Source organism: Phaeoacremonium minimum, assembly GCF_000392275.1.
Source record: "Phaeoacremonium minimum UCRPA7 unplaced genomic scaffold PA7_03_scaffold_450, whole genome shotgun sequence".
In the NCBI taxonomy this organism is placed as follows: Eukaryota; Fungi; Ascomycota; class Sordariomycetes; order Togniniales; family Togniniaceae; genus Phaeoacremonium; species Phaeoacremonium minimum.
The window spans coordinates 170925-235139 of NW_006921352.1; the positions used below are offsets into that span (position 1 = coordinate 170925).

The 64215-nt window shown below is 48.8% G+C and overlaps 8 protein-coding genes across 8 annotated transcripts; 3 read left to right on the forward strand and 5 right to left on the reverse strand.

Moving 5' to 3' along the window:
- Positions 1-7313: 7313 nt before the first annotated feature.
- Positions 7314-8976, reverse strand: UCRPA7_6093 (putative urea protein; the record flags this gene model as incomplete). The annotated part of the gene is made up of 3 exons (XM_007918634.1): positions 7314-7555; positions 7612-8877; positions 8973-8976. 3 exons carry the CDS (start codon positions 8974-8976, stop codon positions 7314-7316), a joined length of 1512 nt encoding a protein of 503 aa, XP_007916825.1.
- A 3166-nt stretch (positions 8977-12142) lies between these two features.
- Positions 12143-12760, reverse strand: UCRPA7_6094 (putative lactam utilization protein; the record flags this gene model as incomplete). The annotated part of the gene is made up of 1 exon (XM_007918635.1): positions 12143-12760. One exon carries the CDS (start codon positions 12758-12760, stop codon positions 12143-12145), a length of 618 nt encoding a protein of 205 aa, XP_007916826.1.
- Positions 12761-14812: 2052 nt separating this feature from the next.
- Positions 14813-16204, forward strand: UCRPA7_6095 (putative urea active transporter protein; the record flags this gene model as incomplete). Its single annotated transcript, XM_007918636.1, has 1 exon — positions 14813-16204. One exon carries the CDS (start codon positions 14813-14815, stop codon positions 16202-16204), a length of 1392 nt encoding a protein of 463 aa, XP_007916827.1.
- Positions 16205-18504: 2300 nt separating this feature from the next.
- Positions 18505-19120, forward strand: UCRPA7_6096 (hypothetical protein; the record flags this gene model as incomplete). Its single annotated transcript, XM_007918637.1, has 3 exons — positions 18505-18681; positions 18751-18879; positions 18941-19120. The coding sequence occupies 3 exons, from the start codon at positions 18505-18507 to the stop codon at positions 19118-19120; spliced, it is 486 nt and encodes a 161-aa protein (XP_007916828.1).
- Positions 19121-22324: 3204 nt separating this feature from the next.
- On the reverse strand, positions 22325-23381 carry UCRPA7_6097 (putative gnat family protein; the record flags this gene model as incomplete). The annotated part of the gene is made up of 2 exons (XM_007918638.1): positions 22325-22914; positions 22979-23381. 2 exons carry the CDS (start codon positions 23379-23381, stop codon positions 22325-22327), a joined length of 993 nt encoding a protein of 330 aa, XP_007916829.1.
- A 1504-nt stretch (positions 23382-24885) lies between these two features.
- Positions 24886-27771, reverse strand: UCRPA7_6098 (putative abc multidrug transporter protein; the record flags this gene model as incomplete). Its single annotated transcript, XM_007918639.1, has 1 exon — positions 24886-27771. The coding sequence occupies one exon, from the start codon at positions 27769-27771 to the stop codon at positions 24886-24888; it is 2886 nt and encodes a 961-aa protein (XP_007916830.1).
- A 4170-nt stretch (positions 27772-31941) lies between these two features.
- UCRPA7_6099 (putative siderophore iron transporter protein) lies at positions 31942-32421 on the forward strand (the record flags this gene model as incomplete). The annotated part of the gene is made up of 1 exon (XM_007918640.1): positions 31942-32421. One exon carries the CDS (start codon positions 31942-31944, stop codon positions 32419-32421), a length of 480 nt encoding a protein of 159 aa, XP_007916831.1.
- Positions 32422-51748: 19327 nt separating this feature from the next.
- Positions 51749-53482, reverse strand: UCRPA7_6100 (putative glycoside hydrolase protein; the record flags this gene model as incomplete). Its single annotated transcript, XM_007918641.1, has 1 exon — positions 51749-53482. The coding sequence occupies one exon, from the start codon at positions 53480-53482 to the stop codon at positions 51749-51751; it is 1734 nt and encodes a 577-aa protein (XP_007916832.1).
- Between the last annotated feature and the right edge of the window lie 10733 nt (positions 53483-64215).

Below are 64215 nucleotides of genomic sequence, written 5' to 3' on the forward strand. Positions count from 1 at the left end.
GTAGGTAAAGTTTCCTCCTGGAGGAATTGCACTTTGTGTTACGCCAATGACACCGTCCATGTGGTTTGCACCTGCAGGTAAGGGGTAAAGCATATGCTTTCCTCCGAGCAGACACGCAACTAATGCGAATTAATAACAGAGATCTGGCTCAAAGAGCTTGGTTACAATAATATCGAGACAAAGGAAATGACTCCCCGGCGTCGTGCTCATATGTCAAGTTTGGTCAACGCATTTGACTCTGAGCATATAAGATAAAAACCACTTCTGCGAGGTTTCGCTATTACTGACTCTTGTTTGAAGCCTGACTATAGCACACTGTCGCTTCCTGAGACCAAAACTCCGTCCAAGGACGCAGATGGTAACTATAACGGGATGGAGCTTTGCAGTAAGCAGATTTCATATTGTTTCTGTATCCAACGTCGGTGTATCATGCCACATTCTGTTTTAGTCGAATATCAGGCAGTCTTAGAGTCTTTTTACACCCTGAGCTGCCGATCATTATCCTAAACCCGATGATGCTGACTTCAAGTGCTACTTCTAGTGGATGTCTTTGGGTTTGATCCAAAGCTGCTTCCCCCCTTTGGTCCTGATAATGCCCACAAGGACATGTCCAGCCTCGTCGAGGATGGCTTCAAGGAAGTTGTTGGCTACCTCACGGAAGGTCGCTGGCTGGTCTTCGAGCAAGGTGGATATGCCATCACCAATACAGGCTCCGGTGCCAGTGATATTACCCTCACCACTGCAACCGCAAACCACGAGATCAGGACCTATCGCTGGGTCATTCATGCCCAAGGAGGTGCCCCTACTGATGGCGGTCAGATCAATTATGGAACTTACTTTTTGGCTAGTGCTGTAGATGGCCGGTATCTGGCTAGCCACACCTCTCTGAGTAAGTCTGTCAATGGAGCTGAAACATATAAGATTGGCTTCTTAGGAAATAGTCGGGAATACTCGCTCCAGAAAGAGAATGGGAAATTCCTCAGTGTCAAGAATGGTGAAATTTTTCATCTCGAGCCAGGAGACTGGGTGGGACATTTTCTCGGTAACTTACAAATCATAGTTACGTTAGTAGCGTGGATTGCGTTAAAGTTGATGCATTGTATTCATCATTGATGTCCTGAATAAAATTACTACAGCCCTCATCGCCAATTCAGTCCAGACTGGGGACTTCGAGACTCGTACTCATGGTAATCATATGGCTTAATGCGACCGAGCCCAATGTGAATCTATTCGAAAAATTCAAATTTTCTGTACGCCATCACGAAGCAATGCTTCCACTCTACCTGTCGAATTTGGATCAAGATATGGCCTCTCACCAATGCTGACGACGCGATAGCCGGTGCGATCATGATTTACATCGTAATCGGGTCTGGGTAAATTAGAAGTGGGAATTACGAGAAGGTCAGGACGGCATAGTATACTTACGTAGCGGCATGGAGCGTCGAGCGATTATCCCATATCGCAAGATCCTTCTCCTTCCATTTGAATCGAACCTAAATTATTAGTGTGGATGTTCCTATTATTGCGAAATGTACACTTACAGTAAGGTCGTGGTTCTCGAGAAGGAGTTTCCGAATATAACCTTTGACGTCCTTCGTCTCGTCCTCAGTTAACCCATAAATGGTTTCAGCCCCAAGGCCGTATACGGCTTTCCAGCCTGTCACCGGATTTGTCCGAATAATAGGATGATCGGCTTCAAGTATCTCATTTGAATTATGGGGTGAACCCCTCTGTCCCTGATATAGTTTGAATCCGTTTTTATCTGCTGCAATCTGGAACGCATGAGCGGCAAAATGTCCTGTCAGACTTTCAAGAAACTTTGCATATTTCTCGCCAAGCCGATCGTATATATCGTAGGTACTTGCCCAAAGGGTATCACCCCCAGTTGGCGGAATGACGTGCATATGCAGAACCGCATAGTCACTCGGCACTGGCTCGAAAACGATACTATTAAGCCTGTCAGTGGTATTCATTCCCCTCCTTGCACGTATTAGGTAGACTCACTCCGAGTGCCATTGAGGGGCAAGCGATTTCTTGCGATCCAAGCCGTAACGGGCTTTCAGACTCTGCAGATACTTCTTGGCCTCTTCCGCTGATATTACACTGACTTCATCGTCTTTGGCGCCATGTTCCCGCTCTGAGTTGTGAAGAGGATGAATATGTAGCTTAGAGGAGCTTGGTTTTCCACTCAGCTCTCCAAGACGTTGAGCCAGCTCCTTTTGTTCCTCAATAGTAATGTCTTGGTTACGAAAGAAAACAACCCCTCTTTGCGAGACTGAAAACATTGTCATGATTTAGCACAGTCATGGGTGACTCCTAGACTGGAACATACCAGTAATCGCCAAATCGCGCAGGAGCTCGTCCGAATTAGATGCGGTCAATATATATTTGATTGATGCATTCGGAAATTCTTGGCCAATGGAAGGAGTCAAAACAATACTCTGGTATTTACCGCTAAGAGCGCCGGAGAACTGCAACGGTTCTCTCAGCAACCGACCATTTGATGAAGAACCTGCGGCATTAACGATAGAACCCATGGTGGCGACAACTTACAAACCGTTCCCGAGATCGCCATGCATAGAAGATGGAACTTATCTCCCTCATCACTTCCATCTACGTGCGGCTTTCGGCACTCAGCGCGAGGTTTAGATATCCGAGATTCTGATGGGGCGAATGGTGGCATTATGGTGCTAGAAGACGTGATCACCTAGAGGGTTCTCTGGCGCCCTAGCTTTAACAATGGCTTATGCCCATCGACTCTAGTGTTTTCACCCTTGAAGTGTTAGGTGTCGCGTGGTATCTAGCGTGCAGGGTCAAATCCGATATCGCGAATCATTCTGTTACTAATTTACACTCTAATCAACTTGCAGCCCTGTCGCTTGCACGGTTGGGCAAAAGAATTTGTCAGGGCTATTGATAAACGATGCCCGTGCTACTTCTACGGCAGTGTGAAACCAGCAGGTAAACGTAGTGATAGACATTGTTAGCCCGTTGGAGTTTCGCGTGTCGAAGATCCGTTACAGACAAAAAATGATTGATTGGCATTTGAAGACACAAAGTGCTGGGTGTCAGTCAAGTATGGGGTGGATACTGTAGCGCCTGTAGTGTGCTGCAGTGTGCACAAAGTGTAGGGGAGCCACCAGAGTCTTCAGCAAATCATCGTTAAGCGAGGTAAGGCCATCCTAGAAGCCACCACGGGGCTGAATTCGACAGCGGGATCGATTATGGTCATGCGCTTGATTAACGTCTACTGGGAGGAGTTCTGACACATCAAAGTTTCTATCATGCCTTGATCTATTCATGCCCGAAAGCATCATGTACCCATGAGATGGATAACGACATATTCGAAACAGGATGAAATGCAAAACAAACGAGACTAGCGAGGAAATTCGTTGACCTGCAAATTGCTAGTCATGCTAATAGGGCCTTGGACAGAATTTAAGACGGAATATCTTTGTGTCATTGATGCTTGTGACTTCTTGGAAGGGTAGCGGCTAGAAATATTTCCAATGCGAATTTAGTTGTAGTGACATGTGCTATGTCAATAGTGTTTTCTGGACCTATAATAGTGGCCACGGATAATTATCACCTAATCGCAGCGTCAATTGCGTTTTACAATGTTGGAACCAATAAAGTAGACGATATTCATTCAATGAAGCCGTTAGACGAGTTTCATCCTCTCGCTGGAATACATAAATGTAGCCCACGTCTCGCTTAGTTCACTCCTCCTCCACTTGTGCTGACCTTTGGATAATCGACTATCTCTATTTCCTTAGCTCAAGGTCTTTAAGGCCAACGATGAAGATCGATTCATCCTAGTGATTCTGGACCTAGTATACAATACTATGTTACTCTGCTTCTGCTAGGGCCACAATAGCGCACCTATAACCCTGCGTACCATTGTAGAGCATACCTTTCTCATAATCCCACTACTGATGTAAAATTAGTCTAGATTGCGACATGGCTCCTTTATCGCAACGTGGACTTTTAACAATGAATGTTAACGCCATGTCCGTTATCAAAGGTCAATGGCGACGACTGTCGCTCACCCAATCCTGGCCATTTCGGAGACAAATAATGGTCGCGGCATCTAATTAAAATTGAGACAAGCAAAATCATTTTCTAGAGTGCCTTGCACCTTTTTAATCTCCAATACAGTTAAAATCGACTCCAAAAATGGCCGAGAATAAAGATATTTCTGTTTCAGCTTCGGTTCATAACCTACAGCCTGCCGACGACAAGCCACTCTCCAAACCAACTCTGTATAATGATGAAGAGTTCGCGCAATATTTTGAGCCTGTTGAGAAGTTTGAGGGAAGACATAGACTTGATCGCACGGCTACTTGGGAACCACAGGAAGAAAAAGTGCTTGTTCGCAAGATTGACAAATGGATTCTACCATGGACCTGCCTGATGTTTATGTGTATGCAACTTGACAGAGGCAATATCAGTCAGTCGAAGCCCCACAACAATCTGCTGTGAATCAATGTTAATCTATCCCTCTAGGTCAAGCCTTAAGTGACTCATTCCTTGTTGACTTGGGATTAAATACGAACAATTACAGTGAGCAAGAACGTTTGGTCTATAGGTGAAGCATGCTGATGAAGTTCCTAGATTACGGACAAACTATATTCTACACATGCTTTCTTGCAGCTGAGATTCCTTCACAAGTAAGCTGCGCGATAACAAACCTGTTGCCCTAGAGGTGCTCAACGAAGTCTTAGCTTGTAAGCAAAAAGCTGGGTGTGGATCGCTGGGTACCTATACAAATAACACTGTGGAGTATTGTTGCCGCTTCGCAAGTAAGGTCACATCCTGAAATTGAATTCAAACACTACAGTTAGCGCTAACTATTTCATAAGTGTGCTTTGAGAGGAAAGTCGAGTTTCTACGCTACTCGAGCTCTGCTAGGTATTTTAGAAGGTGGTTTCATTCCAGATGCTGTTCTCTATCTTTCGTATTACTATAAGTCTGCTGTAAGCATTCCATCCACGTTTAGTGTTCAGAGGCATCACGTTATAACTATCGCCTACTTAGGAACTGGGTCCACGGTTGACTTTCTTCTGGATTGCATCGACAGCTACGAACATTATTGGCGCTTTCTTGGCATACGGTATTCTGCGGCTCAACGGAACTCATGGTTGGTCTGGTATGTCACTGCAGCATGTGATTTGTTCACAGAATTGACAAGAGTAGGCTGGAGATGGCTCTTTTTGATCGAAGCCATCATCACCGGAGTGAGTACGCTATTCGTCTGTAAGATGTGTTATACATTGACGCATTTTAGGCCATTGGCATCACCTCGTGGTTCTATCTCCCTGCTAGTCCTTATCAAACTAAAGGGAAGGCTTTTCGTAAAGAAGGTTGGTTTACAGAGCGAGAAGAGGTTATCCAAGCAAATCGAGTTATACGAGACGATCCATCCAAGGGCGACATGCATAATAGACAAGCCGTCAACTTCCAGCTTCTTTGGAAGGCACTGAAAGACTACGATATGTGGCCGATTTACCTCATGGCCATACTTCAATTCGTACCTATGGGCACTCTATCGGCATATTTGACTATCACAATTAGAAGTCTTGGGTTTAGTACTCTCAACACTACGCTGCTTACAATTCCTGCATCTGCCTTGTATATGATCAATGTGAGTCCAACAGCAGACATGTTCAACGGATTACTCGATAGCTGACATAAAATCAATAGATGGGATGGATGGCATGGTTATCTCATCGTTTTAACGAACGGTCCATAGTCGCGTCGATTGCTCAGTGGTGGACTTTACCATTGTTGATCGTGCTTCTAACTTTTCCCAAGGATGAGAACCCGTGGGTCAAATATGCGGTGTACTCACTCATAGTGGCATATCCATTTCGTGGGTCTTCATTGCATAAGAATTACATTCAAATTTCTAAACATTTTCATCACAGCTCACCCGGCAATTGTCGGATGGTGTTCGCGGAATTCTGGGTCCGTACGAACACGAACTCTGAGTACCGCGGCTTACAACATGATGGGAAATATCGGCTTCATCATCCAGTCAAATATTTACCGGGCCGATGATGCTCCTTTATGTAAGTTGCAACTAAATAATTAAGGATTAGTGGAATTGTGAACAGTGTAGCTAATCGGGTTTGCAAGATCGACGAGGCAACAAAGTCCTTATTGGCATCTGCGTTTTCAATATCTGCATGTTCGCCTTTATTAAGACATATTATATCCGAAAAAATCAGAGTCGTGACCGTAGATGGGATGCTATGTCAAGGGAAGAGCAACTGAATTACTTTGCAACAACGAAAGATGCTGGAAACAAACGGTTGGATTTTCGCTTTTCGCATTAGCCTGCCCATAGCAATGGCTCAGACAAGCAAGCGTAAGTGACTAGCTGTCACAAGAAAAAGACGGGCAACACGTTAATATCTACGCTTTGAGCTTAGACCAATTTTGTTCTTCTTTGAAGGAGGTTTGCATAGTAAGCTCTCGTAAATTTTGTTGCAGACAACTTAACAGTTCTTGTCGTCTGAATGTCAATGATTCCCTTCTGATCTTCAGTGCTTTTAGTATCATGCGATCTCACTTTGATCCGTGTCCTTAATCCCTCCTTCAGGTGCATTTGTGTTGATCCCCTCGCCCCTATCCACTGTATCCTTCATTTTGAACTCGTCCCGGGTGTAGACCCAGCCCGACATCCCTCCTAGAGCACAACCAGCAAGGATAGTGGCTAGTGCAATCTGAAGCCATGCGCGATCGACAAACCAAGCAGCACCCCACTTCACGGTAGGAGTTACGAGAGTTCGTCGCTCTTCTTCCAGATCAGGATTGACGGTAATTAACAGTGCTAGCACGCCAATTACGGCAATACCGAGGAGTAAAGTGTTCACGACCTGGATTACTGCAAGTAATATAGATATATTTCGAGATGTTCGCAGAACACGAAATCCTGCAGCCACTAGAGGTGTCACTTCATCAAAAGCGGTATTAATTTGCTTCGAATAAGGGATCCCCATGATTTCACAGCTTTCAAAACTCAAAATAGAATGACGGAAATGCAGGATGGGGGTTTGTGCAACGAAATGTGAATATGTTTTAACATTGTTGTTATCATGACGTGTCATGCACACCCTCTCCATTATAAGGCAGATTTATGTGAGTGCTGATAGGCTGGGACGAATGTCTGTGGCGAACTCGTGATCCCCACCAAGATCTTAACCCATGACTTCAAAAATAGTAGTTACATAAAACATGCGATGTGGCAAGGTGTTGGTTATTAGTCAATCTTGAGTGTTATTTTGTTATTTTGCTAGTATGCATCGCTCCTAGCTAGTCTGGGTCCTGACTAGAATCAAAGGTTTCCCACTCTGAACGATATCATTGGGTGCAATCAGGACCTTTTCTATCTTGGTACCGTCAAGCCGATCATCAACGTTCACATTTATTTCCATTTTCATCGCCTCGAGAATGATCACTGTTTGACCCTTTTGAAGTAGCTGGCCTTCCTCAACCAGGACCTTCCAGACATTGGCGTTGACTGGTGCCTCGATTGCTTCTATATCAGGCTCTTAAGGTATGTGAGAACATTGGTCATGATAGAGTAGACAGGAATGGTGGACTTACCGTCTAGAAGAGCATGAACATTATCCATTGATACACCACTAGCTTTCTTATCTTCGGCCCACTTGTCCAGCAATTGTCGCTCTAAGGCCACCATCTTGTCTTGGAATTCCTTTTGCCGCTCCTTCATAGCTTTTACTTCGCCTTCCACGCTTCTTAGAAGCTCATTATGTGCTTTCATATCAAAGGTGGACGGCTCAACCTTCCACTCATATCTACCGCTTCTGAAAAGGGCCATCTGACGATCATACTCTTCCAGGCTAACTTCCTCAAACTTAATGACGTCCATGTCCTCAAACATCCACGGCTTGTCTTGAGAGAAACCATACTTGTAGCCTAGCGTATCTACTCCTGGGATTGTCATGCCGGTCATCATGTAGCCTCCCGGGGAGTCAACCGGATATATCGCTAGGCAACTTCCACCCCAAGATACTGTACCCTCGGGAGTGAATGTACGACTAGGATTCATCTTTGGGGCATTTAATCGATGACGTGGATCCGCTGGCAAGCACTCTGGCAGAGCCATAAAAAAGCCAACACCAACTGTCACAAAGTCGGCTGTCAGCCACAGTTTCTTGAAATCATCAACCGAGATGCCATTGTTCTCTGCCACGAACTTGAAAGTATCGGGCAAATAGCTAGCGTAAGGTCGTTGGTTGGCCATGTATCGCTCAATTGATTCAGTGAGCTTCGGATGTGTGAAAGTCAAAGGTAATGTGAAAGTCCGGTTTGGTAGAGTGATGGAATGCAAGTCACCCAAGTCCTCTTCGAGAGAGACAAGATACTCGAGCAGTTCTGCCTGCGGGATAACAAGACCATTATAGTAGATCATCATCGAATTCCCAATACAGACAGTATTGTAGATGCCCTCGCCGGTAGCGGAAAATTTGATTGGTCCTGTACTAGCCTTGAGCTTCCGGTTCAACGCCGTTGTACGACATTTGTGGTTGATGTCGAAATGACCATCTCCGTAGTCCACGAGAAGATAATCATCGCCACCCTGGCAGTATGAAATGAGTGGACGGGTCGATGTCTCTTCAATTCTCTTAATGACTGCTGGGGTAGAGATGGTGGGCGGGGGAGGTATCGGCTCGCTACCAAATTGCTTGGTGACCTCGATTGAGCCATTAGCGACACCCTCGGATAGACTGTGAATAAAAGAATCGTTTGTTCGACGAATCTTTAATGCGTCTTCTAGAGTGACCGGATGGAACTTAACCGTATTTCCTGAGCGTAGCTGACCAAGCTTCCAGTAGTCACCTTTGATAACTGTCACCGCACAGACAAAGCCACCAAAGTCAGGACAATCGACAGGAAATATGACTGGCTCATCGCCTGTCCAGTTTATGCCTCCCATTGGATACCCATACTCAATGACGTTACTTGGGTGAGCACCACCATCACCTCCATCCGACCTAGCCCACTTTGGTCTTGGACCGACTAGCCTTATGCCACCTCTCGCCGCATTATGGGAAACCTCCCAGGTAGCATTATAGAACATCTCCATGTCTTCGGGAAGGAGGTAGCCTTCAGCATAAGGGCCTGGCATTACCATGACATCCCAGTGTTCACTATACCGAGGAAGGATGTGGTCCGGAATTACTGGTGACCCATTGGAGACAATATTGGAAGACACTTCATCAATAACCCGAAGAAGATCTCCAGTGCGAAGTTGTCGGCCCTGATATCCTCCTACGCTGACCATGGGTACGGTAGCTTTTGATCCAAACCACTCGGCAACATTGAGGAACCCGCCGTATACGGCGAGGTAGGACCTACAGCCGGCATTTGACAGAGTTTTGCCAATTGTGAGCCGTTGGCCAGCAGATATTTTGACTCTTTGCCACATAGGAAATTCTTCACCATCTAATGTCGCAACTATGGGTGCACCCGTAAGGGCCACTACAGCGCTTCCCAAGAACATGAGATCTGGACCGCTAAGTGTGATTTCAAGGCCTTCTTTTCCTAAAGAATTGCCAACAAGAGCATTGCCAATCTGGAATGCAACTGGGTCCATGGGACCTCCATCTAAGAAGCTTCGGAGTTAGTGGCTGCATTATGAGGTTAAGTAGTTAAAGAGCTGGAAGATTACACGACAGAATTGGCTTCAAGGGGCGACTGTTCGGATATGTATTGAGATGTTGTTTTCAGTGCTCCATTTGAAGTTGCAATGGTAAGAATGAAAACAGGATGACTTACGTCCAAAGCCACGACCAATGGTTGGCCGTCCGGGATAGTCTTGGATAAGCGTGTATGCACCACCAGACAATACATCAATAGCAGGGAGGTGAAATTCGAAGGTTGTGAGGAACTGTGTGATGGTTTCCCCGGCCTGGAAGGTTGAGGACTCCAGGATAGCCAAAAGAAAGTCTAGGTTTGTCGGAGGGCCACAAATGGCTGAGTTTGTGAGTACTTCCTTCAATGCTTCGACTGATTGTGATCTGTCAGGGGCATGTTGAAGGACTTTTGCGAGCAAGGGGTCTTTAAATACGTCAGCAATAGCTAATTCCTTGTCTCTTTGTGAGAGCTTACCATAGTTTGGGCTCACTGTGATGCCAGCTCTAATCCACGTATCCACTCTTGTCCCCGGAAGAGTGTGCCATGAGACTTTCTGGAGCAGACCTGGTGACGGGGCATAATCTTTGGCTGGATTCTCTGCATACACTCGCACCTCGATCGCATGGCCCTTCGGTTCGTTACACCGTTCGCCCAAAATTTGTAGCTCATCAACTTGCAAACCGCCCTTTCCAGCGATTTGAGAGTCCGCTTGTCGTAACATGAGTTCAACAATATCTACATCGTATACCATCTCGGTGACACCATGCTCTACTTGTAACCTTGTGTTCATTTCCAGGAAAAAGAAGTCTCCGGTTTGATCGTCGACAAGGAACTCTAGAGTACCGGCACTTGCGTATTTCACTGACTCGGCGAGTGATACAGCAGCCGAGCAGAGCTTCAGCCGCAATTCTGGATGCCTCTGTGCGACAAAAGGACTCGGACACTCTTCTACAACTTTTTGATGCCGACGCTGGATGCTGCACTCGCGCTCACCTAACGCTACTACCTTACCCTGGCCGTTTCCAAACACTTGAACCTCGATATGATGGGCTGCTGGGTAATAGCGCTCGAGGAAAACACCCGAATTTTTAAATAGAGCGGCGCCGCGGGATTGTACTGTTTGGAATGACTTGCGCAATTCACTCTCATCAGCACACGTCAATAGGCCCATCCCTCCTCCTCCAGCCGTGGACTTAAGCATCACAGGATAGCCCAACTTGCTTGCCGCTTCAGCAGCATCATCAGCATTGTTCACCAGGCCCTGCGTACCGGGGACCACTGGGACATTGGCTGCGATGGCTAAGTCCCGTGCCGTATGTTTTAAACCAAACTGCTCGATGCTAGCAGGACTTGGTCCGGCAAATTGCAGACCAGCCGCAGCGATAGACCTGGCAAAGTCCGCATTTTCGGATAAGAAGCCATATCCAGGGATAATAGCCTGTGAACCGGTAGATTTAGCGATGGCAATGATTTGATCGCCGTCGAGGTAGGCCCGCGTAGCATCGCCTTCAAGAAGATGAGACTCGTCAGCTTGTGCTACATGTTGCGACGCAGAATCTGGCTCGGTGTATACAGCAACAGTGCGAATTCCCAATCGCCTTTACCAGGTTAGCATTTCGATCTTTGGGCACATGGTTGTTGTATCATTCAAACACATACTTTGCAGTTTTGATGAGACGCACGGCAATCTCACCACGATTAGCTATCAGCAGAGTCTTCAGATGCTCCATGTTGGCTGCAAACAAAGTGCTGTCTTAGGAGGGTGTCCTGCTGGTTCTCCCTGACACTTGCACGTATTCCAGGCCCCGGAAGCGCGGTGCATACAGATTTCGAGACGCGTTTTGATTCTGACAGTTTTCGCCTTAGCAGAAGGCAACTCTCGCCGACACAACCTGGTCCATGATCTCGGTTCGTGAATGAGCTCACATGCTAGACCGTAATCCGGTTGGACATGCCATTTTCGAAATAGTAGCTGTCCATGGATGGCCGTTTGTTACGGAGCTTTTCTATCCTGCCGATCTGACTCCGCTGATAAGAGTAGTGCGATGGCGTGAAGGAGTGGGGAAGCTCCCCCTGAAACCTGCTATCACAGCTCCCCAGTTTAGCTTTCATCATTCATTCCCCACCATATGAGCACCACGAAATACAGCGATCTTCGGGTGAAAGGACTGAGAAGGGGTAAATTTAACGACAGTTGATTGGATACCAGTAATTCTTATTCCTTTGACAGATAGACTTGACCGAGATACGGGGAAGTTTTGCTTATCGGCTCGAAATTTGCCGATCTACGGCACTGGGTTGATGATAAGTATCGGACCCACTGCATCTCCAATAGCGAGGGTCCGGGGTAGCCCAGTGTCACAGGAGAAACAACTTGCTTTTGTCCTCAAGAGGCATCTTCACATTAGTTTCACTATGTGCGTTTCGAACTTTTGGAGGTAGCTTGCATTGCGTGGAGGAATACAACATGAGAGGACTATGTGAACCCATTTGCCTTGTTGAACTCATCCACAATCTCTTTCGTAGCCTTTACAATTTCCACGCACCCTGGAGAGTCCGAGTGGCAGCACAGAGATATCTGATACTCTTTTGTAGGAAGAGGAACTACCTCTCCTGTCACCGCGGTAACTGATGATTCTTCTAATTGTTGCCGAACGTGTTTCTTCACATCCTCGATTTTCCACGGCTGCTTCTTGCGGTCCACAATGAGTGATCCGTCTGCCCGATACTTCACATCACCGTAGTACTCAGCGACAAACTCAATGCCCATCTCGCCGGCGACTTGCTCCATACACGTGCCCGCCAGCCCGAAGACCTTGATGCCTTTTGGAATGCCGGCCATTACCGCACGGCAGACTTCAACGTCTCTACACATCATGCCGTAAAGGATTCCGTGCGGTTTGACGTGATGTAAAGGCACGCCCTCCGCATCGAGGAAGCCTTTCAGGGCACCTACTTGGTAAATAATATTGGCAGTGTGCTCTTCTGGTGACAATTTCATCTCGCGTCGACCAAATCCTAGGATGTCAGGCAGACCAGGATGGGCTCCTACTTTGACGCCATATTGTTTGCATAAACGAATGGATTCTGCCATGTGCAACGGATCTCTTGTTGGTAGTTAGATTAAGATGCTCACTGGTAATCGAAAGACTTTCCTTCACTCACCCAGCGCTGTGATTCATTAGCTATTGCTTCTAGACCGTGCCGCTTCAAGAGTACTCACTGAAATCCGCACGCCACATTGGCATGATCGATCATTGGGATGAGTTCCTCATCTGGGCCACATGAGTAGTTGCCATAGGCCTCGCCCAAGTCAACATTAATAAAGGCCTTGCGTTTCGGAGCTACTGAACCCATTGTGAGCGCGACGTTTGGGTCATCAAATGGTTCAAACTCGGTGTGATGTGTCTTTTTCATTGGGATATACTGCAAGTAAGCCTCCTTCGAAGTCTTGGAGCGTGGGTCTCCAGTCTCGCCGGACTAGTGAGGGGCAGATGAAGAGTGTCGTCACTGCTGCACAAGGCGCAGCATCGTACAGTGCAGGGGTAGCTTTGCCGTTACTGCACATGTTGGAAAGGGGGTCAAGATAAGAGCTGTCTGGCTGCCCCACCATGATCGGCACATGTTGTCGGCGGCATGCTGTCAACCGACTTATAGGAGGAGCAGCCAATCACCTCTCGCAATGATTCCACTAACGGCCGTTCGTAACTTGCCGCTATCTTGCCGAGGAAAGTTGCCGTCGGCCATGCTAGTAGCTGGTAGTTGAAACACCATAAGCAGCCCTGTGGAGGAAACACAAAGGTCTCTATTGATCGCACAATGCAAACGTCTTTCTGATAAGTGACTAATAAAATGAGCTCTAGTATCCACAGTCCGCCTTGTCGATGCATGCGCCTAGTTATCGCCAATCCTACCATGATAAGGATGACAGCCCAATCTTGCCCGGAGCAAGCCGACCCTGCAAATGACAGGTGACATCTATCTGGCCTTGACTGTCTTGGCGGCGATCCAAGACATCAACATCTGCAGAACAAAGCCCGGTATCCCGGGACAGCATCAGGGGCTATTGCGTCAGTGCATCGGTTCTCCTAAACTGGAAAAAGATCCGTTATCGCACGATGGAGCATGCTATATGTGACTGCTGAGGCGGACTTACATCGGTAATGTACGAAGGTACAATCAGAGCGGCAATCAATGTAATCCCAGCAGAACGTGGCCTAGAGTTAGATATGACGGTGTAGATCATAAGCCATATTAAACTTAGGTGTACCGCAACTCTGGATCTTGATACATACTTTGAAGCATTGTTTTCTAGTTGTGCATTGGCGGTTCCTAAGCATCGTCTCCTCTCGTTCCTCTCTGCTGCATGCAATTCCAAGCCACGAGCAACTGCCACAAGCATGTCAGAAGCAACGGGGTTTCAAATCCCGCCTCCGCTTAGTTCAGGGGTTGGGTATGGCATCATCGTTGGAGTAGGGGCAGCTTTTGCAATCGGCATGTCCGCCATATCGTGGGCTTTGAGCCGATACATGAATGAGATTCAAGATTCCGAAATGTTCATGACAGCGAAGCATTCGGTGAAGACAGGTTTAACAGCATCGGCCGTTGTCTCAAGTTGGACAATCGCAGCAACGCTGCTCACCTCGACGACATACGGCTATGACTACGGTGTGTCTGGTCCATACTGGGTAAGATTATATGTCCTGTCTACGGTTTGCAGAAGAGCGTAAACTCTGACTTGAGCAACAGTATGCTGCTGGAGCTTGTGTACAGATCATGCTGTTCTCTGTGGCTGCAATTGAACTCAAGCGACGCGCACCGAAGGCGCAAACATTTCTGCAGCTTGTCCGCGTTCGTTATGGCACAACGACACACTTACTATTCTCATCATACTCCCTTGTCTACCAACTTCTAACTACAGTTAGTTTGCTGGTAGGTGGATCATCGGTCTACTCTGCGATGTATGTCGTCCCCTATCAGTAATTTGAATTTCTGCAGCTCACATTGGTGTTCCCTCAGGACCGGCGTTAACCGAGACGCGTCATGCTTCCTCTTCCCCATTGGAGTGGTAATTTACACCTTAGCAGGTGGCATCAAGGCAACATTCATTACAGATTGGATTCATACGGTCATTATCTATGTGATAATGCTCATATCTCTTTTCATTGTCTACACCACCTCCGATGTTATTGGGTCGTCGGATCGCATGTGGGATCTTCTCAAGGAAGCTTCGGTACTACATCCTGTCGATGGCAATGCAGGCGGAGAATACCTCACCATGAGAAGTCAGGACGGTGCGTACATCGGTCTGGTGCTCATTGGCGCTGGCTTCGCTGCCTCGGTTGATTCGCAGCTGTTTCAAAAGGCAATCGCTGCCGATCCCCGTAGCACCTCAATGGGTTACATTCTCGGTGGTCTGTCATGGTTCACCATTCCATTTGTGTTAGCTAGCACGTTTGGAATCGTGGCAGCCGGGGCGGAACATCTACCCCAATTTCCGACCTATCCCAACCGCATGACTGCAGATGAAGTCGCAGCTGGCATGGCTATGCCGTATGCCGCGATGACAGTCATGGGCACAGGAGGTGTTGTAGCGGTTTTGCTCATGATCTTCATGGCAGTAACGTCGGCTATGTCTTCTGAGACTGTTGCGACAACAGCCTTACTCGCGTACAACCTGTACAAAGCATATATACACCCCAACGCCACGAGCGATGATATTATGCGGTTCTCTCACTGGGCAACTCCCGGATTCGCAGTGGTCGCGGCTGCTGTTGCTGTCGGATTCAATCACGTTTCTGGTTTCTCGGTCGGATTTCTGATTGTATGCGTGGGTATTGTCGTCGACAGCATGATTGTTCCGATGGCGTGCACGATCATGTGGAAGAAGCAGTCAAAACTCGCTGCTATCCTCTCCCCAGTACTTGGATCTTGTCTTGGATTGCTAGCCTGGTTTGTTAAGACTAAGACTGAGCAAGGCGTGATCAATATAACAACGCTGAATGCACCGCTGCCGTTAGCTGCTGGTAACATGGTGTCATTATGCTCGCCGATTATTCTGACACCTCTCATCACTTACATCAAGCCCGATAATTTTGATTGGAATATCTTCCATACAAAAATCAAGCGCGACGATGAAGAAGCGTACGAGGCGCGAGGCGAAGAGCCTCAGTTAGATGCGGCCCACGACGCGGAGAATCAAACCTTGCTGCTGAAAGCTCGAAACAGGGCGATCTTCATCAGTGTATTCTTGACGTTGGCATTTTGCTTGCTTTGGCCGATACCTATGTATGGCACAGGATATATCTTCTCGAGAGGATTCTTCAAGGGTTGGGTAGTAGTACTTTTCTTCTGGGGTTTCTTCGCCGCTGGAGTTATCACTTTACTGCCAATTTGGGAAGGCAAAGATTTCATCCGTTTGATGTACAAGTACTTCAAAGGCAGCTATGTGCCGCCGAACAAGAACGAAGTAGTTGAGGGGCAGGATACAGCAGAAAGCAGCGAGAAGGGCGTCACAATCGCAGACAAGACTGGTTGAATCAGTGATTTCGGAGCAGAAAAACACTAATGGCTAATTTGATACTCCACAGGCAGATCTGCAGAACTAGAAGATCGTCCACAAGTTACACTTAGATAGGATCATATGTACTTGAATTGATCACATATCATGGCGCTGACTAATGCTCGTTGTCCCTTATTGTTGATCTCCCATATGTATCTCCAAGAGTCGCGATTTGGGCTGGAATCAACCTTTTGATTAGAAACAAGCGTCTAAAGATCTGTGATAGTCGTCGTCATTCTCACTGGCGGCAAGCCTGATAAGCATTTACTTCCCCCGGGAACCGCACCCAGTATGGTCCCCGATATGGCCGACATTTATCGGCAATTATATTGTTTCTCCCAGTCAAAAATGTAAGTGACCCGAAAGATTGCCAAATTGATGACGAAAGCCAAAGAAACCATTCCTTCCGATCGAAACTCTGCTGTTCATCGACGACATCACAACACGAAGGTCGGGCCACTTCTACACGGCGTGGCTACAGCGATTGAGAGCGGGAACGTATGAATGACACGCCTAGCTACTTGAACCTTACCGATCTTACTTCACGGTTTCCATCATCACATCTAGCTAAACCTACGCTATCTGGCCTTATTGGGGTCTCAAGCCGAGGTCGATGAGAAGCACCCTATCTTCAAGGTTCAGCTGCCAGGCATCAAGCCGAGGCGTCCCGCCCCATCCCTTGAATACATGACGTTGATTTTATCGGTGGTCTCAGATCTTGGACAGGGGCGTACCGTTTCACCGTGAGCCAATTATCACAATGATTATGACTAAACCCTCGGTGGGAGGGGACGCAAAGCCGCTTAGAGTCGGATGACATGTTATAGATCACGAACGATATTTGCTCTACAAGCCACGTGCCGGAACTTCGTTGTGAACGCCCAGCCCTCAAAAGCGCCGCCTTCTCTTGGCTTTTGTTTGCTGGGCAACGGACCTGTTGCGTCTAGCACTGCCGTGTTCAAGTTGCCGGGTGGATTCGCGGCACTGCATGTCTCGCTCTTGTTGGACTAGCGACCGCGTCCCGTCTGTTTGACTTTTCTTCTGCTTGGCCAAGTGACAGAAATCGCGCGACGCTGCTCCCTTCATGCACGACTATACACGTGCTCGGTAGGCTTGTGTTATGTGATGGCTTGTCACAAATTATTGCTGTCCTAGTGATTGACAGCAATAGATGATTGGCTTGGGTTGTTGTGTTATCCTCAAATTGGAAAAAGGGGATTAGAGGCGATAGGGGATTCACTCATCAAAGACCATGGCACTACAAGGTTCGGCTATGACGGAACATTATTTGCATTGTACGACGTGATAAACTCAATAGCTTATATGGTAAACGATGACGGGCGCACGGGAAGAAGAAAGCCGGTGGCGGAAAACTTTGCGGAGATAACGGCTACAATTGACATGTCTCAGGAGCTCACCGTCCCTCATTTTCTTGGTCGGAGTGTGCATTCCGACTGATACAATAGCTGAGATACTCGGGTGTGTCTAAAAAGTGGACACAAGCCGAGTAGGAAGGGGTCAAACAACCAGACAAGAGGTGTATTGTGTTCAGCCTTTGTCTAGTGACAGTGGCAGCCAATGAACCCGGTGTGAAAAGTACAACCGAAAGGTAGGCCTCTTAGAAGAATGTAAAAGTCTGAAACATAGCCTATCCGCTTGGTGGTCTAAATAGACAAGAAAAACGCAGCCTCATAGACGGATAGGAATGGCAGAAATGTCTCAAGCCTCGTCTGCCGCCTCATTCCTACGGGAACAACGGACAGCGGTGGGCAGCGGTGGGCAGCGCCACTGCCATCATAGGCTTTGAATGGCATAACACTTTGCCGCAAATTAACAAGCCAATATACGCGCCAAAATATTTGCGTTGCAACTTAATGGTAGACGGTAGAAAACCTGTGCATACTAAGTGCTGCGGGCAGAAGAAGAATAACCCCTGGAATCACCCCATTGGTCCCACGTCACAACGCCTCGCGAGCTGTCATTGTTATTCATCAGTTTAGTACGGTCTCACATCCATAGTGATACATCAATACATCCGTCACGGGGTTTGGTAGAACTCATATGTAATAGGCACCTTTCGAAGCAGTATAGTACGACTTACCCACGGCCTCAACTCAACTATAAAGTCTTGCTGATTCCCTCACGAGGTATTGGCATTCCAATCTACTATATCCCCATCAGAACACCATCTCTTACAAGCCTTGCCACCCTTACGAGTCGACTCTTCAAGCTGTGCGTGAGGTCTCACTCTACTTCAAGCATACCACGTCGCAATCATGCAGTTCAAGCACCTCACTCTCCTTACCGCCGCGGTATCGGTCACTTACGCTCAGACCGTTTCCTTCAACGCGACGGAAATTATACAGGAGCTAATGGCACTGACGAACCTCGCTCAAGTGACAAACAGCCTGGCTGGCACAATTACCCTGGGAAATGCAGTTTCAACACTACCTGTAAGTCCAAGCCATGACCAGGTCAACTATCGTCAACAGTCATTTCAGTGTGATTAATGTTCAATTCAGGTACTTGTGACTGACCTCACTGCCTATGCTGCTGCACTCGCTGCGGATGCCGTTGAAATCGCCCAGGATGCATCAGGGAGTGTCTTCGACACAACCGATCAGGTCGCTATCTGCGCCAGCCTGAATCAGGTAAGCATTGACTTTAAGGTTTGAATAGTTCCTTGTGACTGCTTGGCTAACTGAACTTAAGTTCATCGCGGCTGATCAAGGCGTTGTCTCTTCAATTGGTGGCATTACCAACATCATCACCGTCTCCCCTCTCAACGCTGTCATAACATCTCTGTTCAACTATGTCAACTCCTGCGCTAGTAGCATTGTCGGCTCTCTCACACCAAGCCTTCCGAACTGTGTCAGCACGGGAAGTATTTGACCGACTGGTCGTGAGCCTTTCGTCATGGGCAAATGAATATGAATTGGGTGTTCAAGATTCGTCCTCGTGAACGTAGAGAGGATCCCCTAGGAACTGGGCTTGAAGATGGACACGATCCTACGGCAACGTACTGCTCTCATTTATGCACGGATTGGTTAGCTTTTAATTCAATTGAGACCTTGGTTATAGATGATCCGCTATTGTATTCCTCGAGCAAAATGTCATCTATACTCAGCCATATCGTATGTATGCTATGCCTTATCATACGCAATCCTTGAGGCTCGTTTCCAGTGCTTTGAGATGATGTAAGATCGAGTAACAGGTCACAATCTGCCGCAACTTATGATAGAATAGGGGCTCGCGTCCAATTGAAGACGCCATATGTCAAAAAAGTACGTTAAAATTGATGCATGTTGGCCACGTGTTGAAAAACAGTACTCTGCTTGTTTTCGCCAAGGATGTCCCTGGAACAGTTATGCTGCAGCCCTGACGATCACTGGCGACCACCACCCACAGCCGCATCTAAATCGGACTGTCCCCGTTTCAATGTAGAATGATAACTTAAGCGCATCTTGTTGACCACGTTTACCAACCATCACAGACACAGTACAATTGAGACACGCCATTATTGACTTCAGCAAGCAATTGCTCGGCTTGGGATATATTGATCTCGGATTAGCCAGCAGTCGCGCACTAAGGTCCACTGATCATTGATCATGCTCATTTTATAAGAGGAGAGATCTGTATGTCTAGGAACCAAAAAGACAAGACATGGCGGATCCGTGAATCGAACACGGGCTGTTTCGGATTCATTTGACCACAACGAAACGTCATAACCACTAGACTAATCCACCTTTGGATATGTTGAAACTGAAAGGTCAAATTACGTCCGCTGCTGTGAGCTATTGTCATTAGTGAGCTTTAGTTGAGAGTGGCTATTCGAAGGGGCTTCAGCCCTGTGATGTTGCACAGGCCATGTTTACTTTCTTTTCCGGCAACGGACCGGCAAAAGCTCCGATGGCAAACCAATTGCGGAATGTTTTGTAGCTATCAACCAAATGATGTTCAAGTGACAAGTGCAAGGCACAAATCTGACAGATTATCATGTCCGTAATGAACAGAACTGCTGAAAGTTATCTCTTGAAAGAGTATATTTTAAGCAGTGATTAAAGAGATAATACAGAATAGCGATTCTAGATGGTTTACTTTAGGTAACGCCGGATTCATACAAAACAGATGACGGATGCTCATGATAGTATTGGGTAAAGAATCATTATAGTAGCATTATGGGCAGCTTCATTCTAAATGATCCTTTCAAGGTCCTATTTATCCTCTACAGTAAGGTTGTGTATTCCTCCATTATATTATGTATTCTTTTATTAGTGCCATCACTCTGCCTTAAATTCTCCTGGATCTTTAAACGGAGTCGCACCCATGACTTTCCAAGCCTCATCGCACATGAGAGCAAGGTCTTTCTCTTGGCTTGGAAACAGCAGCTCTCCTTTACCATCCCAAAATTCTAGTATGGATCGATCCTGTAGATATCTCTTAACAAGCTAACTCTTCGCCATAATAGAACATCAATGAGGTGAACTCACCAATCCCAGCGTCAGTTTGATTAGGCCGTCTCCCCATTGTGGAGTATACTTGTGACGAGGCTGCTTCCCTCGTGTGGCTAGAATAACATTGTCTGCTACCACCTCGGCTTGGCGCATTGCAGAACGAGCATTAGGGTTTGACATGTGTGCACTGGTATCTGCTACATCTCCGCAGATAAAGATGTTTGAGAGGTTATCATCAGCAATTTGTAGGGTAGGCTTGACTTTGATATGCCCTGATTGTGAAATGGACCCGGCAGCAAGATCTGCTAAGATGCCTCCAGCTGGTCTTTGCCCGGTACAATTCAGCTGTCATCTCAGGTAAGCAGAGCAGTATAAACCCGGTACGATTGGAATTACTCACATAGCAATCACACTCAATGTCTCGTCCGGAACTCAGGGTGACGAATCCCCCGCTAGCATCCGGAGTTATCACCTTCTCATTCAAGATAACTTCGATGCCTAGTTTCTTTATTGCCTCCATTGCCCCGGTCTGTAGCCCTGGCCCGAATCTGTGCATCACAGCGCCACGTGAGTGTACCAGTGTTACGGATTTGTCAGGATATGCCCCCTTAGCATCTGTGGCGACCTCCACTCCAGCTGCTCCTCCACCTGCAACCACAATCCTGGTGGCATTCTTCACTCGCTGTTGGACGCCTCGGAGAAATTCCACTCCCTCCGCTTTGTCCTCTGACCCAACTCGTGATGGTAAACCATAGGATACTGTCGATCCAGTAGCTACGACGAGGAAATCATAATCGATGTCTTGCTTGCCGTCTCGTAGTGTTACACTCGTTCTTCCGACGGAAATTACGCGATCTCGAATCCATCGTACAGCTCCCTTTGGAACTCCTGCAAAGTAGCCTCCGTACGGAATGAATGCTTTATACTCATGCCCCTCAATGACGCAAAAGCGAGGCAGGACCCAAGTAAAATTGAAGTGCGTATTGGGTTCGATTACAACAACCCTGTAGGGGCTGCCACGGGGCAATGATTTCGTAATCAGACGTGCGGCATGATAGCCTGCAAAGGCCGCTCCGACGACGACGATGTTCTTTGTTCGAGGGGTGTCCGGCGCGTTTCGCGAAAAGAGGGCCACTGCTTTGGCATCCACGGATCGTCGTAAGATCACAAAATACGCCTTGAATGCATAAGCGACCAGCCTAGTAAATAAGGCCGCCTTCTGCAATCGTTGCCACATTTTCGACAGAAATAGAGAAGCATGCGCGGCTCGAAGTCGTTCCAGTTTCCTAGAACTTATACAACGGTACCTCCGTTTTGCTCATTTCCATCTCCGACCGAAAGCTGCTGAAATCTCAAAATTCCCGAAGCTCCGTCCAGTTCGGACGAAATTCGAAGTTACGACGCCGGCTCAGGTTTGTGCAAGCCACATTACATAAAGCCGCGGGAAATTCGATACAGCGAGAGGCGGCGCGGGCCTACGAGCAATTCACCGACAGAGAGCTGAAGCAGTCACCCTTGTAAGTTGGCTTCTGATTAATGAAACGTGAGCACCTAATATTACTTAAAGTACCACCGGCGTGGCTTGGCGTGGCGTGTTTTATGTACAAATACAGGACATTCCTGTGTAGCCTTAGCGTTGCAACTAGTGATTATCAGAGGATCTGATAATCTGGCTTGGCGCGGCGGTATCGGCTGCGTTCTTTATCCCGCTCCTCCTCCACCATCTTGCCCAGGCCGAGGAGGCCTTAGCTCCGCTCGTGTTGAGTCCATTCACCTCGGTCACTGCTGTTACCCCTGTCACCACCTTCGTGCCGTTGGTGACCTGGGTCACGGCGATAGTGGTTGGCTTGGCACCATTGGCCTCTGTGGCAGTGTCCTTGACCTCCTTCGGCTGGCTGCTGGGACTTGGCATTTTCTTGGGCACTCGGCCGGAAAATGGAGGGTAGCCCTTGGCTTTCCAGTCGTAGAAGTCAATGCCGCCAGCCCCCGAGGGCATTCTGACCATCAGAGGCACCTCAATGTCTGTCTCTGTACCCAGCACTTCTGCGCTGTGGACAATCTTCTCGTTTAGACGCTGGTATCCCCATTTCTCATAGAGAGCAACTGTCGAAGGAGAGGATTCGAAGTAAAGAGGAAGGTTTGTTCTTTCGCAGAGGTCGGTTCCCCACTCGATTACTGCGGCCCCTGCCTTGCGACCCTGGTGCTTGGGCTCCACGCCGATAACATGCACGTCTAAAACGAGGTTTTTCGGTAAGCTTCCGGTCTTCAGTGCTCCAAACCACGTGGCCCAACTTACAGAGATATGGCTGTCCTCCAAACAAATTCTCGCGTACCTCCCAGAGAGGCTTCAGCACTTTTTCGGCACGTTCTCTTTGCTCTCCTTGAAGCCAAGGAACACCTTCGAATTTCCGCTCCTCTTCGCTGCGTGGCTGCAGATAGACGTCTCCCAGAGCAATGCCGACGATCTCTCCAGTCTCACTATCCACGCACTTGAACGTGTATTGAACACTGCTCTTGTGCCAATAGTCGAGGGTGCCAGCCGCATGAGCTGCCCTGAACTCTTCCGAATCTACAAGACTTCCAGGAAACAAAATTTGCAGAAGAATCTGACCCATCTTGTCATGCTTGAAAGCGGAGAAGTAGACATCGTAGAGTCTCCTGATGTCAGGAATCAGGGCAGGGAGAACAACGAGAACCATCTTGGTTGAACCGTTCTGTGATGTCAATGTTTATGAAGATAATTCCTCGAGAGATGTTTTTGACACAGTAAAGAGAAAAACGTGATCTCTGATGAACAGTCAGACAACATTAGGGACAGATGTTACGCGAGAACAAAATCTCCCTTTTGAATGCCAATTTCGAGCACGCATATTGCCTTCCTCGGACTCCGGCAGCCGGCAGGGACTACAAGGTTTTGCCATCGCCAATGCGGTGAATGGCAACTTAGAGGGCACAGAGCTAGTTAATGATTGGTGTTATCTGGTCTTGGACATGCACGAGCTATCAGAAGCCACGCGAGACGGTCGCACTTTTCGCTACTTAATACCTAACCAGGTAGCCTGGGCAGGAGGCACCAGCTGTAGCTGGAACGACCTTGTTCCACGCCACAATCCCCAAGACGTTCCAGACGCGGTGCCAATGCGTGATAAGAGACTCAGATAGACTAGATTGACAATGTACCATCGATAGTGCAAGCACACAAACACGTACGGGGACATGGTCGAACGCCACATCGACAAGCGATGATGTCCGGTGGTTCTCGCCTGCACCCTGCTTCGTATAGCTTAACATCCCACATGATGAGGGGTGGAACGGCTTGTTCGGAACCCTTTCTAATGTTAACCATGTGGAGACGCTTGTGCCGAGGTGGTGGTTAAGGTTAATTATCTTTATTTGTCCCGCCATGTAACGCAGAACTTCAAGTGCAGACGCCAAGGAGCTACCAGGGTCCACTACCACCTCCCTTAACCGGGATCCGGCACGAATTTGGTTCAGCTTTGGTTCCGATACCTTCATTGTAATGTCAACACTGGATAGTAGAACAACTGAACAACCAAGGATAGGGGCGAGCTTCGGTCAGACCATTTTCTAGAGCGAGATGAGTCGCCCAGCTTCGTGTATATTCATCTGTAAGACTCAACTAGCTAGATGATGATTTCTTGAACGTGGTGATTAGTTTAATCAGCTACAACATGTTGTCTGTGCAGTGCTTGTGCACAAGTCTCCGCAGATATCTAGCAGTAAGTCACATGCTAACGGAGTTGTGAGGATGCTTAGCGTCGTCGTCGTCGTCTCGAGATGTCTCTATATTCCTCGCTTGAAGGTGTAAGTTATGAGCTGTATGTATGTCTATGAATTTCTCTATACTTGGCAACGACGCAAGGCAAGACGCGAGGTTGTCATTTGGCATTGCTTATATCCAACGAGCAGCAATATCGACACAATGATCAAAGGTCAATGAAATCAATATGTTGAATGCTTGACGAGCCACCGCAGGCAGGAAAAGACATTCTAGATATACCAGTCAACGACTCTATTTCTTCCTGTAAACGTAAAATTTGCAATAATAAAGTGCGGACTGATGCTAATAAAGATCCGACTATACCTCTAAGAATTGTAGAACTGTTTTCTCTACCTTCTCAAACGAAAAATGCTATAACACCGGTTATGCAAGGTACCCCAAGATACGCAGATGTGTGTTCTCTACTGCAGCATCTGCTGTAATGCATTAACTCTATAGCTTTCACTTCGCTCCATTAAGTCTCCATGTCGACCCTTGTCTACGATTTTACCTCCTTCCACAACATAGATAACATCTGCTTTCTGTACGGTATGAAGTCTGTGTGTGATAGCAACCACCGTAACATCACGAGCAACCACCTCAAGACTGGCCTGGAGTGCTCTTTCACTCTCCGCGTCTAGAGCGCTTGTGCTTTCGTCCAGGAGCAAGAGACGGGGCTTGCGTACTAGTGCTCGCGCAATGGATAGTCGCTGCCGTTGACCACCGGATAGTTGCGATGCGCGGGGACCGCACTCGGTGTTATATCCCTGAGGCAGAGCCATGATTGTATCATGAATGTGTGCTAGTCGACAGGCCTCTTCAATCTCCGCGTCGGTGGCCTCGTGACCAGGTTTGGCTCCAAGGCCAACGTTGAATTTGACACTTCCATCAAAAAGAGCTGTGTCTTGTGGCACAATAGCCACATCATCACGGAAGGAATGCTTGGAGATGTCTACTCCATCTATCGTCACGGTACCTGTCGTTGGGAAGTATAGCCGCTGTACGAGGCCCATGATTGTTGACTTTCCCGCTCCAGATGGGCCCACCAGACCACAGAACTGGGCGGGCTGGACAGTGAATGACACGTCTTGGAGAACAGGAACATCCGGTCTTCCGGGATACGCGAACGATACGCGATCAAAAGTCACGCGTACACCTTTGCTGTTCACAGGCACTGGCGGCTTTGCTTCCCCTACTGCTTCGATGTCCCTTTCTGTGCCAGAAGATCCTCGTCTCTCCACGTTCGCTGTAGTTGCCAGTTCTTTTGAGTCTAGCTGAGCATCTGAGCCTAGATTGATTACTGTGATTATACGAGCAATCGATGCGCGAGCACGCGAGAACTCTGGGGCGAGCGTAAACATTTGACCCCATAGCTGAGCGCTAACAAGCATGGCCATTAGAATGATGAAGAATTGAGTCTGAGTGTTCTCGCCTCTCATGATAAGTCGTGAGCCCCACCAATATGCAAAAGCATACACTAGAAATCCCGTGCTATTGTTAATAGCAAGCCAAACATTGACCCAGGCGCTTGCCAAAACGATGTCCTTTCGTGGTGCCTTTAAAGCCCGAGAATAAGTTCCCATGATCTCCCGTTCAAGCGAGAGAGCGGCAATAGTATTGATGGAATTGACAGCCTCCACAGCAATGCCGTTCGCACGGGAGTAGGCGTCGGTGTGACGTTCTTCGAAACGAGACAAACTCCGCAACTGCATGAGACCTGCGCCAAGCAGGATAGGAACGACAACAAGACACACAATGGCAATTTTCCAAGCAATGATGTGGGATAAGATGATGGCGACAAGGAAGTTGATCAGAATCGAGAAGATTGTGCCAATGATTGACCCGCTTAAGCCACCGAGAGCTGCGCTATCCTTGGTGATAATAGACAGAAGGCTTGTGGAACTTCTGTTGCCGGATTGATGCCAACTAACGGGCTGCTCAAGTAGTGACCGGAATGAAAGTACTCGTACACTGTACAAGAGCCTCTCCGCCACAAGACCGAATGAAGACCAGGTAACGAAGTTGGCGAGAAGCACAACTACGGCTAACATGAAGAGAATCCCTCCGTAGAACTCGCCCAGTGACTTCACGCGATCAGCAGTGGTGTTGCACGGATTCAAAGCCCCAACCGTGTGACCGAATACAAGACCAGATGCCGAGAAATTGCAACCCACAAGCGCAGCTGCGATTAACGCGAGTATAATCCACTTGAGCCACTGCCGAACGAGTCGCCCAACACCCTTGATGACAGCCGTTGCTGAGAGATCTTCAGCCAAGTCATCTTTGTCTTTGTCATTGTCATTGTCTGCTTGCTCTTGTTTCGGGGATGAGACCACTGGAGAGGTATGATCCTGTAATGCGTCGATCTTTTCTTCATCCAAACCTAGATCAATCTCGGCTTTTGACGAGGATGAGCTCAGTGTATCGTTGATGCTAGCTGTGGATTTTGCTTCAATCTCATCTGATCCAGTAAGCGATTGAAGACGTGCCAGGTGGGCAAAGACGCCGTCTTCTCGAGCGATCAGCTCCTCGTAGCTTCCCTGTTCTACGACCTCGCCCGCTTGCATGACAATAATTGAATCGGCGTTTCGAATGGTGGATAAGCGATGAGCAATTGAGATGACCGTTCTGCTTTTAGCAGCTCGCTCTACTGCAGCTTGAATGCGTCTCTCGCTAGCTGAGTCGAGAGACGCGGTAGCCTCATCAAGAATGAGAATCTTCGGGTCACGGACGAGTGCACGCGCAACTGCAACTCGCTGTCTCTGACCACCGCTAAGCATGGAGCCACCGGAACCAGCCATCGTACCCCATCCCTTCTCAAGACGATCAATGAAGCTAGAAGCATCGGCTAAATCTGCGGCTTGACGAACAAGATCCACAATCTCTGCAATAGCGCCACCCTGCTTTTTTGCGACGGCGAACACATCTTTGCCATGAGATGCAAGTTCTGCGAGGTCTGACCCGTATAATACTCCTTGAAGGTGCGCATGTGAGGGATGTGGCGAGCTGACAAGGCCAAGGGCAATATTTTCCAGAATGGAGCGGTCCAGCAGCGAAGGCTCTTGCTGAACCAGCCCAAGAAATCCCCTAAGGCTTTTGACGTTGAGTTCTCGAATATCATGACCATCGAGTAGAATGGCTCCTTCTTGAGGGGACTGCAACCTTGCAATAAGCGACTGAATGGTGGATTTGCCACTTCCAGAAGGGCCAACAATAGCAGTATGTTTACCAGCTGGAAAGTCCAGGCTGACTTTGCGGAGCACCAACTGATTGGGCCTCGATGGGTATGCAAAAGAGACTCCCTCCATTTTGACACCCCCTGGAGTATCAAAGGAGAGAGCTGTGCCTTCCTCCGTGCTGTTGTCGACTGCTGGCTTCCGCTCAATGTCTTCCCTGAGCTTAGTAAAGGCGGAAGCAGCACCTCCAAATAGCGGCAATAGGGGGGCGACAGTACCCAGGACTACACATCCGTCCACGAGGATATAAACAACTGTGTAGATCTCACCGACTGTCGAATCTCCGTGTCCAGACATCGCGCTAGATATCATACGACTGCCTTGCCAGAAAGCGAGAGAGTTGGCTGCATAAGCAATGAAGTAAAGCAATCCTGCCTGAACTCCTGCGGTTATTGCCTTTTTGATACCAGCGCTGCGCGCGGTGGCGATATGGTCCGCGAATTTAGCTTCCAGCCGTGGTGCGGCACCAAAGACTTGAATCACGCCAACGTGCTCCAAGGCTTCGGAGGCGATTGAGGACGCAGAGCCAATGGCATCCGACATTATCCCAGAGAATTTTGCAATGAACGCCCCTCCTATCATGGCCATGAGTAGAAATGCTGGGATTAATGATACGAGCATGCCTGCCAGTCGAGGTTCTTTTATGAAGGCCACAATGTATGCCGTCACGAAGAACGAAGTGCACGCAAGGAAAGCCCCTACTTTCTCTGACGTGCCTGACTGGATGGCTTGGATATCGCCATTCAATTTTGATGAAACCTCCCCAGCTCTGCGATCGTCAAAGAATGCTGGCTCTTGGCGCAGGAGGTTGCGGAAGTAGCGATCCCGAACACGTTGCGCCAGACGCTGGCTGACGATACTCCAACATGTGACATAGATGTAGATGAGGACTAAAGCCGCGATGGCGATATAGACAAGCTTTAGCACTCGGTCATTGATGGCATGTTCGTATGTGTAGCTGCTGCCGACTTCCTCAGCTTCGCAAGTCGCCGAGTTCATATTATCAACCAGCTGACCAAAGAGAATACCCATCAATGGGAAGGGCACGCCAGCCGCGGTCGCTGTCACTGTGCCGACGATGATGAGAGTGACATCGATCCATGTTGGTTGTGCGTAGAAAAGCAGCTCAAAATAAGCCGCGAGCTGTTTCCGTAACTATATTCACGAAATGCGACATGTTGTCAGCGGCCATTATCCCATCTTACGACGTGAATGCGATGAACAAGGCATAGGATGCATTCTCTACTAACCGGCAATCCCTCTACTGGCTTCTTTTCCACCTCGTCACCAGACTTTTCTGAAGAGGATCCATCTGCCACAACTCCTCCAACTTGCGCGCCGTTGGGGTTTGCGGTCGGCTGATCCCTCTTCTCGTCAAGGACTGCGATTGCCATGATCGATCCTAGACTGACTCCCAAATCTCTATGAGAGCATCACCGTTGACACTCCCAGGCATTTTTTCTGCCCCTGGAAGCTTCCCCCAGAGCTCGGCACATCCTACTAACCAATCATATCGAAATGTCCTGCAGGTGCTTCTCGTAGCCCCTAGTAAGGGTACATAGACCGCCGATCTCTACGCAAAAGAAAAATGCCGACTTCTCAACCAGGTCATTACGACATCGCGAGGGATCCCCTGTCACGCTAATAGGGCTAGTGGATTGCTTCATTTCTTCATTCAGTTGGGAATCCGATGTAGGCCGATGCCGGCTTTCGGACGGCGGATCTGATAAGATTGCAAGAAAAAAGATCGCGGATCAGATAATTCTCGCAGCTCCACTCCTCCACTTGGCTTATGAGGACCCCAGTCCACAGTGTACCCAATACCCATGTCTTCACTGTGCTTTAGTATCTCAGAAGCCGGCCACTGTTATTAATCAAAGTCCCCTGATCTGTAACCCCTCTGTTCTCAAACCCATCCAGCATTTTTGAGCAAGCGGGGGAATCACGCAAAGACTGGCCAGTGGTAGGCAATGGCCGAATAAACCTCGGGGTGACGCGGGTGGCAACGGCTTACTTGTCCGTGTTTTGCAAGTTGTGCCAATCGCGTCGAATCTCTCTTCACCGTCACCCTGTTTAGTGCGCTTGACCATGCACCTGACCCCTCACGTTGTTTAGTCCTTCTGACACAGTTCCAGTTCTAGAGGTTGCCGAAATCCCCTGCGAAGGAGCGGAAATGTGAGGTTGTCAGCGTTCCGTCCCGTGCAGTAGTGGGCAGATTGCGCGTGTTTCGGTCTTGACTGCTTCCTTCATACAAGATGAAATTTGTTTTCATGCGTTGTTTGTTCTAAGACTTTGAGTCGTTTTTGTGACATTGATGAGAACACTATTCATTAAAATTCCCTTCGAGCATGCGGGATTGGCCTGCACCTGCACGCAACAGTTTCAGGTCCCGAAGGATTTACGACAGCCAGCCAATTCGGTGTCATCACCGCCCCATTGTTGCCTTCCACCTGCCTGATTTCCGACACATAGATAGCATAGTGATAGCTGGAGTGCCTCTACGTTACCTTTATTACCAGCTCGTCAGCCTGCATTCATTCTCGAAACAGAGCTGAGTTTCCGTGCGCATTCACCTCGACATCTCTTTCCTTCCATTACCATGGTCTTTCGAAAACCTGTGAATTGCCTATGTAATCTCGCCTGCGAAAGATCGCTCGTAGAGTGACACAGAGTTGCTTCACATCGGCGATGTCGGATCACGACCATCACAAAGCCCGTTCACGCTCATCCAGCCGAGATTGTTGCAGCGATGATTCCAGCGAAAATGGAGGAAGTGATGAAGAAACAGTTCTGCTCGGGGCGCAGACTGGCGTGCAGAATATTGAGGCGACCGCTGCGGTGTGGAGTAGGAAGACCTTGATTGTTGCCTACTTGATGTGAGCCTCAAGTCTCTGTCGGTATTCCGCCGAAGCGCACGATACAGGCTATCTACCCGATAGCCTCAGCCAATTTTTTGAAGGTATCGGTCAACTAACGGAAGATCGCACAGGATATGGCTCATTTACCTGGTCGACACATGGCAACAAGGCACGACTAGCTCTCTGACTCCCTATGTTACCAGCGCTTTCAAGCGGCACTCTCTGACTGCCGCTACGGGCATCATGTCGAACATCATTGGTGGTGTTTTCAAGCTGACATTAGCGAAAGTACTTGATGTTTGGGGCAGACCGCAAGGTTATGCCATATCTGTCTTTACGCTAACCATAGGCCTTGTCATGATGGCAGCATGCCGCAATGTTGAAACCTATGCTGCAGCTCAGGTCTTCTATTGGGTTGGGTAAGTTGTCTTCTGCCAACTGCAGCAACTCTTCTCGTCTCTTGGTCAATGGACTTTGAGGGATTCATCCTAACTGACTCGACCCTTCTTTGCAGATATAACGGTTTGACATACACATTAGGTATTTTTGTCGCCGACACTTCAGCTCTGCGAAATCGAGGCTTGATGCTTGCCTTCTCCACGTCCCCGAATATCCTGACGATGTGGCTGGGAGGCCCGACTGCCTCAGCAATTCTTAACGGGCCAGGTTTTCGCTGGGGCTTCGCCCTTTTTAGCATCATAACACCAGTAGTCACGATGCCTTTATTCGGGCTATTGGTGTGGAACTTGCGCAAGGCCAAATCACGGGGACTCATTTCGGAAAGACAATTCAACGTGCGAACTACAATCGAGTCCATCAAGCACCACTTTGTTGAGTTTGACGGTGTGGGTCTTATTTTGGCATCTGCCGGGCTTGCATTGTTTCTCCTGCCGTTCAGCATTTACTCATATCAAACCGCCGGCTGGAGGTCTCCATTGGTACTCTCAATGCTTTTCATTGGCGCACTTCTCCTTGCGTGCTTCGTTGTGGTAAGCCAGCCTTCTAGACCTCTCTAGATTCATGGGGGTTTCGTCCTCTGAAAAATGGGAGAGGAGAGACTAATAATTGTACTCAGTGGGAGAAGTGGTTCGCCCCAGTGCAGTTTCTGCCGTACCATCTCCTGACGGACCGAACCGTTCTTGGCGCAAGCATTCTCCCAGCTTCACTGTTCATGAGCTTTTACCTTTGGGACAGCTATTTCTTCTCATTCCTGCAGGTGGTAAATGGGCTTGCGGTAACCCCTGCCACATACATCAACAGCATATTCACCGTTGGGGGCTGTTTGTGGTCCGTCGCCGTGGGGCTCTTCATCCGCGCGACTGGACGCTACAAGGCGCCAGCCCTCTACTTCGGCATGCCCCTCACCTTTCTTGGCGTCGCATCAATGCTGCTGTTTCGCCGGCCTGAGGTCTGGCTGGGCTGGCTCATCCTGTGTCAGATCTTGATCGCTGTTGCAGGCGGGTCGTTTGTCATCTGCGAGCAAATAGCGGCTATGGCAGCAGTGTCGCATCAGCACATTGCCGTTGTCCTAGCTATTGAAGCAATGTTTACCAGCATCGGTGCCGCTATGGGACAGAGTCTTGCCGCTGCAATATGGACTGGGGAGTTCCCCAAGAAGTTGGCTGAGTACCTACCTCCAGAATCGAGGGGTGATCTGAAAGCCATCTACGGGGACATCAGAGTCCAACTCTCTTATCCAATGGGCTCGCCAACACGCATGGCGATTGCTCGAGCCTATGCCGATGCTCAGAAGTTAATGCTTGTCGCATCGACTGCTGTTCTTGTCATTGGGTTGGTTGCAATCATGGCATGGAGAGATGTCAATGTTAAGCACATCAAGCAAGTAAAAGGTATTGTCATCTAAATATCGACCGTTTATCGACAGCCAATCCGGGGCGTCTAGATGTATTGCAACCAGTTTTAGGGTTTGATATGTCCCTATCGGACCAAGATGCATCTTCGAGTATCGTGATGTGTCTGTTACCCTACTCTCTGGTCTGCAGCGCAAGATCCTGGCTTCGTGATTTCGTTCTCAAGAGCTGCAAGCATGCAAGTTTGGCATCTCCTCATAATTACCACCATTGAACATTTGGAGTAACTGGGTTAGCGCAGTTCCACAGTGCCTAAGTCTGGCCAGTCGAAGGCTCCGTCATCGGCATACAAATGACCAGGTCAGCTGCACTTAGTGATCTGGAAAGGTGGAAGACATTATCTTCTAACAGCCAAGACTTGGTCAAGAGATGAATGCTCACAGTACGAAAGGACTACCGATCGTCAGGGCTAGCAGCCGCCACCCTGCCCAGATAAAGTTATCTGATCCGCCCAACGTTTCCACCGTGTGCAAGCCATTCAAGCCCCGTCCCTTTCATTGCCCAATCGCACGACACAATCGCCCTGATCTGACAATTATTATACACAATCGGTTTGGTAATTTTGCAGCGGAGCTTCTCCATTCCTTGCGAATGCTACGTGGTCCGCATTAGCGACTGAACCGGTACATCTGCAGGCATGAAATCACTGGGTACAAATCGTTAGCTACCCATTTTCTGGATACTACGCAATGCTCACAAACCGACCGGCCTGATGATGCAAAAAAAATTTATTCTGTCCATAATTTTGAGCAAACCATGCTGATTCAAGGACATGCGATCCATGCATACCCCGCCGCTCAATCGGCCCATCCCAACCACATCAGCGCTCGGCAGGTTTTGTGGTGGTCAACTGTTTGGGATGCTTAACCATCAGCGGCACCTCGCAATCTGTTGCTGTTCCAAGGACCTCGGCCTTGTGCACTACGCTCTGAGGGAGTCGCTGGAAACCTAGCTTCTCATAAAGACCCATGCTGGATTGCGTTGACTCTAGGTACACTGGAAGTCCTGTCGTCTCGGCCATGTCGATGACGAACTGCACTAGTGCTTTACCGGCTCCGCGCTTTTGATGTTGTGGGTGTACCGCAAAGACGTGTATGTCTTCTATGCCTGTCAGCGAGGATGCATTCCCTCTAATCACGGTAGTGCTCAGCTAGCGTTGAGAAGTCTCGACATGGCCGCTATCCACACAACCGGCCAATGTCTTAGGGCATGTCGTAAAGGCTTGATACTATAGGATCACAGGGGTTCTTACAGATGTACCGTCGTCCGCCCCATAGCCTCTCTCTCATGTCCCACAAGGGGTTGACGACGCTTTCCGCGCGTTCTCGTTGCTGCCCTTCCAGCCATGTGATACCTGGATTTTGCCGCTCTTCTGTGCTGCGTTCGCGGAAGAACATGTCGCAGAGAAGCATACCCACAGTATTACCAGTAGTGTTGTCGACACATTTAAAGGTATACTGTGTATCAGCAGTGTGCCAGTAGCCTAACACAGCGGCCGCATGTGCCTTACGGAAGTCATCCGTAACACCGCCAGGGAAGAGCAAGTCTAGAATTATCTGCCCCTCCGGATCGGCCTGGAATGCAGCGAAATATGCATCGAACGCCTGTGGAATATCGGGGATCAAGACTGGCAGTACCGAAAAGGCCATATTGGGGAAGTAATTCGCAAAGATGGCGGCCAATAACAGCCTGCAGCACTTGGCGTTTGAGGCGCTCAACGGCCTGATTCGCTTCGGTCCAGCTAAGTCGAAACCAGATGTTCGATCGTATGTCTGTTTGTATGCCGTATTCCAAGTCGGCGCTACACTACGTGCATGCGAGTGTGACTAGAGACCGCCACTGATGCCAGTAGTGCACGCCACAGTAATTGACAGATGGGACAACAGAGAGTAACTACACGGGAAACGAGAATGCGCTGACTACATAGCGGGATGCATCTTCAAATACTTGACACCTTTTCCACGGGATATGTCTGTTTTGCCCTGATGAGATATTGATCGCCCCCAAGACATCTGTGGAGGTCTCCATAGAGGTGAGGCTCTCTTGGCTTTCCTCTTGGCTCTCATGCTACGGCATGGAATCACGGCAGCACCACGAGGGGTCTGCTGCAGAGTGTAGAGCTGTGCCGTCTGGAAACGGGCAGTCGTGACTTGGGTGTCTAGCACAGCTTGCTATAACGCGGGGCTCCGTCACGGGCGAAACCGGTGGCCAAGACACCGACCGGCTTTCGAATGAAAAAGGCGTGGAAACGCTAAGAAATAGCGAGGAGTAGGGGTTGTACTGTACATGAACAATTTGATCACTAGCGTCCAGGTGATTGCTCCTGTCCTAAAATGATGCTGTTGAACGCCCAGCAAACCTAGGTACATCTGAGGCATTAAAGGACTCCGATGCGGCGTCCGTGCCCACGGCCATTGCTACGGTACATGTACAGTACGTGTACATTTCGAGCTAAGGAGTATTTAACGTTATCAGATCCGGCGACCCTTGTTCTTTCCTCGGCACAATACAACATCTTGTCATAGTACAATGTTGCTCGACCTGTTACTCGATATTAGTCCCGCTCAACTCCGGCAAGCTTGCCCAAAGTAGAACAGTACGATACATGTGTAGTGAAGACCTTTCATAAGGTGTCTCTTTAGATCCTTGATATTGTGACACATTAACCTGCCCTGTAACCCTTAGGGGGACGAGGGGGACCACCCATGGCCAATCCTTGGCAGTGAATGTGGAATTGCGCGATGATTCATCCACCGACGATCGGCAGGTGTTGACGATCGAGCGTGACGCACCTCTTCTGTCTGCACGTGTTACACGGTCGCCGCAAGCCTGGTTTATCTGCAATGAACATGTCCTGTCTGCACTAGCCAGGTGTGGAAGCCGAAAGAGCTTAGTCGCGGTCAGCAACAGCTGGTCTTAATTTTGTCGTCTCTCCACTGGTGCCTAGGCATAAACCAAGTGATCTAGCTGAGGCAAAGAGACCACTATCGGTGTCATTATGGGCGGGAGAAAAGAATGACACCCCTGTCCCATGAATCGAGGTCCCCTCCAGCTAGCTACCAGGACAGATGAGGATAGAAATTACACTTTGCTTTCTATTGTACTATAATTCAAGGCAGTCAATATAAAGAATATATGCCATAGTTTGCATCTGCCCAACCGTTACTGATATCCATCCAAATTCAACACCAAACTGCAAATCGGCAGCTGGCCTAGTAGATAGCGTGTGCTTGTGGCTCCATCTCATCCCGCCGGGCAGAAAAGCCGCTCATGCAGGCATTCCAGCGTCGGGACCGAGAAACAAGACACATCAAACGTCACTCCTGGTCATGATGCACCTCGTGCAAGAAGCACAGTTCGGCGGACTCCATCGACCAGGTGCTGCCTCATATATCAATGGCAATGGAAACGGACATGTTAATACCAATGGAAATAACGGTGTGCCACATCTTCCCTTTTCGTCAAGCACTAGGACAGTCCGCCTGCAGCAGCCCGCACACGAGGGAAAAGATGTTCATGCCGGCACTGTATCTGAAGTAGCATTTCTGCTTACTTGGATTTTACTCGTCACGCGGCAACAAAGTGAAGAGCAGAACGGGAAAGGCAATCAATATATCTGGGGCTACCATACTCCTAAAGGTGAAGATGAACTACTTCCGCTACCCGCCGGGGACGCCTTAGGCGAAATATTGAATGTCGGAACTGCACCGCAACGAACGATCTCAGAGGCTCTGGACATTCTCAATGATGCATTGGGAAGAAACTCGAGTGATACCTCATCAAGGCTAGGAAGCAGCAACATCTTATTCTTCTCTGACGCAACCGAAACCAATAATGTTATGAATAAAGATAGTAATAACGACGAGGTGTGTGAATTTTTCAACCACAACGCAGCAGCAAATAGAGCTAACGAATATATTAAGCCATCATTCAGCCTCAAGATCAGCCTGGTAGAGGACCAGGTATGCTTACATCCACAATGGACAACGGACAAGCTAGACCAGATAAAGGTAGAGAGTTACCTTGACGTGTTTGTCGAGCTCCTGATCCTGGTCGTTTGGAATCCATCTTCGCTCGTCCAAGACGCTCTTGGTCCACTGAGCTTCGAGCTCAATCAGATATGGGAATGGAACGCTGCCCTACCGCCGACGATTGACCGTTGTCTCCATGACATTATCTCGGAGCAAGCTGCCCAGATTCCAGATGCTATTGCAGTATCCTCATGGGATGGCGAGCTGACGTACGCTCAAATCGAGTCTCTCTCCAGCCATCTCGCAGCTCAATTGGTAAAAACACGAGGGGTTTCCCTAGGAGATGCGGTTCCGCTGTGCTTTGAGAAGTCACGTTGGACAGTGGTTGGCGTGCTTGCTATCATGAAAGCTGGCGGCACTTTTGTGCTAACGGACCCTGCACAACCACCTGCACGATTGAGTACGATTGTGGAACAAACACATGCCAACATTCTGCTATCATCAAAATTGCAAGAGGACTTAGCACGCCGCATTGCACCTAACGCGGATATCGTCATCGTATCTGATGCTCTATTCGAATATCAGTCTCAAGTTCCACCTCAACTACCACCAGTGCCCCCTTCCAGCCCGATGTATATCATCTTTACCTCAGGTAGCACTGGCAAACCTAAAGGTGTTGTGCTCTCTCACTCGAATTACACCAGCGGGGCCATACCCCGTGGCGCTGCGGTCGGTTATAGAGCCGGACTTCGTGTCTTTGAATTTGCTTCTTATGCATTCGATGTTAGTATTGACTGTATGCTCTGCACGTTGGCTGTTGGTGGAACTATCTGTGTGCCTTCAGATGCTGAGCGCATGAATGATTTAAGTACCGCAATCAGGGCAAGTAAATGCGGCATGGCTCATATGACACCCAGCGTGGCTCGGGTGTTAGACCCCGATATCATCCCTTCTCTAGAAGTTCTTGGGCTCGGAGGAGAAGCTCTAAGCTCGGGTGATGCACTTTCTTGGAGCGCAACAACGAGTGTGATCAACGCTTATGGGCCTTCAGAGTGCACAGTCGGCTGTACTATTAATAATAATGTTCGCGAGGGCGCCAGAAGAGGGATCATTAGCATTGGAAAGGGCAAGGGTGCACTCCCTTGGATCACCGATCCAAATGACCACCATCGCCTTGTACCGTTGGGTGCCGTCGGTGAGCTGCTGGTCGAAGGTCCCGTTGTAGGCATTGGATATTTGGACGAGCCGGAGAAGACAGCAGAGGTCTTCATAGAGGATCCCAAATGGCTTCTTGCGGGAAATGGAAAGGTTCCCGGAAGAAGGGGCAGGCTTTACAAGACTGGAGATCTCGTCCGGTATGACGATGATGGCTCAGGGGCAATAGTCTTCGTGGGGCGAAAGGACCAACAAGTGAAGATTCGTGGTCAACGAGTTGAACTTGTTGAAATTGAGCATCATCTGCGAGACAAGGTCCCGACTGGTGTCAAGATGGTGGCCGAAGTTATCAAGCCTGGAGGTGGGGATCCAACATTAGTGGTATTCCTTTCAGAACCATCCCAAGCCATTGACGCAGCCGCTGAGACAATTACCCTATCCCCAGAGCTGGGCAAAGCCCTGGCGGAAATCGATGCAGCCCTAGAGGCCGAGCTCCCGAGATACATGGTGCCGACGGCATATATTCCTCTCCAATCTATCCCATCGCTTGTCTCAGGAAAGACGGATCGAAAGAAACTCCGCGAACTTGGCGCCAGCATGACGAGACAGCAAGTTGCCCGCTTTGGAGTGGCTGCCGACACCACGAAACCAACTACAGCTCCCGAAATTACTTTGCAGCGTCTATGGAAACAACTATTGGGAGGTGAAGACGACACTAGCTTCTCGCTAGGAGACAGCTTCTTTGCATTAGGAGGCGACTCGCTCAAAGCAATGAAACTTGTATCAGCGGCAAGATCCGAAGGACTCACACTGAACATTGCCGATATCTTCAGCCATCCCAAGCTTGGAGAGATGGCAGCAGCTTCAAAAGTGGTCAACCTAGAAGTACAATCACAATCCCCGGCTTTCTCTCTGTTACCGAATGATTGGACGCCTGAAGCCGCTCGCAGAGATGTAGCGAGGTTGTGCGGTGTTGATGAATCGCAGGTAGAAGATGTGTACCCATGTACGCCACTGCAGGAGGCGCTCATGGCTCTTTCAGCGAAGGTCAAAGATGCATATGTAGCTCAGCGTGTACTTGAGCTGGATAATTTGATGGAGGCGAAAAGATTGCACGCGGCTTTTGAGAAAGCCTCTGAAGAGAGCACAATTCTTCGTACTAGAATTGTGCAAGCGTCAAGTCACGGTCTGGTCCAAGTCGTAATCACTGGCGAAAATTCTTACAGGTCGGCGGACTCTGTAGCAGCTTACTTGCAACAAGATCGTGACGAGGCAATGGATTTAGGAAAACCGCTAGTGCGATACGGAATCGTATCGGACAAGGTCTCCGGCAAGGCACACTTCATTTTGACTATTCACCACAGCCTTTACGATGGATGGTCTATGCCCTTAACAGTCGATCGAGTCAACCGAGCTTATCAAGGGTTATGCACTAGTCGCCAAGCATCCTTTAAGGACTTTATTCGTTTCTTGAGCTCTGTCGATAGAGATGCCTGTCAGGAATACTGGCGAGAGCAACTAAGGGGTGCAACTGGGCCACAGTTTCCTCCACTGCCCTTTGAAGGATACCAATCACAGGCCGATTCATTGCTCGAAGTATTTGTACCTCTATCTCAAAGACCGGCTACCAACACTACAGTTGCGACCGTAATCCGCGGTGCCTGGGCCTTGGTCTCGTCACGTTATGCGGCATCATATGATGCGGTGTTTGGCGAGACTCTGACTGGTCGAAATGCCCCAGTTGCGGGGGTTGATGAAATCGAGGGGCCAATGATCACGACAGTGCCTGTCAGAGTTCAGATAGATGGCGATTCCACTGTTGCAGACTATTTACAGGGCATATATGACCAAACCGTCGCGCAGATTCCCTACGAGCACACCGGTCTACAGCATATTCGCCGACTTAGTCCCGACGCTCTACAAGCATGTGAGCTTCGCAGCGGACTCGTCCTACATCCTGGCGGTGAGGACGAGCAAGAAAGGCAATCGAACAGAGACCACCCGGCCAACGATCTGGTCCCAGCTGGTGATGCAGAGGCTGCCCAAGAAGCACTGAAATTCAACACATACCCAATTATGCTTGTGTGCTCACTAGGGCCAAAAGGATTCCTAGTAATGGCAAGTTTTGATTCGAACACAGTAGACAAACCGACAATGGAGCGGGTGCTGAGCCAGTTCAGCCGAGTCACTCAACAGCTGTGTCTAAAAACAGATACACTCATCAAAGAAATTAAATACCTCTCAGAAGATGACGAGGAAGAGCTCTGGCGTTTCAGTGAGAGCGCAAGTGCCGGGCCGGTTCGTAACGAATATAAACAAATGCAAGCCGCTTGGATCGTTGATCCTATGGATGCTAACAACCTACTTCCACGAGGCGCAATTGGGGAACTTTTGATCGAATGTTCCACGGCCATAGATCTGCCTGCTGTTAAAAGCCCAAAGTGGCTGAAAAATGGGGGAGTGTCAGCTGCAGGGCGAGGAGGCCTGCTATTTAGAACAAGAAAGCTGGCTAAAATGGCATCTGATGGCTCCTTGATGGTCACCGGCAAAGTCACAAGACAGAGATCCAGTCAAGCCACAAGGCTGTCAAAGCCCGTCAAGACGGCGGTATTGGCGTCTTCCGCGAAACAAAAAGCACTGCGTTGTCTTTGGGCCCAAGTTTTGCATATCAAAGAAGCGGAAATCAGTCTGCACGATAACTTTTTTAGGATTGGCGGCGACTCCATTACTGCCATGAAGTTGGTTTCCGAAGCCCGAATCGCAGGTCTGCAATTGACAGTCACTCAAGTGTTTGGCAATAGGTCACTCTTTGACATGGCAAACGCAGTGCAGTACTCTCCCACAGGAGAGAAGAAAGAAGCCGACAGCAAGCCTCTCGGACCCTATCAATCACTCGCTTTCGTTGCTGAGAAGATTCAACCAAAATTAGCGAGCTCTTCCTGGCAGGTACTCGACGTATTGCCGACACGCCCCCTTCAAGAAGTTGCTGTTAGAGGTACTGTGGAACTGCCTCGATTTTCAGTACGTTACGAACTACTACACTTTGACAGCCCTGTGGATAAGCCTCGGCTATTCAGGGCCTGCGACGACCTTGTTGCTCAAAATGAGATACTTCGCACTGTCTTTGTCCAGGAGAACAACAATTACTTTGGTGTGGTGCTCCAAAAGCTGGATATCCCGGTTATCGAATATGAAATTGATGGCGATGTGGAAGCTTTCACAAAATTGCTGTGCCGGGTCGACGTGCAGTCTCAAATACCTTTGGGGTCTGCTTTTGTCAAGTGGTTCTTCGTGAGTGGCACAAACGGCAAGAGCAGCTTGATATTCAGGATTTCACATGCCCAATACGATGAAATTTGTCTTCCATCACTGCTGCAACAGTTGTCGGCACTGTATGAAGGTCGACCAATACCGAAGTCACATCCTTTCTCAACATTTGTCAGCCGCGTCGTCCAGGAGAGTATCCCTCGCAGCATTGGGTACTGGCAGGAACTTCTGAAGGGATCATCAATGACCATACTAAAACCTAACATCCCTGTAACAAATCGCCATCATTTTGCCATCCAGAAGACAATTAACATCGCAGCAAGATCAAGAGATGTCACTATTGCAACACTGCCCACGGCTGCCTGGGCGCTATGTCTTTCCAGACGCTTGCAACTTTTAGACATTACATTTGGCGAAGTTGTAAGCGGTCGCAATCTTGATATAGCGAACTGCGATTCCACCATTGGCCCTTGTTGGCAATACGTACCTGTCAGGGTGCGCATGGAGGCTGGCTGGACTGGTGCCGACCTGTTAGAGGCCGTGCAACACCAGCATATCGCAACCTCAGCTCATGAAGGCATTGGCCTGCCTGAAATTGTACGCCAATGTACCAATTGGCCTGCAGATACAGACTGGTTCGATTCGGTGGTACACCAAGATGTGGAGCACGTGGAAACGCTGCCGTTTCTGTCCACTGATTGCCGAATGGAGACGGTCTACGTGCACGAGGAGCCGTTGCGAGAATGGAAGATTCAAGCTTTCCCCGCTGGCGACACAATGACGCTGGAAATCGTCACTTTCAAATCTTGGGGCGAATATGCAAAGGGTTTACTTCACGACTTAGCAGATGCTTTTGATACACTCGTGCGCCAACCTCAGGAAGTGATTGTATGATATAAACATAAGAGATAGTATTATAAAAGGTTGATTTTTGTAAATAGATATTTTTTGTAATAGGCAGGGCCTTACCCCTGCCAGCAGTCAGGTGACTTAATTGTTATTGCTTACTTCATTTTTACTCGCTTCACTTAGCTATCCAAAAAATAGAGAATACAAGAATGACTACCCCTTCCATTCCATTACGTTCTTCATGCCCTGGAGGCTTCGTTTGTGTGGGTGTTATGTGATATCTTGAGAGGGTGTTGGTCAGCAGTAGGCACTGCTGCCCTGTTTCATTATATGCTTTTGGCGTGTATTATGGTAGTTCAGATAAATTCAGTGCATTCGTTTAACCTACTTATAAGATAAGGCCTCGATCGGAACCGATCCAGCCCCTGTGATAGTCTCATTTGCAATGTTGATCTTTTTGAGCTTACAGCAGATTGGTGAAGCGTATTCGGCACTAGATTCTAACTCTGTGACAATTGAGCTAACTGACAAAAGTGAGAACGTCCTCTTCAGAAGGACTCAATATGTCGGCTTATATGTTCTGTCACAAACTCTAAGACTCTTGTTTCAAGTGTGGACCCCTCACAATCGAACATGAAAATAGAAACAAGGTTTTTGAGGTGTTTGAAAAGGCTGTAGTGCGCGGTTTAATGAGATATCCAGGCAGCCATTGATGACTGCCACACAGCAAGCATGTGTAAGAACCTCATGGTGTTCCAGCCTACTGCCCTTGAGCAACACTGGTCACAAAATATGCAATGCGAGCTACAATTGGTTATGCACAACGCAAGTGCAAAAACCGCCTTGGCAGTGGTGGAAAATACCAAGGCTGTCGCGAGCACCAGGATTCGTCAAATCAAATGGCAACTATTATTTTTGAGCCCGAATTGAGAGCACTTGTTCACTTTTATCTTAAATCTAGTCCCATATACAAAGATACAATAGCGTCATCCCCACAATCAGACGGCTTGACTAAGTTCCTTTGTCTCAGGTATAGTGTTGCTCTTTTCATTATCGAGGGTTGCCACCACTTGTTGGGTCATAAACTTCTCCGTGTTTGGAGCAAACCATGTCAAGATAATCGCCACTCCAGAAAAGGCGATCGTACTCAGATATACAGTTCGGTAAGCGTCAGCACTTGCAACCTTGTATGCTCGAATGCCAACTGCGATAATTTCGTCGGTTATACCCGGAACGGAAGCAAAAGCATCCGATGTCCCAGCAGATATAGCAGTCATAAAGTCTGCGACCGAAGACGATGGGAGGCCGGCCTTGACAACGGCAGGAGGCACCTCTGCGGGAATGGTCTCGCCAAGTCTGTTGCTGAGAGTCGTGGTGTAAATGGCTACCACGACGGCACAAATAGCAGCCCGGATCGAGCCTGCCAACCCTCCTGCAATACCTATCTCACGCTGGTCACGAACGCAAATTGTGGAGTTTGCTAGGCAAAGAGACTCGTTCCACCCGATCCAGAAACACCCGAGGAGGATGAGAGCAATGGCAGTTTTTCTGCTATCGGGATTTGTGACCGCCGCACCTGTATGCATTAGTTTCGGTCTTGTAGCTGAATTCTCGAAAAGAGGTTTGAAGAGAGCTTACAAGCAAGAAAAGTGGCACCAATTACGAATACAACCATCACTTGCCAGCGAGTTTTACCGATTGCTTTTGCTAGTAGCCCGCCAGTTATTTGCCCTCCGATGATTCCCAGCCCGACAATATTCGAGATTGCGCCGAGAGACTGTAGATCACCATTGCTATACATCACTGAAGCTTGCATAGGCCCTTATCAAAGTCAGAGTTTGACAGAAATTTTGAAAGCAACGATAGAGACTTACAAATGATGGAAAAAGCATAGTACACAGCGGCACCTAGACCGAGTAGTACGACAGCAGCGACCCATTTGATATCTCGGAAGAGATGCATCGGCACAAGAGGTTCTCTCAGCGGGGCGTAAATCTCCCAAAAGACGAATGCTGCCAATGTAACAGCTCCGATGACGATTGCAGATATCGTCGCTGCAGACTTCCAGGGATACACCGAACCACCCCAACTCAGCCCAAGAAGAAAGACTACGAAGCCTCCCGTGCAAAGAAAAAGTCCCGCATAGTCGAAATGTTTGATCCAGTACATCTTGCTTGCGTGTTGCTCGCCTGCGTGTTTCTTCTCGAAGGAAGGCGGAAAGTAGAACAGGATCCAGCAAGCCAGAGCAACCCCATTGATGGCCAATAGAAGCCAGTAGACACCGCGCCAACCTACGGAAGGATATCGCTCCAAGAAGTTGTAAGCAATCGATGGCCCAACGCCGGAACCAGGTAGAGTAAAAGCATAGAGGAAAGCGTTACCAATGTAACGGTATCGCATCGGCACTAACTCTCCCATGACAAAGTGGAAGCAAAGCTGGGTCGCACTGGATATTCCCAGAAGCACATTGCCACCTATCAAAACAGGGATGGACTGTGAAGTTGCGCAGACAATACTTCCCACAACACCAATAATACCTCCTCCAATAAAGTAGTATCGACGGCCAAATATATCAGAGAGACGGCCGATAGGTGCGAGGAAGACAGCTAGGACCGTGTTGTACACCAGCGACACCCAGGTATATCGAGGATCAGGGCCAATGTCATTGTTGATTTGAACCAGAATGGGAGCCGCATACCCCTGCGTGCGGACTGTTAGATACAGATACGATAGAATGCATTAAGACTAGAAAGTTGCATGTAACTCACAAATGATGCGGTTCCTGCCCATAAACCTAGTCCTGTAGCCAGCATGGAACCTAAAAAGAATTTGCTGTAGAAGTAGCCTTTGGGCAGTTCCTCAAAGTTTGTTTCATAACCGGTGATCACATCGATCGAGCCATCCTCGTGGTGTTTGTGTTGCAGACTAGTTCTTTCAACATGGTCGAGATGGTCATCTGCCTTTTCTGTTGCCATTGTGAGTATTTTACACTACAACTCGCACGATAGTATCTTGAAAGGAGCAGGCCGAACATCACTGGAACGGAGCGAATGATATATGCAGATGAGTTATCACAAGGCAAGATAGCCCAGACTTCTAGACCCTTGACATAACGGGAACCGGGGTTTTGGTCATCCCCAGATCGCAAAACGAAAGCCATTGGCGATCCGAATGTCAGCATCACTCCGGCCAGACGGATCCTATCTTCATTGGATTCCAATGCCACAAAGTGCCACGCAGACTCTCTCTTACCCCAGAAAACTCCTAACTAATTCCAAACAATAGCACACGTCCTATCATGCTGACCTCACTGCCCCACACTATTAGGCTTTTAGACGTCTTCCCCAGATCATGAGGTGTTCAAGGCATTGGTATTAGCTTCTTTCAGGGAGCTCCTAGGCTCACTCGGTTTAGCACCAGGAAACTGAAGCTTCCCCTCGCCTTCTCAATCATATCTGTGAGGAGGTTCTAGGAGGAGTTTGTGGGGTAGAGGCGGGAGTTGTTATCCGTAGTGGAGACGAGGCGCTTGACGTGGAGGTGCTAGGGGGCTCGGCTGCGGATGCTCGGGTGTCCGGAAACTCGGAATTGCTCAACTGACTGTACCACAAAGATCATTTACACAGAACACCTTGGAAAGAAAGGCCATCAAGCTAGTCACAGGCAAATGCAATGAACGGCTTCAATTGAAATTGCTTGTTGAACCGATTCTATGAAAATCGTCTCTGTTCAATGATGTTATGACGCCTTCCTTCAACTCTATATACCGCTACGGTAAACCGGAAAAAAATAAAAAATAAAAAAAGGGGGGGGGGGGGGGAAGGCTGAGACGAACGAGGCCGACATATCCCTCTAGCATGACCGATTAGACCCTGGAATCTTGTCTATCATGTTGTATCATGCGAGACCTCCGACTTATCAAGCCCGAACCCTTTGTTGACACAAGATATGACTGAGATCGTTCTGATAGAGGAAGGTTGGCATCGACTGACCTGGGGTTGATCTCTCCCATGGTTATAGTGGCTTCTGACATTGCGTCGTCTACGGCTGCAACACTGGTATCAATCGTCGCGCTCGCATCCTCGTTCAACGTCGCATTGGAGTCGTGACGCGCAGCGTGCATCGAAGCCATCTCAACGGCAGCGGAATCTTGGATGCCAACCATAGCGTTTACTCTCTCCAATTTTTTCATCGCGGCAGCGTCCGCAAGCCCAAGTCTGGGCATATCATTACCTATTACATCCTTCAATTCAGCTCCAAGAATCAGAAGCGATACAGCGTCCAGGTGTGAGCTGAATGTAGGCACGCTGTAGACAAACTTCATAAGCATAATAAGTGCTATGACCTGGACGCCAATGAATATCGAAATGATTATTTTCGATGCTAAAGAGGCAACTGGTTTGGTGATACGCGTTCCAGTAGCGGTGCTGATTTCACGAGCCATGTCACCAGCCGTCTTTTCAGCTGCAACTTGCAGGATTGCCTGATTCGTGGAGAATAGTGCTTGTGTGAGCAGATCGTCTACCTCGGGTCGTCCTTGGTCAAGGAATTCGCTTGTTCCGACGCGGAGGTAACCGAACCAGTTATATACTAAGCGATCCGTCTCTGCCCAATCGGTATACTCTCTTGCATTGGCAGAACAGACCAAACCCACATACACCATGTAGCCATGAAGAGGTAGTTCCTGGGCGCAGAGGTGAAAATAAGTAATGTGTTGTTCGTCCTGAGACTGCGACGCGGCGTCCTGTGCAGTGTTGAACCAGCTGCCGCTGCCGAACAGAGCCATCAAAAAAGTCGACAAAGGTCCAGGCGTGACGTTTGCATCTTCTCGAAACTGGAAGTAGTCATTATAGTAGTAAATGGGGTAGCTTGTTTCATTATCACTTTTTTTCTATCAGATCGATTTGTTTCAAAGCTTTAGCATTCATCACTTACAGATTCGTTGGCAGGCTCGAATATGCCGTCCTATCATTGTACTGGCTTTTCATTGTATCAGAGTCTGGCCATTCGGTCAAGATGGAACCGACGCTATTATTGTTGTAAGAATTCGGTAGCTCAAAGTAGCCTCTTGTTGAATTAGCGACACAGTGTATGGAAAAGCCACCATCGTTGTAATATGATGTTGCGTTGGAATCGCTTGGAACGACAACATCCAAAAAGAATTCCTCAGTCAGGTTTTGTTGGCTTCGGTTGACTTCCCACGAGGATTTCGTAGTCGTAGCGGGTGCGCATATATGAACATCGAGATTCGGAGTAGTATAATTTAGTTCTAGGGAATTTGTGCCGCCGCAATGTTCTAGGAAGTTGACACTTTCAATGGGCTCGCATTGGACAGAGGAGCTCTGACCTAAGGCCAGGTACCGCAGAACACCTGTGTATGTGTCCATAGGAACGGCAGAGCTTACAAGAAATTTAGATATTGTCCACACCAAGACTATGACACGTATACTTACGCGAATGAGTTACCAGAGACGGCTGGGAGAGGGTACGCCACTAAATTAGGGCGCAGCTTTTGGTATACATAGCCAACAGGCAAGATGGCCAAATCGGCTGGCTCAGGGTCATAACCAACCACGCGATAATTGCTGCCGTACACATAACCACATACAGCACGGACATGGTTTCCCACACCACTCGGAACGTCTGGGCAGGTTGCGACGTGGATATCCGTTGTATTCACAAGAGCCGCCTGGAGGGGCGGCTGAACTATAACTTGTCGGCAGTGTCAGTCCATGTCTGCGTACGAAAAGAAAATACATACAGATTACTATCAGACAAGCTAGGGATACCATAAGCCCTTTGGAGGTAATGAAGGGTTTCCAATGCGTTGTCCACGGAAGGTCAGCCAATGACAAAAGCTTGTACAAGCTCAACATCTGTCCATCCTTGCGTCGCTGCATTAGCACAACAATAGCATGAGAGATGACCCTGAGTACCACTGGCACAGCAGCAACGGCAGCTAATAGATTCAAGCATCGTATTGCTCGCATCCACCTTATGACATCGTTGATATCTCTTTGGGAGTAATTGCCATGGCTGCCATCAAAATAAGATTTTCCTCGTCTAGTCATCGGCTTGACGTCCAACACGCAAGTTACAACCCATGGTATAATGAGTATTGCAAGATAGATAGTGACTATGATTGCCGTTGACTTGTGATATCGCAGTGCGCCACTGGCTGCCTTTGGTGGTTCTTGCGCCTGACGGCGCACAGGTGCGGGGGGATATGGCATGGATGGCAATTAACTGCCTGACACTGTTGCCAGGCTATATGGAAAGCATAGTTCAGGATTTTGTTCGTGGCATATCGTGAGAGTCACGGCGGGTCACGGCGGCATGTTGGAAGTTTCAGTCATAGAAAAATATCGACCCAAAGTCATACGACCAAAAGCTGTGCAGACAGCGAGCCGCAATTTCAGGCGTATCTAGACCCCTTCACCGTTGGTTGGAGGCCTAACAGCGCTTTTGGCCAAGCGTCAACAATGCCAAGTAGCCAAGATCGCTAAATCAATATGAACCCAATCACCTTCCCTGATAGCAAATACTTAGTGATGCAGCTGAAGAGACCCTGTTGACAGAACGGTCGCGCCGCAAAAGATTTCAAGATGGTTGGTTGCCTGAAACGAGATAGGATAAGGCCCTCCGTACTCCTTTATTGGATTGCCGACCCACGTGTTGACTTGTTCGGAGCTTATCTAAAGCAATACGGGCTCAATCGTCGTGGTTGATCGCCGTCAGTCAGTCTGAATACTCTAATAAGGGATAAACACAGTGCTTGGCTGTCATTAACAGCTGAAGAAATCGCAAGAAGTGCCCAAAACTCTCCATTGTTCGTTCTAGCCGCGCGATAGATGGTTCAGCGTAGAAGCCCAGCAATTTCACGAACACTCTGTCATGTCATTATCCAGAGTAGCATTAGACCTCGAACCCGGCAAGGTTTTGGCGGGTCCGATGCCGAGTACCCGAAGCGGCCATTCGATGTTTGCATCCCACTCTGGTCCAAGGCCTCTGACAGCTGCCATAGCGACAGTCGAAGCCCAATCGTCCAAGAACCACCGCTTCGGGGCACGCGTCATTATGGCGCACCAATGGAGAAACACAACAAGAGCATCGGAATCGCATGCGGCGAGCAGCTTGAGGTACGCCTTTGACACGTTGGCCGGCCACCACAGGAAATGTGTCCACGCGCGCGGATAGCCGTTCATGCTGAGGACCCATTGTCGAAGCGCGTTGGTTGCATTGCGGCATTGTTCTTGCGTAAAGTCGCTGGAGACGTCTGCAGCATTGAACTTTTCGAGATTGTTCAGCGCATCAATGACCTCAGCCATCCAAGTGGGAGAATCGCATTCGTGCATTTGACCTTCGACCAAGACACGTATTCGACTGCGATTATACCACGGCGCCAGGATCTGTGCTATGGCTGCTGCATTGCGGAGAACGAACATAGTCTCCATTATGCTTTGCATGTCATTTCCGCGACAGATATTCAATTGGAACACGACGACGGATATCGCAAAGCCCAAGGTTGCTACCCAGTTCTGCTCTGTGACTTGTTTCACCGACCGCCGGAAGAGGCGCGATGCCTCCATATGGTGAGATAAAGCAGCGACATACAACTCCGGCGTGGACACCGGCGACCGAACATGCGAGTAGAGAGAGCCAATGGCGAGGAGGTTATGTTCGAGGAATCGCTGGCTCCCGGAGACCACAGCATGGGCGAACTCATTATTGAAAATGATGTCTTCACTGTCGTAGAGAGAGAGCAGTCTCGCTGGGCCGACGTCTAAGCGGCCGGGGACATATATCTGCCCCGAAAAGAACACATTGGGTGACGACAACGCAGGTGATATGCGCGAAACATGTCTCACAAGGATCGGGCCATCCGTGTGGAGGGACTGATAATCACACGTCTGGCCGCGTTTCTTGCAGTTAGCGCATACTGGGGCCTGAAGATTGCACTACAGTATTATCAGCAACTGGAAGTGGAAGTCATCTCTCCGTGTAGCGCGCTGTATGACTGACCCTGATATGCCGTTTCTTACACTGACTACATCCATTTCTGGACTTGGTGTGTGCTGACCTAGCGAACATAGCGCAAAGAAGAAAGCAGCTACGGGTATGCGGGTATGCGCTCACACCAGCGTCGTCTGAGCGAAGAACATCAGTAAGACGGTATCAACCCATCCAGAGACTCCGCGAATGGCGGAAAGGTCGTCATGCTTGCAAGGAAGTTGCACCACGGAGAGTCTTGGGAGGCATTTCGGCAGGATCCAGTTGGACCACGCATATTGTGGCGCTGCAGAGGTGATGGATTCGGTTTAGTTTACGTGCCAAGAACTGGGTCCATCGCCGCTTCGTCGGCGCCGGCATCTGCATCTTTGCCAGCACTTCACCTCCAGACACGAATATTTCCAATAACGCTGGCTACACGACTAACGCCGATTCGAAGTCGAAGCCTTTCATGGGCATGGTTGATGTAAGACTATTTATCATGAGGTTTAAGGCGTCTTCTATGAGTTTAGTGTACGGCGAAGCGGGGCAGAAGGAAATTTCGACTTGACATTGCTTTCAAGAGAGGTGAAGCAGGTTATGATGATTCTCAAAAGTATAATAAGTTCAGCTGTATGCGCGATGTTCAACTCGCTGGCCTACACGATTGATATTTTTGCTCAAAATAACTTGAAAACGTGAGACCATGAAGTTTCGAGCACTTCTCCCGGCCACAGCATGTGTTTTGAAGGTGGCCACGGCCTGTGGTTGCCACCAACTCCGGAGTGTTGATGACGCGCAGCTTCTTGCCCGGCGCAGCATTCCCGGCAAGACTTCCGAGAAGACCGTCTTGACTAACGTCCGAGTATTTGATGGTTATGAGATTGGAGACGCGCAAAAGATTTACATCGACGGCGAGCGCATCAGCCACCCTTTCCCGCCTTGCATCGCAACAAAGACGATCGACGCCGGCGGCAGAGTACTCATCCCAGGCCTCATGGATGCACATATCCATGTTCCTGATGTTGCTGGCTTGGAGAATCTCACGGCATGGGGGGTGACGACCGCATTCAACATGGCGTGCAGCAATTATACCCAGTGTCACGCGCTGTCAAATTATCCCCGAACCCCTAAAGGCGCCGGCCTCGCAACACTCTTTTCATCCGGTAGAGCCGCAAATAGTCCACTTACACCAATAACTGTGGGCACTGCCACTGGTATCATGGTCAGTGATGGAGACAATGCCGCTGAGTTCGTTGATGAAGCCTTCCGAAATGGTTCCGACTACTATAAGATCGTTTCTAAGCAGCCCGGATTGTCACAGCAGCTGCAGAATGATCTGGTCAGTGAGGTCCATCGATTGGGTCAAGTCTCTATGACACATGCCTCTGACTTGAAATCGTATATGATGGCGATTGCCTCGAATACCGATGGTATACAACATATCGCTTCTGACAGCTTGCTTTCTGATAGCGCAGTCGCCGCTGTTGTCGCAAAGAAAGGACAGCAATGGTCTACACCAACGATGGAGATCTTCCGCCAAGCGTTTGCAAATCCGATCATTATTGAAATTCTTCGAGGAAGCACCACAAGCAATGATTCCTGGGAGGTCGTTGTGGAGAATGTGGGCATGCTGCACAGGGCTGGGGTGCTCATTACAGCAGGTACAGATGCTGTAGGGGACTTCCAATCGCCTATTGCCAACCTCACCATACCAATTGGTCCTACATTACACTCTGAGTTGGCAAATCTTGTAGAGGCTGGGCTGTCTGAAGCTGAGGCACTGCGGGCGGCAACTAGTGTAACAGCTCGAGTGCATCGCCTTAATGACAGAGGCACGATCGAGGTTGGAAAACGTGCTGACTTGGTGTTACTAGACGCTGATCCACTTGTAAATATTTCCAACACGAAGAAGATTGCAAAGGTGTGGGTTGGGGGCATTGAGTATCCCGACGTTGCCGGGGACTAACATCATCTCATCTTAGTATGCCATATCTTGATCATGTATCTAATCGTTAAGATTGTGTGGAATCTCTATGAGTGGCTCAATCTATGTAAATATACAATGTAGAAATGGCACTACTCGGCAAAATTACATGTCCTCGGCAGTCTCCGCGACCCAGTAAGCTTCAACCTCTGCTATACATGTCCTCGCTGGGACCGTCACAGCAATCGGGAAGCCTCCGTAGTCCGGATCGTCATTCGGCATCATGAGAAACTCGCCGCTCCTTGTCTCATCTCCGTTCAATATTCTAAGAGTTTTGAGTTTTCCGTTTTCATCTACCTCCTTCTCTTCTGCGTATAGAATTCCTGTAAAAGTGGCCTCCTTGCGCACACTTCTGAATCTGGTGTGGAAACCACGCCCAACCAACAAGAAGCGAGAGTCTCCGAGATGAATGACCATACCTCCGCCAGGTCCTGGTTTGCCGAAAACAAAGCAGCGCTCGACTATAACCTCGATATCACCGAACACTCGAGTCCATTTCTCTTTTGCACGTCCACTATGGTCAACCTCCTCGTCAAAGAAGAAGCCCATGCGATCTTGAGGAGCTGCTGCCATCAGATAGGACTGTGTTTGCGCGATGAGCTTGTACTCTCGACCCACGGTTTCCGCGCCAGTGTCAATACCAAACGGACCAGTGCCAAGTGCTCCGTACGTTGCAAAGGCTAGCCACACGCGACGGGAGCCATTCTCGTCACGTCGTTGTTCCGGGATGAACAAAGGATTACCCTGTGCAGAGTAATCTTGGCACACCCCCTCATAGTCATGAAAGTACAGGTCTGGCGACAGAAAATCCAAGGCTGGAGCGTTAAAACGCCAGATATCCAGTACGTGAGGGCAAGGTCCTCCGGAAGGGTAGATTCCTGGGTCAGCACCACCACCGACGACGATTGGAAGACCTCGGAGGTCAAGTGAACTGGGGTCGTCGAAATTGAGCCATGTATTGGTGTAAAGCGGTATCGGATATTGCTCCTTGCCTGCAGCGGCTACCCGTCCCACGTACTTAGATATATGATATGCCATGAACGCTTCATTAGCTCTGATCCCTGCACCAAATACATCCTCCCAGGTATGCGTGCCCGATGCCGGAACGTCTGAAAATCGAGATTTGAAGCGAGGGTGCAAATCTGTCGTGGTCAGGTATTCCAGAAGAGGCTCCGGTATAGGCTCAGCGAAAGCCTTCTCCGCCGTCTGGGATCGATCCCTCGAATCACCGAGCAGGCCCGTTTCGTTCTCGACTTGGACCATAAGGACGGTGGTATGCTCTCCATCTACCTCGCTGAGATGACGCATGAGCGCGGCAAATGCACGCGAATCTGCCTTGCACGCTTCCTCGCTTAATGGTGATATCATCTCCAGTGTTCGTTTGACGCCACCAGCCTCCAAGACATGCACACGGGGAAAACGCTTAGTGTCGCGCTTCACCCATCGCGGTACGTACGTTGAGACGCCGTTCTTGTATGTGCCAAACCAGAGGAGAACAAGATGCATGTCGTGCTCGCGAGCGCCGGCAAGGACGCGATCGAGCTCAGAGAAGTCGAAGCGGCCCTCTTCCGGCTCAATCATCTCCCACGTCACAGAGCCGAGCAGTGTGTTGATGTGATTGCTCTTCATCGCAGGCCAAACCTCTGACATGAATCTTGCTGAGCTGAGCGAGGAGTTGTGCAGCTCGCCTGCGAGCATGAGGAAAGGCTTGCCTTTAACAATGAGGTGGGTATTGCCATTGTCGGTCTTTCGCAGGTGCGGTATGTTTCTCAGCTGTATCTGTTGTGATTGTGAAGGCACGGCCGTCTCGCGGGGCACAATGATCTCCGACGCTGTCATGATTGCAGCAAGTTACACTCTGAGGTCGAGGAGCCTGATCCTTTGGGGAGGGCAGATGGGAGTAACGAGTTCATCTTTCGTATTTGAGATTCAAATAGCTTGCTTCGATGTATCGATTACAACCGATTCATTGGAGCACACAAAATGGACACGGCAGATTGGCCCAACTCTGCATCATCGCGGCCTCCAGGGCTGCTGATCCCCCTCATCCCACATGTAGGTATGGTATGGTGCTAGGGGTCGCTAATTCGCTGGAGCATAAGCCTAGGATAAACTTCGGATGCTCTAAAACACATCCGATGGCACAACCTTAGTGCTGCAGGGGCTTCTCCGCGATCATGCCACACTCCGAGGATAATGTGACTTCAGGGCTCATTATTTGATCATGCAGTTCATTTTGAGGGAGTAGAGCGGGGCTCCAGTTAAAGCTGCACGCGTCTTCGGTGATGCGTGATCAACGTCTATCGGATTCCATTGTGGAAGTGCATGCTGTTGATTGGAGCGCTCTCTGACCAGTTTCCAACGATCCAATTGCTCCGTGTGCCCAACTTCCAAATCCTGTCTCCTCACAAGTGCCGTTGCAAAATCAGCACAAGACATACAACTCGCATCATTTACCCGATGCAATACCTGAGATTCCGAGATTTAGCGTCTTTTGTCAGGTCGGCATAGAAACGAGACTATGGGGGCTTTCAGCGAGTGCTTGTTCCTGAAATGACGTGCTGGGCCACAAGTCTAGATCATCTAATTTTCGAAGAAGTCGTTCCAACTTCCCTTTAGCTGTATCGCTGATCCAAACTCCATTATCATGACCGCTGCGAACTTGCTCTAGATACGCTGCTCCAATATCCCGAATCTTTGGCACAATACTACTTCCATTTGCCTCGAAAATTGCGTGGGGCATATGGTAGAGGATCTCTAGGAGATCATCTACAATACGCTGGTGCTCGTCTCCACAGCCATTCGCTGGGCCAAACTTCTGGATTAAGTTGGACTTGAGATGGAGGCTTGTGATGAAAATGTTTGCGATCTGAACATCATGGCCCTGCGTTACGTGCCGCGGACGTGACAAACCGCCACGCCATCGAAGTTCGGGTGGTAAGGAGTCAATAATGCGTTGAACATTAGTCAGATGCTCCGAGAGGATCTCCCTGGATGGCTGGCTTGGTGTGGACTGAGCCTGTCTCCGACAGCTACGCCAGACCATGAAGAGATCGCTTAAGGCTAGTAGACCTGGAATGTATGAGGTATTGTCTACGTGCGACGTTTCAATACCTCCGGCGAGTTCAGACATGTCGGATGTGTCCGGGTCCAGCTGCTCGTCGGTGAGGGATAGTGGACGTAAGTTGTTGAAATGTTCCTCGCACATGAAGAGTGCAAGTGATATCCTTCCAAAGAGATCTGCTGAGCTGGTGGTACGATTGAGTTAGTTTGCCCAGAAGGTTTCTAATCAGGGTCTTGCTGAACGAACCAGCTCCAAGCAAATAGCAACCAGAACAGCCTTTTCAGCAACTGTTGATCTGGAATACCCAGACCTGACATATGATAATATGCCAGAAATCTAACACCTGCCGCTGACTCGCATCCCATGTGATATGCTCTGGGATCATCCATCCCTGAGATTGACCCCATGGCGCTTCCAAGGTTGTACATCGCGATGCACCAGTCAAGAGAGTAAATCGCCTCTAAAAGACCACGGTAAAGAAGCTGATGTCGTTCTACAAACTCTACGCAAAATTGTATTGTAACGGGCTCATAATTCGATCTTCTTAGTGTTGCCACAGTCGCTGCACACACGCTGACGACCAGCCCGCAAAATATCTTATCGCGATCCGCATCTCCTCGCCTCAAGCGGCGCAAGAACCGCCGTCGATGAAGAATAGGGGCAACTGAGTGTATCTGCTTGAACCATTCATCTAGAAGGTGGTCAATGGTGGCTATCGGAGCAAACATGGCCAGCCAATGTCCCGATACTACTGCGCTAGTGCTTGTAGGCCCAGGAGAGGTCTGGACTGTCTCCGCGGGTGAGGCCTGACTTGATGCCTGATAAGTCACGGCATGCTTGATAGCTTCAGGTGTTCGAGCCGAGATTGACCTGCGGATCGCCTCGGCATGTCTGACGGGCTTGTTAGGGTAGTTATGGCGACTAGGAACGTAGTTCAGGTGTCACAGACTTATTTGGTGGGCCTCTTCTCCTCCTAGGCTTATCGAATGTGCATGGAATATGGAGTTCAGCGCAAATGCGGCACACTCCTCCATTACCATTGAAGCGGCACTGCACGCGAGGTTAGCCTCAGGCGATCGATCAACTCTGCACGAGGATCCGACGGTAGACGAAACTAGATGTCATGGGGATTGGTGATAGAAGACACACCTTGACTTTCCTTGATCGACAAGAATCGCACGCATTTTGATTGCGAATCACTGAGCCCGTGTTCAATTGTTCGTATGTAGATGTTCCCTGGCCAGCCGAAGCTGTCGAGTTCGGTGGTGATGGAGTCTGCTGTCCCTGGACTACACCATCCTCCATTTTTATTGGTTCCTGGCGGCGGACCGTGAACCAAGAGAAGGCTGGGCTCAAAATGTCGGAGTCGCAGTCACAGACTCTCAAACAAACTTCGATTTAACATCGGATATTCATTACGTGGAGGACGCGCAGAAACGTCGGATATATGTACAACCAGGCAATTACCATGTGACGACTTTGGTTTGGGCCTCTAGCACTCCATGGCGCAAAGCTAGACTAAAGGTGGCTAAATCGTGGACGCGCCATTCTGTGCCGAGTCAGTTGCCATTGGACCGCATCAAGTTTGTCGAATCAGAATAGCCCATTCCCCTGAAAAGAGACGCAATAAATTCAACTACTGATCCGAGAATAATCCGGTTCAGTTTCTTGACCACGTCGAGACCAGGCATGGGGTGACTAGTAACCGAGAGAATGGTTCGTCACCTGGCCTGCGCTTTGCCTCTTTCACCCCAGACTAAGATGGACCATGGCCAGTTCTGGAGTGTGGGGTTCTCCAGCTTTTCATGGTCTCCCCACGAGCTCCGGCAATCTTTGAACCCAGCATCATGAAATCCGCTGCAGGGGACAGCACACCAGGGCAGACTGGACGTGGCCTCCGATCGGACGAAAAGCATACGCGGGGATGGCAACCAGTACCTATCACTGTCATTTCATGGATATAATAAGAGTAGTCTGTGATGCACCTCGACTCCAAGAATAAACAGGCCTGCCATCAAAACACCAATACCATCCTGATCCTTTTTTGAAAGTCCATAATTCGGAGCGTCAAATTTCAAGACGTTTTCTCTCTTACAGTCATGGGTGTCAAGCCCAACGAGTCCACCACCCACCACGTTGACATGGCTCACGATATCTTGCCACTTGTCCCGGAGGGGTCATCTCTTCCCTGGTACAAACAATCGAAGCTGAGAGAGCTTTACTTTATGATGGTCTTTCTCTTCCTAGGGTCTACAACACTGGGCTATGATGGTAGTCTACTGAATGGTTTGCAAACTATGACCACCTGGCAAGATTGTAAGCAAAATAGATTGTGTTTCACTCACCGGTAGTCGAAGATTAATGACGAGATTTTAGTCTTTAATCATCCCACAAGCAGTCGTCTAGGTATCTTCGGTGCCATGCCAGGATTCGGTGGCCTTTTTGTCCTAATTTTTGCGCCTTACATCGCCGACGGGCTCGGTAGAAAGACCGGGACTGCCATTGGATGCTTGTTTGTCATTCTCGGTGCCCTTCTTCAGGCCTTCCCCCCCGCACACAACCCCGAGGCAATGTACCTAGTCGGAAGGTTCATTATCGGTTTTGGGTCAAACATCAGCAATGGAACGTGCCCCCTGTTGATTACGGAGGTCGCGCATCCGAAACACAGAGGCAAGGTTACGACAATATACAACACTCTTTGGTATCTCGGGGCCATTATTGCGGCGTGGGTATGCTTTGGCACACTTAGAAACCTCACCGGTAACGTTGAATGGCGATTGCCGACTGGGCTACAGTGTTTGATGGTAAGAGATCCCCATCACTATCTTTTGTTCTCTTAGCATGTATTCCCAAGCCTTGCGGCTAGGCCAACGCCATCATATATTAGCTACCGTTTTGAAAGACACTACTGACATATTCTCATAGCCCGGTATTCAGTTACTAGCTATTTGGTTTCTGCCCGAATCACCACGTTGGCTGATCTCCAAGGGAAAGCACGAACAAGCTCGAGAGGTGCTTATAAAATACCATGGTAATGGAGAAAATGACGCCTTTGTCCAATGGGAGTTTGCCGAGATCGAGAATACTCTACGCTTAGAGAAGGAAGTTGCAGCAGGAAATGGATGGGCTGAACTTGTCCGCACCAAAGGCAACCGGAAGCGATGCATCTTGATCATCCTTACAGCCATCTTCTCACAATGCAGTGGTAACGGACTAGTATCGTACTATGTGAGTATTCCCAATGGGTTTGCTTCCAGGTACTAGAGTCATGCTGACGATTCAATACAGCTTGCGGCTGTGTTAAAAACTATTGGCTTCACGGAGTTCGTCTGCCCCTCTCCAATTCGCTATAGCAACCTTAAACTGACAAGCTCGCCTCTAGCTCTATTACACAGTCTGAGATCAACGGCGGCCTTACCATTTGGTGCTTCCTGGTCTCTTTGATTTCTGCCTTCTTTGTCGACCGCATCGGGCGACGCATTCTGTTCCTGTTTGCTGGCGTGGGAATGTTAATCTCCTTTAGTGTTTGGACAGCTTGTAGCGCTGTGTACGCTAAGACTGAATCGACCGCAGCAGGCAGGGCAGTCCTAGCTATGATCTTCCTCTTCTATGGTGTTGCTGGGGCTGCATGGCCCGGCCTAACAGTGTCGTACACTGTCGAGATCTTACCTTACAACATTCGCGCCAAAGGTTTGACGTTGTGCTTTTGCTTTACAGCGCTAAGTGGCATCTTCAACCAATACGTCAATCCCGTTGGGCTAGACGCCCTCGAATGGAAGTGGTATTTCTTCTATATTGCAGTGTAAGCAAAAGGTCCGCTTCTTTTTGGGCGCACTGTCCGCTAACAGTTGAATCCCGCAGGCTTGTTGTGGAGTGTTTGGTTATTTTCTTCTACTTCGTAGAGACTAAAGGTCCAACGCTAGAAGAGATTGCAGTCCTCTTCGATGGCGAGGACTCAGCAGCTGGGTTTGCTAGAATGGAAGCCCAAGATCAGGTTAACAAAGCAACTGTCAAGCATGAGGCATGAGCCTCCACGTCTTAGACACGTGGGTACTGCAATTGTTGGGCTAAGCTTCAAGTCATACCTAACGCAAGTAGACATCGATCAGCTTTAGTTGGTATAAATTTAATATTCTAGACAATAGAATAGTGTGATAAGTGGTGCTGCATCGTTTCAACCTATGCCTACATATTGTGGTTACAGACAGCGGTCAATGTGCATGGCTGGTGTCAAAACGCGCACCTGGATATCGATCGCCGTGGTTCCATACATCTTTGGAAGGTGAACGGCCACGCCGATGGGCAAAATGCGGAGCAGAGATCGGTCAGCGTCTGGCCGATTCTGAAGTCTAGCGTCACACCTAAATCAAGCCAGTGACCCCAGCTACAGATAGAAAAAGAGACCCAAAATTATATGTATCAAATAGTCTCCTAGGGAAAGATCATCTCGGAGCTCACGAGGGAGAGACAGAGAGGAGGCTAGTCCCACCAACAGCACGTGTGTCTTGCCTCGTCTCTTATTGCCTACCACGGAACTCAAACACCCGAATCGAGGACAATCTGGGGGCCAAAATGGCCCTATAATATCTTGGACTACCATTTGCGGCAGTCAACTATTTGGCAGAGTAGGAAAATGACGCAATTGCAGGCAAGCGTGAGACAAGAGAGGATGCACGCAGGAGTCGATAGACATAGTGTTCTAAATTTGGATAACAACAACAATACCGTGTATCCTGAGTCATTCTAGAGAGTGCATAGAGTTGATCTTCAGCCTTCAAAGATGAAGGATGAGTGCGTTTTGGGTGCTTTATCAACCTCGAGGTGACCGTGGCAGCAATATGACTGTTGGATGCTCTTATTGTAGCGATTTGAACTGCCGAAACGCTTAACAAGTTTCTTGGAGACAAATTATAACTTTATCGATACATTTACATTGTTAAAATGATTGCATTACAATAGTTTCTTCTTGTGCTCAAGCCCGATTTATATCACAACCGCCAGGCAATACAGCTATAGTGCTCCAGTGATTGTCATTAGAAGCTCGAAGAGTCCACTAATCACCCCAGAAGTGCTTAAGTGTGTCACGGTAGTTGGCCATGCATTTGTTGCATTATACAATAGATGCGTAGAGATATTGAACACTGCGATTTGGTTGATATTATAGACCAATGCCCACCTTGCTGGCGGCCGTGGGATCTAATTGCCGCAGGATCGTCTTGAAAAACAAGTCTCCTTGGAAGTAGCAGTGATCCTCCGTCTTTCGTCCACTTGGAATGATTTAAGGAGCAGGTGGCTGATGGAGATGCCCTATTTGGAGGTGTTCTAATGATGTCACTCGATGGTGTGATGGTTGCGCATTAAGCAGCATGTAGTGGATCTGATTTCTAGTATGTCAAAGTTCTCTGGCTTTTAATTCAACATTTTGCTGTGTCTACTTAGACTTTAGAGTGGTGACTGAAGAAGGATTCGGCAGATCAATCCTTCGCTTCGTCAAAGCCCGATAAGCTTATGATCCGTGAAGGCACCAGAAAATACCCCTTGCCAGCTGACAGGACTCGATTGAAGATCTTCCCTATAGGAATGTCCCAGTTTGGGACAGCCAAAAGTATGCATACAACCCCACGGGACAACAGCGACGAAGACCTCAAATTTGACGTAATGCCATGAGCAAAAAGATGACGAGAGTTACTACCCCGAATAACGGATCGAGGTAGGTGACTTGCAGCTGATGGCGCTATACTGCGGCTGTGCGGCTGTGCCGCAAGCTTGATGCCCCACACGGGTCAAGCGGCACATCATCTCGATTTGAGGTGATTTCGATGAACGATTTCTGTTCACGATTTTCGAGTACCTTTTATTGAGGATAGTGCCATACCTTGTGTTGAGACCGTCTAGCTTGATGAGAGGATGGAAAGTTAACTTTCTTCTACGTGGGATCGTGGGAGAAACAGCAGGTTGATCTTCTCTCAAGGTTCAAGCCTATAGCCTACATAGTGACTGATCTTTCAATAGGCAGAACTACGTTATGTAAGAATCCACTATATTCTTGTAGATCGTCTTTGCTGTTGGAGTTGGAATTTCTTCCCGGCATAGTTTAGAAGTAGCTAGCAAGGATCTTATTGAGGCCTCTACAAGATGCGAGAGTTAGCGAAATTTAGGGGTATGACAATCGTTACTGCTTTTGCTGCCACTTTCCTCATGAGCTTCAAGCTTTGCCTAGCTCTCTTAGTGGCCTGCTACATTGATGATCAGCAAAAAGTTCTTGTTAGAGATGTTAATTTTGCCCGGACATACGAATGAGGTTGATTATCGTCAAAACCTATATAAAGGCCCCAACAATGGCTCATGAGATTCTTGATGTAGACAGGTTCATCGACGCTTAATTTGCGGTCATATCTGTGTCTTCTTAATCATTTCGTGTCTCCTGTTGCAGATAAAAGGTTTGGCGTTTACAATGCGCTTCAACTTGAAAGCCGTCTTCACAATCGCAGCCATCGCCTCCACGGCATTTGGCTTGCCACAGAGCTCTTACCTAGCCGAACGGAATGGTGGCATGGCCATCACAAAGGCGCCACGAGCTGGTGATCTATTTGAGAGATATGTTTGCTGTGACGGGCACTGCGTCTATAAGCTTGTAGGGGACGGCGACCCTCACACAGACTATCTCCACAAGCAAGTGAGCGATCCGCTCAGCTGTGGTCAAGGGGGCTCTTCTTCCGATGGCTGTAGCGTTTCATATCTTAAGAGCTACACTATCGGATGGTCTGTCAATGTAGGCGGTACTGTTAGCTGGCTGAGCGGTGGCTTCAGCGTACAAGAGTCCGTAACTACTGGCAACTCCTACACATGCAATGCTGCGTCTGGCGAGACCGTTTGTGTCTGGGCCAATATCCCTCATATCGCCTATACGGTTGAGAAGGGTGTCGACGACGTTGATATTTGCGACAATCAACCCGATGGTCCACTCGTTATGGAGTCGCCAACTGGAGATGTGGGCTATTACTGTGTCTATGGCGATGCTTGTCAGGTCAACGGTTTCCAATACTGGTGCTATACTAATGACGGCGTAAGTTCTACAATGTGTAATACCTTCCTTAAAGCGCAAATTAACGGATTTCAGTGTTAAATGATACCCACGCCTTTGATATCCTCACATATCCTCACATATCTGCTATGGGCATGCTGTCATTCACTTTTGTCTCAATCAGAGAGCCAATCTAGGCTGAGCTTTTGACCGACTTGTCGGGCATTCCCACGTTTTGTATACGCTACTCCTTATGTTCTAGTCATTTAAACATCGGCCTTATGTTATAAATATTTTTTATTTGCTTCGTCTTTTTACGCTACCGAGGATGTCAAGTGCATTTCATGATGTCTGACGCGTACATTCACAAACATGACCGAAGCCAGGGCCAGAAGCTTGTCGATTGCGGTCCATCCTGTGTAGTGTTTCAGAATGGATCTTGCCGTGGGAGGCAAGATAGCATCAATGTCAGATGTAAGTAGTAAGTTATGCGGCGCGTCCAGCCATTCGTAGCCGTAGACCGAGCCGAAAGTGGCGTTGAGACCGACCGCTAAAATGACTGTTAGCAGACCGGCAGCCCACAATTGGGCTGGGTATTGGAGAGCTTCGCCCTCCTTCATTATGTCGGAAGTGGTTAGATGAAGTGAAATGATCGCATCTCTGAAGCAAGGAGACCTGTAATTCTGGAGTTTTTTGTGGCAGCTCCTTCGATGCCTTCGAGGCTTGAGTCTTTCCTTCCGGGGAGGCTTACAGCGTAGCAGTCGGCGGAATGGCATCCTCGCATGCAAGGGGCAATACAGCCGGTGACCCACTCGGGTTTCTTTTTTGAGTTTACTTTTAACCAACACTAATATGCATTTTCAGATGTTCGCCATGAGTTCAGTGCAAGATAATCTAAGCTATTACTCGGTTACTCCTTTCTAATCACATGTAGTCCAAGACCTCCATAAGATGCCGGCCCAGTGCTATCGGCCGACAGCCGGTTGCTTTGCTGTCGGCTTGACACGGCGCCGTAGCACGCCATCGGAGAATCCAATTAGTAATTAGGCGCGGGGGTTTGACAGCACGCCTTATCTTCGGCAGCGCTGGCACGCCGCGCCTCAACTTCAATCCGGACAACGCTTTGATGCCGTCACGACTATCAGCATGGCTCATGAATCCGATGCAGAGAGCCAGACACATGTCGACGAGCAGACGCCCCTAATCAGAGATGAGCAATCAGTCGAGGAGCAGGAGCAGGGGCACGACCAGGACCAGAAAGTTCCAGAGCCCAGACGAGCAAGCTGGTACATTTGGAGGGCGTTCTGGCTGATCCTTGCTGCTCTAGTCCTTACAGTCTTCATCAAAGGCTGGGTAGATGCGGGTGGTGATGTTGATGTTCGTATCAAACCCAGATCAACGCACATACCCATCTGACGATTCCATGTAGTTTGATCTGAATGCCGCGCTCATGCGTGCTCTTGGAGGAGGATTGAGTGGTGCTGCCGCTATGGTCCTTCAAGTTCTACTGCTGATGGTATGGAAGAGGAATAATGCATTGTGCGCTGTAGCCCTTTTCTGATCATTGAGCAGCCACTCCGAACTATCATGAACTACCAGTATCGGTTCGGGACGTCATTTACTGCGGCCACTCGAACTCTGTACCACGATGGGGGCTTGCGGCGGTATTATCAAGGCATTGGAGCCGCATTAGTTCAAGGTACGTGCAGTACAGGACACGGCTTCATTACGTGTCGTTGAATCAAAGGCATCAGGCTAAAGAAACCAGGGCCTGTCTCTAGATTCGGTGACACAGCGGCTAACGCGGGTATCCTGGCGTTGCTGCAGTCAAATTCTTACCTAAAAAATCTGCCGTCGCCTGTAAAGACGGTCTTCGCATCACTCTGGTATATCTCACTTGGATTCCTGACATAGCCGCATACTGACTTCTTGTTGGTGAAGTGCCGCGGCATTCCGAATGATCCTGACGCCAATCGACACCCTAAAGACAACCCTGCAGGCCCAGGGGGCTCGCGGCACCGCACTGCTTCGACAACGCATCAAAACAAACGGAGTTGGGAGCCTGTGGTGGGGTGCCTTTGCTACAGCCGCAGCAACTTTTGTAGGGCACTACCCTTGGTTTGCAACTGTAAGCTCGTTTCCCTCCTCCAAAGGTCTGATCTTCGAGCAATATGCTCACTGTCGTTAGTACAACTTCCTAACGGAGGCTATCGCCGAATCGCCCAAGCACCCATTGATCATCTGGCTGCTACGCCTTGCCTTCATTGGGTTCGTTGCGTCGATCGTGTCGGACACAGTCTCTAATTCTCTCCGAGTTGTGAAGACATATCGTCAAGTCAACGAGACTAAAGTCTCATACTGTGAGTTCTATTGCGCATTACAGTATGATCATAGCTGATTTTCAATAGCCGAAGCAGCAAGACTGGTGGTAGTCGAGGATGGAATATCCGGGCTATTTGGCCGTGGGTTGCCAACGCGGATTCT